The 72,089-nt window shown below is 39.9% G+C and overlaps 1 long non-coding RNA gene across 1 annotated transcript; it reads right to left on the bottom strand.

Moving 5' to 3' along the window:
* Nucleotides 1-36,705: 36,705 nt before the first annotated feature.
* On the bottom strand, nucleotides 36,706-47,100 carry LOC106150050. Its single transcript, XR_001236616.1, has 3 exons — nucleotides 46,859-47,100; nucleotides 40,514-40,586; nucleotides 36,706-36,844 (listed from the first exon to the last, which is right to left on the bottom strand). It is a non-coding gene; the product is annotated as an uncharacterized LOC106150050 (long non-coding RNA).
* Between the last annotated feature and the right edge of the window lie 24,989 nt (nucleotides 47,101-72,089).

Below are 72,089 nucleotides of genomic sequence, written 5' to 3'. Positions count from 1 at the left end.
GAGCCCCGCCAGAGTCCGTGAGCCTACAATGTCAGCGTTGCTCTCTCCTCATCACTGTTCTGAGCTTCTGTTTATTTTTTGATCCACAAGAATTCCTGACCTGCTTTGGACCTTGATATAGTTTTTTAGTCTGTTGTCTTTCCTTTTGCTTTGTTTTCTTTCTCAACTATCCTTTCTAACTAAAGTAGAAGTGGATCAACTCTGGATTTTGAACTTACTAAGCCATTCAGATGACTTCCTCCATGTTCTCCCCATTATCATAAATGCCCTGAAATATTAAAGATAGATCAAAAGGTAAAAGGGAAGAAGTCTCTTAAAAATCTACACTGGTGCTTTACTTCTCCTAGATTCTGAGAATAAAAAGTGTACTGGTGCCACTGTCATATTGTGTACATTTGAAGGATGTGGTATCCACCCTTCTACAGCCATATGGCCCAGAAAAGCAATTTACTCATCTGTCACACATGAATAAAAGGTCCCACCTGTTGTACAGAGCCACTGAGATTACATGGAATAATGCATCTGAGAGTCTTGTGCAATGCCTGCATGTGGTAGGTCATTATTGGAATATGTAGCTCAAATTGCAGCTCAAGTATCATCACTAGAACTCATGTACTGAAACTTTTTCCCCTAACTGTGGCTGGGAGAGGTAGTTGGAAAGTACATAAAGCAATGTCAGAAGTGCCAGAATCCCTTCTTCTTCCCCTGAAAATTTTCTTGGACGCTTATTATTAGAGAGTCTTTTCTTTAAATCAGAGCTTCCCATGGGAAAGTTGTACCTCAGTCTGGGCAGTAAAGGCTTCTGCAGAGTTTCAAATAGCTTTTACTGATTGCTTATTGAAGACAAAAAAGGAATTAGAGTTTGAAGCTGAACCTACAATGTTGGCCAAGATCAGCCGATGGATATATTTAGGCCATGCTAGTGGGGTTTCTAGTAACTGTTGAATAGGTCAACAATACAAATTGGTAGGAGGTTCAGGGGAAGAAGGGATTGTCCAGCTGCAGCTGAACCACACAAAGGTAACGACTTCAAAATCTTGCTATCTTACAGGGGTAAAGACTGACTGGGTACATGTCATGTAGAAAAGGGAAACACAGTGGGACCACAAAGGGAATCTCATTGCTTTCCTTGAAACTGGTGCATCTTGGTCCCATATGCATTTTATTCACTAAAGCAAATCACCAAGTTCAACCATAACACAGTCCTTCACAGCTTGTAATGAAAGGTAGCTGAAAACTGCATAAGTGAAACCAATAGGGCCATTTTAGGAGCAAGAAGAGTTACATCTTGTACTGGCTTCTTTAACACGTTCTTTTCAAATCAAGAGCAAAGAATTTTTAATGGGACAAAATATTTAAGGGAATATTGCAAAATCATCAGGAAAGTCAGAGAAGATGCAAATTAATTAATATCAATATTTAGATTCACTGTGGGATGAATGATGTTCTCTTCCAAACTCATATGTTGAAGTTCTTACTCCTGGAGCGTCAGAGTATGACAGTACGTGGGACAGGGTCTTTGCAGAGGTATGGGACTTAAAAAGAGGTCATTGGGTGAAACCCTACTACAATGTAACTGGTGTTACAAGATGGCGAGGTAAGGACCCATTTGGACAAAGAGGGAAGACCATGTGAAGACACAAGGAGGAAACGATCAGCTGCAAGGCAAAGAGAGAGGCCTCGGAAGAAACTAACCCTACTGATGACTTGGTCTTGGACTTCTAGTTTTCCTGACTGTGAAAGAATAGAGTTCTCTTGTTTGAGCCACCTGGTCTATGGTGCTCTGCTGTGGACACTGTAGCACACTAATACAAGGTTTTAACTTACAACATGAAAAGTATCTCCTGTCCTCCTGTCCTGCTCTATCCCTGGGGATTAGGGTTGAGGAATTCTCTTGGGTCTTTCCACAGGCAAGAACTATGTTCATCGCCACAAAAATGTCTACTTCCTTGTTCCCGGCACCCATGCCTTGCTGGCCATCTTGTTCAGGTAATAATGGCTCAGGGCAAGCCTATTGAGAAGGCTCCTTTTCGCTGCTGGTGACAGTATACTGATTAGTTTTGCTGGCTATACCTGCCTGCTTTTCTTTTCTTCCCTCAAGTTAGATACAGGCACTTGAACTTGCTATTTGTTTACAATAAATTTATTCCAAATTCCAAGGAAGTAATGCATTATAGATGTGTTGGATTCTAAACAAGTAATCAAAATACATTATAACTCTGTTGGTTCAATAGTCATATTACACACTTATTTTCACTCTGGCATTTTGTAAGCTATTCTAGAAATAGCTGCCAATGGATTTATGTGAATGTGTGTGTGTGTGTGTGTGTGTGTGTGTGAGAGAGAGAGAGAGAGACAGAGAGAGAGAGAGAGAGAGAGAGAGCATAGCACATACTAGGTGTTCTTGTTCAATAAAGACATTGTAGAAAAAATGATGAGCTATATACCACTTTCTCTTCATGTACAAAAATGCCCAACATGCACAGATCATTTAAAGTTGTGCTCAATTGACAGTCCCAATCGTATTTACCAGGAATGGAATTTTTCTCAGAGCCACCCTATCTGCAGAGTTTTACAGGGTCTTGGTGCTTAAAGCAAAGATGCTTCTATTTTGAACACTTGGGGTTTCAAAAATCTAATTTACCCTGAAATCCCTTCTGCATTTTAAAAATTGTGTCTGAATTCTCAATGCAGTCAGAATGTCTGTTTGGTAGACAAAATGTATCCCCAAACCATCAAGGGATTTTCATAAGCAATTGGGATTACTCTAAAATACATTGCAGATTGGTATCAACTATCATATTTGAATTTGTATTCTGGTGCTGAGAGCAATTTGTAGCACATTATAAATCATGGCTCCTCCCTCACAATTTCAGAATGCTCCTGTCTGTGACAAGCACTAAATATGCTGTTGCTAAAGAAACGACATCAGAAATGGCCCAGAGACACCACACAAAAGTGAATGACAGGAGAAAATTTCATAATTGCTTCCTAAGTACCCGCTTTCAGTATAGTCCAATCTCCTTCGAACCAAGAAAAATTGAGATGAGTTTGGACTGATAATGTTAATTGGAATCTGATAGGCTTGGTTTTCTGGCACAGTATTTAAATGTTGTCAGAACTGTCTTCCTATCCAAGACAGCTATGGAAAGTTAACTTATTTTTTTTCCCCCAAAACAAGTGGAAGCTTAGATTCTAGAGTACAAGTCAAATCCATGGAGAAAATCCTAAAATTGCAAATTCTATAGCTATGAATTGATCCTAATAAAAGGCTTTTATTATTTAGATGTAATAAAAATTCTAATGATCTGTAGAACAGTAAAATCTCTAGTTTAGCTGGAGATTGAAGTGTTTTTTGGACTGTGCTGTATGAAAGCCATCAGAGACAATAGTCTTGATAGATATCCATTCTAACATTTGCAAAAAAGCATTAATAGTATATCACACTTCACTGCCAGCTGCAAATATATAACATTATTCACAAATTATGTATTAAAGATTGGGGAGCCAGAGACATTTTTTGTAATGCTAATATTAAGACATCCCCTCCAGAGGTTCTAAGGAAAATCCGCCTCCATTTATCACGTGCACCTTACTACTTGACCATGGGCTAATGTTGCAATCATTGCCTGGTTGCAACAATCTGTTTCCTACAGTGTTATCTGCGCATGTTCAGAAGGGTCACGTGCAGAAGTGTTCTTTCCAAAAACTGGACTATAGTTCATCGTCATTCATCTAAGAAAGCTTCTAAAACCATTAAAAATAAGCTAGTTCAATCTGAGGAAAGAGGAAAGAGTTACTTTGGATAATAAACTGGCAGTTAGGACAGAAAAAAATTAAAATTGAATGCCATGCAAATAACATGGACACAGGGAGTATTCCTTAAGATATAGTTTTATTCTTATTGTTTTGATTAAAAATAATATAAAAACTACAGAATTAAAACAAGAAGTAAATTTATAGCAGATGCTTTTATAGAGACCTAAAAGTTTTAAGTATCCCAGAGGAAGTGGAATTAATTTACGATGAGACTAGAGTCTTTGATATCTTTATTAAGATTAACAAGAAAGAGGCATATGATAGGGAAATAACAGTAAGGTAGACATGTTTGCCTAAATGGTATAAAATGAAAGCATTAATTAAGACGTATGACCAATATTAATAACAAGTGTAGCAGCAACCACAGCAACAGCGGTGGTAATAAGAATTCAAAAGGAAGGTGAAAGCAAGAGGAGGTGAGAGAGTGTTGATGAGTTATGACTTTATCCAAAGAGTAATCAATCACTAAATGCAGACCAGCACACCTAGTTTTGACAGCTGATTGGATTAACATAGTTTCCTTCATTAGAATCCAGGTTACTGGACAGTAAAGGATCAGGTTAGGCCATCAAGCATAGCAAGGGAGTAGGGACAGAAGGGCTGTCTTCAAAGAAAAAGCAGGGATGGGGAACATGCATCAGGTCAATTTTTAAAGTTCTGGATAGATAAAGATGACACAGAAAAAAATCATAATCTTCAGGTAACACCAGAAGTTCATTTTTTTTTGTTTTGTTTTTTTCCGGTACTGGGGATTGAACTCACGACGTTGCACTTGCCAGGCAGGCGCTGTGCCACTGAGCTAAATCCCCAGCCCCCAGAAGTTCATTTTAGCTGCAACCTTTTCTCCTCAGTCAGCATTTATTTGAGCCATTGACAAGTGATAGGATAAATTTGACTTGCATTTTCTCCCTTTACCTGTCTATTTAAGTAATACAGTTTGAAAAGAAATGAGACACATGTACCTATCAAATTAGATATCAATGCCTCAGCTTTCATTTATCCATAGAAAACAGCATACTAGTGTGGTTAGGGTATTAGCTTTGGAATCAGACAGACTCCAGCATAGCTTATGCTGTTTCCTCATCTGTAAAATTAGGTCCAGAACACGCACTTTCAGAGCTGTTGTGATGACTCAGTGAGATGGGACATTGAGTAGTAAGTATTGGGTTTTTCAAAAGATTGTCAAGCATTTAACACTTCTTAGGCTATTATACTAACAGTAATATGTTATTATTGATTATTTGCAAAAATAAAACATTGTGGTAAGATTGTTTTATATTAGGAAAATTTAATACACATTGAAAATTCTAAAATTCGCTGCACATCATTAAACACTTGAAAGAAAGGGTTAGTCTCCTATTAAAAATGTGATAAATAATAATTTCAAAATAACATCCTCAGAGAGATAATATTCATATGAAGTATTTTACTCTATGCAAGTTTCATATCCTAATGAAATTCAGATCAGAATTACTATATGGTGAGAAAGTAGTTTTTATGAATAACTTACTCTTGCTGTAGAAAAAGTTGGCAAATGATGTGTGTAATATATTTAAGAAGCCCATTGTGTTCTCAACCACCCCATTTGACATTTAGTTCATGCAACTGAGGGTTTCTGTTTGACAGTGAAAAGAGAACATTATACAAGTCACCATGTTCTGCAGATTTCTTGCCAGCTTGCTTTATGTTTATTTGACTTCTTACTTTTTATAATTATCCTATCCCTGGCTAGATTTCAAACTGCAAAAGGGCTTTCAACTTTGCGATGTCACATTGCCCTTGGCTTTTAAACAAACAGGATTTAAAAAAAAATGAGTATTGGCCCTAATATAATTCTTCCTCCATAAAACAATCAAAGAAGAAATAGAAAAACTCTTCAGATGGAATTTAGAGATTCAAGAGCATTGCCAAGTAGTAAAGTGATTAAGGCTGGAGCTTTCTTTACTCCTTCAACAGAGACTGAGGGCTTCTACGCTACAGGGTAGAAGGAATAGTTTGTACAAACTTGTGTTATTGTTGAAAGCAATCAGAAAAGATTGATCTCTCTCTCTTTCTCTCTCTCTCTCTCTCTCTCTCTCGCTCTCTCTCTCTCTCTCTCACACACACACACACACACACACACATACACACATACCCCACCCATATGCTTAAAAAGAAATGAACAGGAAAAGTAAAATTCTGGAGAGGAGAGACTCTCTTACTGGTGTGCTGACCACCTTCATTCTCTCTCTCTCTCTTTTTTGGAGAATTTTGTCCATTCTGGCCCTTGATTGAAAATGTTGATTGACTCAAGAAGAAAGTTCCTGCTGAAATTGAAGTAAGCCAGTAAAATAAAAATTTTGGAATTGTACAAGGCTCGGTACAAATATTACTTGAAGGGCCTCAAACACATTATTTCTTTATTTATCAAGATATTTGCCAAACTCTATAGGTATGTATAAGGCTAATAAATCTAAGTTTAAAAACAGAAGGATTGTCCCATAGTTTTGTAGTTCTCATGATGAAGGACTCATCAGATTCTTAGTTAAAAGTACTCGGGGGTTTTGCTTTAGGAATAGGGTTAAATTAAAGATAGATGAAATCTTACCAAAGCTGCAACACAGCCAACATAGCTCAGTCTCAGTTGGATAAAGAAACTTGCCCTTCACTTGGACTTACTGTATCTAGCAGAAAAATATTGAATTTTCTCTGGTGAAAGACAGAATCTTTGGGAGCCATCATGTCTGTTATTCAAATGAAAATTGTTAGGCATGCAAAGAAATATGCTCACAAAACCAGGCCCAAGAGAAAAACCAGAGAATTGAAGCAGACTCACAGGTGGTCTAGTACTGTAGTTAAGATATATAGTCTTTCATGTTCAAGAAAATAGAAGAAAAGGAAGAACTGAAGTGACAGAAAATTTCACCTGAAAATTGGAATTTGGAAAAATGAAAACAGAAATTTCAGAAATTAAAATTAAAATATAAATCAAATACCTCATGGGTGAATTTTAACATAGATTAGACACATAACAAGACAGGATTAAAGAACTAAAAGGTTAATGGGAATTATCTATTGTAATTACTCTATTTAATAATCAAAATAAAACAGAAGAAAGTGCAAATAGGGATGAATGAAATAGATACATAGGGAATAGTGAAAATATCCAACGTACATATGACTGTAAATGAAAGAAAGAAATAAAGACATAAATTAGATGAGCCAAATAGAAAATAAATAAGATGGCGCTTATAAACCTAGTGATATCAATTAAATGTACATGAATTAAATATTAACAATAAAAGCAATGATAGTGAGACTTGAAAGCAAAAATTTAAATATGTGCTGACTACAAAGGACAAATTTTAAATATAAGGGCATAAATTGATTTAGAGTAGAAAAAAAGAAAGCTGGTATAGTTATATTACTATCAAACAAAATAGTTTTTAAGGTTCAATGTCAGTATTGGAGATTGAGATTCATTTTATGAGGATAAATGTGTAAATTCAGAAGGTTATTATAATCCTAAATTTGCATGGGCCCAATAGTATAGTTTAAAAATAAAGTAGATATTGAAAGAGCTAGCCAGAGGAATAGAAACCTGTTATTATTATAAAGAATCTAGCATATCTGTACCACTTAATCTAAGTGGCATGTATAAAACACCACACCAAACAACATACAAATCTCATGATTTTCAAGTCTACAGTAAATTTTACCATAATTAATGATGCACTGGGTCATAAAAAAGCTTCACTGAATGTCAAAAGATTGAAGTCATTCAAGAGCATATTTTCTATTCAGAGTGTAAATAAAAGACAAATGAATCACAAACAGCTAATTAGAAAATTCCCAACTACTGCAAAGTTAAACAATATCCTCCTAAATAACCAATGTGTCAAAGTTAAACAATTTCCTCCTAAATAACCAATGTGTGAATAAGAATTATAATAGAAGTTAGAAAATTTAGGCTGAATGGGAATGATATGATATATCAAAATGTGGGGCATGCAGCTAATATGGTGCCGAGAGGTGATTTATAGACTTGGAATCCTTACACTAAAATATACTAAAAGGTTGAAGATCAGTGACCTAAGATTTCTTTTTAAGAAGATAGAGAAAAGAACAATTCAAATCCAAAGAGTAAGAGGAAGAAAACAATAAACACAATGACAGAAATCAATGAAAGAAAACAGATGTATAATAGAATAAATTGACACAATTATAGCTCCTTAAGCACATTAGTAAAATAGATTAATTTTTGGAAAGACCAACCAAGAAAAAACTAGAAAAAACAAGCTATCAGCATCAAGAAGAGCCAATTTATATTAAGGAGATATTATAAACAACTTTGTGCCAATGGGTTTAATCATTTAATGAAAGGGGCCAACTCTTAAAAAATAACTTACAGATAGATGAAATGGAGATATTTGAATATCCCTATATTGGTTAGAGAAATTGACTATGTTAAAAACTTTACGATGAAAACTGCCATGGTTTCATTAGCAGATTTTTAGGAATATAAAAGAAATAGCATGAATATTGCTGTACAAACCCTTTCAGAGGAATCAATAAAATACTTCCCAAATCTTTTTATGGAGTGAAAGCTTGATCTCTGACAAGATCATTAAAAGATAGAAAATTATAATTTTATGCTTTCATCAGCTTAGAAATAGAGATAGAAATCCTAAATAAAACATTGGTTAACTGAATCCAGCAATATGACAGTACAATAGCACATCAGAGTTTTATTACAGGATTGCAAAGGTTTTTAACACTAACCAAATAAATAAATGTAGTTTGTCATATTAATAGATACAGGAAAATATATGGTAGAATTCAACAATGATTTATCATAAAATAGCTCCCTTCTATAGCTAACAAAGATTATCTACCAAAGTTTAAAACTGCTATAGTAAGTAGCATGTCTGGCAAAATAGTGCAAGATTTTCAATGAGACTGAAAATAAGACAAGGAAGCTACTATAATCATTTCTATATCTTATTGAGTTAAAAGTGTTGCTATATCAATGGAAAGAAAAACAGATACTACATATATATGTATATATGGAAGAAATAAAAGGGCTACATTATTTGTAGGTGACATGATTTTGTAAAAGAATTTAGAGAAAAATTAGTATAATTAATACACAAACTTAGCAAGATTGTAAGATATTTAAAAATGATCCAGATTAAGTAAATTGATATTTTAAAATGATATTTACAATACAAACAATAGTGTCAAATATCTTGAGATTAAACATAAGGTACAACATTAAAATTTACTTTTCATACTAAGAACCCACATTTATTACTGGGAAAAATAGGTTTCAATAAATTCACCAATATACTATGTGACAAATTGGAAATTTCAAAATGGCAAAGAAGTCAATTCTTCACAAATTGAGCCACACCTTCCAATGCAAACACATTGCTTTGGTGGAAATACACAAACTGATTTTATATTTATGGGTGAATTCAAAGGACCTGAACCAGTCAAACGGTACAAAGAAAAAAGATGGAGGACTTACTCTACCAGATCAAAGTTATAGTGATTGAGAACATGTAGTAATACAAAGATAGACACTGAACCAATGGAATAGAACTACAAATTCAGAAACATTCCCAAATTGAAGGAGTCACAGTTTTATTTAAAAAAATTGATTACAACAAGTCAGAAAAGAGATTATATTTTGAAATAAATGATGCAGGAAAACTGGGATAGCTACATAAAAACATGACTTACCCACTACCTCATACTATAAAAATCAGTTACAGATGGAAGATGGATTGCAGATCTAAATTTAGAGGCAAACCATACAACTATTAAAATAAAACAAAAAAATCTCCATGAATTTAGACTAAGCAAAGATTTTTTAAACAGTACAAAACCAGCATAAGTATAAAAGAAAGCAGTTTGATAAATTTGACTATTTTAAAGAACTTCTATTTTTCTGAAGACTTTATTAAGAGAGCAAAAAACCAATCCACTGAGCTGCAAAGGATACTTTTCAATACATATGAGGACATATATATTTTCAATATAAAGGACTTATATCCAGAATGTATAAAGCCTCCTACAAAATGGTGCAAAAATTGAGACAGATGATTCCAATTATGCAAAGTCCACAAACATGCAAAGCTAAACTGTGGGGTAAGAAACAGGATAGTTATTGCCCTTGGCTGGGATAGTGTCTGAAAGAAGAGCTCTTGGCATTTTGGAATTACTCTATTTTCTTGTCTGGGTATTGGATAGATGAATGGATTTACTTTGAGAAAAGTCATCGTGCCTTGTGCAACTTCTGAATATATGTTGAACCTCAGTTAAAACAAAACAAAACAAAACAGTGCTACACAATACAGATCTGCTACTGTGTATCAGAAATTTATAGACGAAATGGTAGCTCCTTGTGGGAAGGTACCTTTTCTACCATTTCACAGCTTTGAATGCTGTAGTCAGTGGTCACCAAACTTTGTAGATCATACACCACTACAGAGTAGTTTGAGCAAGGGTTCATATTATGTGTATGCTGACTTATACATGTACTCATGAACATTGTAACATATGTATTTGATGCATTGCAACATCCTATGTATGTATGTTTTACATGATAAAGACATGGTAAAGAGAAAAAGATAAACAATATTTTGAAAATAAGTTTTTTCTCTCAATTGTGTAAGAGCCTACGAGTTTTTTTCCCCACTTTAAAAGGAGCATGAGAGAAATGTGATTCAGTATGTCTGATATAATTAGGTGAGCATGGCTCTTTCCTTACACTGTTTGACACGATGAGCCTACAACAGGAATGAGAGTTTGGCTCAGCGGTTTTCTTACTTACCTGTCCTTGTATTATTGATGCCGTCTCCAATCTGCAGTTTCTCTGAAAGAATCTTTTCTATGCATTTATTTATTTAGTGAGAGGTAATTTAGTTCAGCCTGGATCATCTAAACCATAAATTCATTTAGCCAGGCACATGGTGTAAACCATAATTCATGGCAGCATCTTAAAGTGCCTCTTTCGAAGACGACGATTCCTTCCTCAGTGTCACATGACAGCTGACTAGTGTCAATTCATACATTTAGTGCATCTCAAGTAATTTGTGTCTTACTTTAGGATGAAAAGGTAATATAGAAATTCTGATACTTGCTTCTCCTTCCTCGTGGATTGTCCTGAGGGCACTTGGAATGTATACACGTCTGGAGGGGGAAGTAAAGCCACACAGTTCTACATACAAATAATCTGAAGCTAGAAGTTAGTGCAACTACCCTAAGACAAAGGAGACAGCTCTGATCTGAACATCGGTGCCCCAACAATAAATCAACAGTGGTCAAGAAATGACTGCAATCTAGCTCAGCCAGTCTATGGCACTTGGTTACGAGAACCCTAGAAAATGGAAATGCTATGTAAAAAATGGAAGTATCAAGAATGTCCTGTGCTTACAGTTGAGCTTCACTACAAAAACAACATCTTCAGCGTGTTATTGCCACCAAATTATTGAGCATAGGAAAAGTCACTACATTTATTTTCAGCATTTAAAATAAATAATAGAACTTTTAAAATTGCTCGACAAGAATCATGGCTCTATCTCCCACTAAGGGCAGAATTACACTCTCAATTTGTAGGTCTTCTCTTTGTAAACATCTAGCCATTAGTGTTCATAAGAAACCAAGGGAGTGTGGGGGTATGCAGATCACCACCATTGTGGCTTTATTGTTGTCATTTAGTATTTATGCAGTGCCCAAAGCAATGTGGAAAGTTTATACAGAGCTTTCTCTTGTGCTACCTGTTCTATCAAATGAAAACACTTCTTTGCTTTCTTATTCACCAAAGATTTTCTCAAACAAGCTACCTTATTTGAATTTATAACAACCTTATTAGTTTCCATCCCATTTATATTCTAGTAACTGTTTTCAAATAAAACATCTGGTGTCCAGATAGGATGGCACTAAATCTGAGGAAGTGAAAGAATGTGAAACACCAACAAGGTTGTTTGATCAAGGAGAATGGACTAAGATAACTAATTACCCTCTCTTCGTGTCTTTCTAATGGCCAAAGGCTATTTATTTTGGGAAGCGAACAAAAGGCGTATGTGAGAGAGGCTGTTGGTAATGTTAAAGTTTTCTGCATAATCCATTTAACAAATCGCTTCATTGAAATGAAGGTATACTGTCAAATGAAGAGAATGAACTCAGGCAAATGTTAAAAGAATCATTTACTCTCTGGCTTCAGTTTGAAGACTAGTAGACAGATAAAATAAGTGACCCAGGACAAGAAGGCAGTTTGGGTTCCAGGCTCTGGTTAATGTGTTTGGGGCTAACCTAGTATTTCTGTGGGTAGGAAGTGAATACAAAAAGTATACAAAAATACTTCCTTAGCCTATGAATTCATTTAAAGACAGAGCAAGGATGCAGTCTAGTGTCGTTTTTAGACTATGCTGTCTCCACCTAGGACAATGAGAGCCTCCAAGTAGATGGATGATGGAGAACAGGTGGTCTTTGGGTCTCTCTCCTGTCTCATTGTGGTGGTTAGTCTTGCCACTTTATTGGCCTGGGAACCACTGAGGGAATTAGTTAAGCACACTTACGGGTGTGTCTATGGGTCACAGAGTCATGACCTTGAGGACTGTAGCTGTACCCTGGCTTCTTTCTTTCTGGCATTGTTCCCTGCTTTGCTTCCTGGCAAAAAGTAACCATCTTTGCTCCACCGTGCCCTTCCGCCATGATGTTTCTGCTTTCGAATCAGCTGATCATGGACTGGATCCCCCAAAACCAATGCAAACCTCTCTTTCTTTAAGTTGTGATTGTCCGATATTGTGTCTCAGTGACAGGAAAGCTGATGAATACACTCAGAAGTAAGGGAAGTTCTACTTTTGTTGCTTTGCATATTGGGTTTTGTTTCAAGTATTTTAAGACCAAAATTACCCTTAGGACTAGTTAGAGCATTGTTCTTTCAACTCTGAGCCAAATTTTGTGGTAGGACACAATATATGGGCATAATCATAATCTCTCTCACAGAAGTTGTAAAGATTATCCAAATGCGTCATGCCTTATCAGGCTGCTATGTTTTCTCTCTGATGTAAAAGCTCCCCTCTACTCTGTGACTATCTAGTTACCCTGCCAGCCACTTCTCCTACCTTTTACTCTAGGCCTGGATAACTCTCTTACATCAAATAGAGAAGCAAAGATATTTGTAATTATGGACTGTGAAAATGATTAACCAGTAGTGCAGTCAGCATCACCTTTTCCTTGTGAATTGTCTTTGCCCTAAATATGATGACAAAGAGACATTTCCCCTTCAAATCTCAATTTTACTCACTTCTTTCAGCAGACAGGAAAAAGAAATAAATGGCTCTTCTGGAATCCTGGATATGTCAGGTGCTGGGCAATGGCACCCCCTCCAGTCCACATATGAGAGCTCAGGACCTGAGGAGCCCATAAGAACTTCAGAGGCCAGCAGTGCATTCCCTCACGTAGCTTCTCTCCATGGAGTGCCTAGAATGTGGGGACACAGTGATTAATATGACCATTTCAGCCCTCAAGGAATTCACAGTCTGCAGGGAAAAACAGACTCATGAACAGTTACTTTAATGGGAAAAACAATGGTAGCAATATTCATAGGAATCAATCTCCTATTCCTCCTGTGGCAACATATACTTGGAGTCGCAGGTGCTCAGAGCTGCATGGGGTCTTGGTTTCTCTGCTTAGTAGAGAGCTATTTGGTTTGGATAACTGTTACAAAGAAAGATTCAAAACATCCTTTGGGGCTTTGATACCACACGGAGCCTCCACGAGTAGCTGGTCATTTTTCAACCTGAGACTTAAAAATTTAACTTGGCAAGTGAAGGCAGCAAAACATTTACCTTGTCCCACATGACTTCTAAAGTAATGTGGGCCTGAGATTGTCTTTCTGTTAAGGTAGGATGTGTTCTACCACTTAGGAATTGTACTTGTCGGCTAGCATCAGCAATTTGATCACAATGGTTTAAAGAGATACTTTGTTTTCCTGCATTGAAAGGAAGTTGTTAATCCTGGAGAATGCTGAAGGATTTACGTAGTAACCCCACGAAGGCTCCTGCGACCCAGGCTCCTTCTAATATACTTCTATGGCATCCTCAGCACTGGCTTTCATTTGAAAAGTCTCAAAAATAATTGCTGAAGATTCAACCATCATGGCCACATTCCACCTAGAAAGATAAAGGAAAATGCACAGGATGGCATGGAAGTTAGAGTTGTCTGTCATCTTTTGAAAGAGTCTTTGTAAAGATAATAGCATAACTAACAACTTCTGTTGTCATTTTGTTAGCCAGAACTTTATGTCAGGGCCACACCCAGCTGTAAGAGAGGCTAGAGATATCTTTTGAAAAACAATCTGAGACTCTTGCTGCTCATAATAAATACAGAGCTTTGTACTTTGGAAGGAAGGGTGGTTATTGGGTGGGTTACTAATACTACTGATTATAAATCCTTGACCATTTTAATAGTGTCTCTTTCCTTCATAATCCCTCGTTCTCCGCATAGACTATAGAAACAAGCACATGCTAATGGGAAATTCTCCAGTTACTAGGGAGGAAAGAGTTATGCTTTTCCATGCTGATAGTGAATTAGACTTTCTTTCTTATTAAGATAACCGTTCAACAGATAAACAATTATATTTTAATGTGAATATTTCTTTCTCAAGCATCACTAGCTATAATAATACCAAATTTTGTCTTTATTTATTAATTTAATCAAAGTATAGAATAATTACCTGTCTATTGAACAGGAACAATTTTATGAACTCCTATTATTTCAGTATTAAAGAACTCTTTCATAACAATAGAAAGTTAAAATATATCTCCTGGCATTAAATGCAGTGGCTTTTCAGTAAGTTTCCAATGTTCATCTGTGGTCTGGAATTATAGCTAAATATGCAACACTGAAAATATAGGTTTTATATGTAAAGTATTAATAAGGGATATAAGAGCACTTAATGCCTCCATTTTATAGATATGGAACCAAGACACCACTTGTTTAAATGATTCCTTCAAAGGCAAAGATATGCTTCTATGGCTGAGTAGTACTCCACTGTATAAAAAACACATAATTTTCATCCATTCATCTGTTGATGGACATTTGGGTTGTTTCCAAAATTTAGCTATTACAGACTGTGCTGCTACAAATATGGGTGTTCATATATTGTTGTGGTGTGATGCTTTTAATTCTTTTGGGAAGATACCAAGAAGGGGAATAACTGGGTCAATTGGAACATCTAATCCTAGTTTTTTGAGGATTCTCCACACTGATTTCCACAGTGGTTGTACCAGTCTACACTCCCACCAACAGTGGAGAAGGATTCCTTCTTCCCCACAGCCCAATCAGTACTTTTAATTGGTTGGTTTGTTGATAATAGCCATCCTTTCTGGAGTGAGATAGAATCTGTGTTGTTTTAATTTTCATCTCTCGAATGATCAGTGATGTTCAACATTTTTTCATGTATTTACTTGACATTTGTACTTCTTCTCATTTATAGCTAAATGGGTGGACCTTGACCATACTTTTAAGTGAAATAAATCGGACACATATGTGTAAATATCACATTGTCTCTCTGGTGTGAGATACTGAAAATGCAAATAAGAACCAAAATGTATAACATATTGTGAAATAGAAAGCAATTGTTCAAAGGGAAAGGGGGGTGGGGGATAGAATGGAAAAAGAAAAACGAGAAAAGAAATGATAAAAAGGAAACAAAGTTTTTGTAAAAAAGGAGGGGAAGAGGGGTTGAAGAGAGGGAAGGGGAATGGGAAGAAAAGAGGAACTAAGATATATCATGTACAGTACAAATTCTCTATGACAAATGTCATTATGATCATTATGTATATCTAAATTGTACCAAAAATTTAATTATTATAAAGTTTTTTAAAAACCAAAGGCAAAGATATGTCAGTGGTAGAGTAAAAATAAAATGCAGGATTTCTTATTCCTGGTCCCACAGTGTACTAATTAAAGAACTGAATAAATTAATATGTTACCTTTAGAACTTGTAGAATATAAGTTGATAAAGTCAATATATATTAAAACTCAACTGAGATACATGGTTTTGTCTCAGGCCTAGAACTATTTGATTCTATCATTAAACATGACTAAGGTCTTACAGTGAACTACTACTCAGAATTAATAACTTCATTGAAAATGCTGACTATTTTATTCATTCATTAATTTCTTTTTGCAATACTAGAGCTCAAACCCAGGGGTATTCTACCACCGATCTACATTACAAGTCCTTTTGGTTTTTTATTTTGAGACAGGGCTTTGCTAAGTTGCTTTGGTAGGAGTTGCATTTGTGATCTTCTTGCCTCAGTCTCCCTCGGTGCTGTTATTACAGGCATCTACCACTGCATCCAGTTCATTCATTAATTATTTTATAGAACATTCTGAGTACATTTAACTAAAGACCAGGCATTATGCTGCTGTTAGATGAATGACTAGATGAAAGACTACCTTGGTTCTAGAAGGTACCATCTAGTTGGCAAGATAGATGTCTAAATGTACTGGCAACATAATTCTCTAACTGATACACTGTTGGCATAAACAGGGTTGGGAAAAGGAGTGTAGTAACTCACTTGATGGAGTAACATGGAAAGTCTCTGAGGATAGTTGGTGAACAAAGACAACAGGAGAGGGGTGGAAAGCTTTCTAGGTCCAGGGTAAGAATTGCTAGGGCTTTAAGGAACTGATGCTTAGCACCCTTCTTAGGGGTAGAATTCTGAATCCTCTGTGAAAAACAAAGAACTCAGGCAGGTTGGCATAAAACTGTCAGCTTTCTACATCCTGGATTTCATTGACAAGGCTTGGATGGAAGCAACAACAGACTTTCTAATACAGGTATTTCACCCTGAATTGTTTTTACTGGGCTGCCCCACCTAACATACTGTATCGAATATAGAAAGATGTGTGCTTTCTCTGGCCAGGTGGCTCCCCAAAGCAGAGAGGGAAGGGGGAAGAGCTATGCATGCTCACTTCCCTATCCAAAGTCATCAATGAAAAGTTGCTCTATTCCCCAGTAGAAGTTGGAGCCTGGGGTCACAGGGCAAAGGATGCATCCTCCATATTCAAAGGCACAGTTACAAGGAAGGGTAAGATACTCTTGAGTATGCCTGGACATACTCAATATGCCTGGACATATTTGGAAGATACTTGATAGACAAAATAAGAACACCGTAGTGTGAAAAATGTAAGTACATGAAAGTAGAGTGGTGTACTCAGTCCCAACGATTGATTATTCCCACTGTTCAGCTTCAACAGTGATCTGCATTTTGCTGTAGATAATACATTTTTATATTTTAGTTATTGTAGAAGTCAAGAAAAGGCATCAGAGTGAATTTTTTTCCACAAATACAGAATTCTGAGTGCACCAAGCAGTTGGTTGAGAGAACATGGACCTAGTGTAGTCTGTGGAAAGAGCCCGGCTTTGGAACCATTTGCCCTGTCTCCCAACACAGAACGCTGTTGTCTTTCCTCTCTCTGTCTCTTCATCCCCATCCATCTTTACCTCAAGAGTTTCTCTCATGTGGCAAAGGAAGAGAGTGATCACCCTTAGTGGTGAAGATACTGATTTGTGGTACAGGACCGAGCGACAAGGGTGTGGTTGGCTATGGACAGCCAACCAATGCTGACTAAGGGTTTCTTGTCAGGACCCAGATGAAGACAGGCGATTACTCTGATTCACTGGCACCAGGGAGCCGATCATTTATAATGTCGACAGGAACAGAATTCTTAAGCCACTTTAAAATACCTCTTTGAAGTATTTTAAATGGTGGATTTCCTGAATTGGCCACTGCTTGAGACCTCATTCTCACAAAAGATAGTATTTATTCTCTTATTAGACCCAAGCTCATTGTCTGGTCACTTTCCCAAGTGGTTGTAATGTTCTCTACTTGAGAGACGAAGAGCAAATCTTACCACCCCCTCAAATATTTGTGAGCCCTTATCAGCCAGCTCTTGGTATCTGCAAGAGATTGTTTCCAGGGCTCCTGCAGACACCTAAATCCTTAAACCTCTTACACAAGATGATGTAGTAGTTGCATATAACTTATGCCCATCCTTCCATATGTTTTAGATCAGCTCTAGATTATTTGTACACTAACATGATGTAAATGCCAAATAGCTGCTTTACTTCATTGCTTAGAGAATAATAACAAGAAAAATAACTATGCACATTCAGCAAAGAGGTAGGACTTTTTCCCAAATATTTTCAGTCTGTGGTGGTTTGAATCAGTGGATGAAGAAGTTATGGATTCAGAGGGCTTAAGTGTATTGTGAGGTAGACAATATTTTTTCCTCTTGATTTCTCTCCTTTGATCTGAACACAAAATGCTTTCAACTATTTCTATATTGGGATACTCTCTAGAATTATCAGAATGCTGGGTTTCCAGAGGAGATTGTCAGTGTGCTAGTTAAAACACCGTTCCTGGAACTGAATGCAATTTATTGTATGAGAACATCTTGAAATTTTTAAAGCTTTGTGAGGAGAACTCATTAGTAAATAAAACTAATTTCCTGACCTCAGAGGTCTGAAGTCAGGGTTATTGCCTTCTGTCTGAAGTTTCTTTCCTTTTCTTTTTTCTTCATTCTTTCCTTGCTTTTCTTCTTTTTTAAAAAAAGCAGTGTCAGCACAATTCACAGTAAGCATGTGGGCAAGTAAAGTGATAGACATTTCTCATGGGATTTGGACAAGCCAGCAAATCTTTCTGTCTTGTATTTGTGTCTTTGGTCTTTTGAGCTTAAAAATTTTTACATTTATTCCCATTAAATGTCAGCTTTTCCCACCTGTTCAAAATTTTCACAATCCACTCAGATGACTAGGTAACATTTTTACCCTTATATTTTTGCAAAATTTGATATGCTTCTTCAATATAAATCAATGATAAAAAATTGAATAGGACAGAACTCTGCAATTTTCCTTTAGAAATAGTCCTCCAAGTAAACGTAAAATTAGCTAATGATTTCTGGCAGTCATTTGTTAAAAGAAAGGAGGCTAATGTTTACAGCTTTGTATCACCACCATGCCTACTTTTGACTGGCATTATTCACTCCAGAAAAAACAGAATTTATTTATTCAATACCTCTACGGAATGCTGGGGTCATGATTTTGGCCATAAGGGAGTAGGTAGGACTGAAATTACGTTCCTATAGTAAATTGGAAAATTGTTAAAAAAAAGTATATAAAATAATTATTTGTACACATCAGAAACAATAGCACTATGAGTTCTGAGAGATGCGAACCAATGAGGGAAATTCTATGATCTCCCCACGTTGGGCCAGAAACCAACATACACAAAATAGACACAGGGAAGGGGAGCCAGAATGAGGGCTGGTTGTCTTACAGAGGTAAGCAGAGGGTGATCAGAGTTTGGGGAGGCTGTGACAGCTGGAATTTGCAGGACAGAATTGTAGAAAGGAAGGAACTATGGTGAACAAGAGCTCTGGAAATCTTCAAAGAAGTCCCCTTTGATGTTTATAGAACACCAAACTGTGCATGTGTAGAGTATATTACCACAATGCTGAGCAAAGAACAATCAACGATCCTTAGTTCAACACTAGCCAGAGATCACAATGCAGCAGTGGAGTTGGATATCTGGATTAAAGATTACTCAAGACCTACCTCAGTAAAGATTAAAAACAGGCCGTACAGGGACCCAGTTTCTGTCAATATGTTCAAATAACATAAGCACCAAAATAAAGCCTTATACGCATTCAAGGAACACAACAGTATCCAGCACTCAACAATGTGGAAATCAATAATATCCAGCATCCAATAAAATGTTTTAAAATGTCAAGAAATAAGAAAATGTGGCCTAAGTGATAAGAAAAGAACAATAAAACCTGACCCAAAATGGCAAAAATGATGGAACAATCAGACAGGAATCTTAAAAGCTGTTAAAAGAAATGTCAGAGAACAATAGAATCTATGAAGAACAAAGGAAGGAGAGAAAATTTACCACCTTAATGAATAGAATTTTTTTTTTTTTTGGTCTTTTCTTCCAGTACCAGGAATCGAACTCACGACCTTGTGCTTGCCAGGTAGGCGCTCTGCTGCTGAGCTAAATCCCCAGCCCCATGAATGGAATTTCAATAGCCTATTTTCAAATTCCTAGATTCCTAGATGGCATATACACATGATGGATGGATGTATACTTACTTCACAAAAGGAGATCTTGTGATTTGTGACAGTCTGTTTTTTTTTTTTTTTGGTTTTTCTCCGGTACCGGGAACCGAACTCACGACCTTGCGCTTGCCAGGCAGGTGCTTTGCCGCTGAGCTAAATCCCCAGCCTATGACAGTCTGAATGAACCTGGAACACCAGAAGATGAATACTGCATGATGTCACTTATGCGTGGAAGCTAAAAAAGTTGAAATCATTGAAGTAGACAGTAGCCAGCATGGGTCAAAAGATACAAAATTTCAGTAAGATAGGAGAAATAGATCACGTGGAGATCTATTATACAACATGGTGACTATAGTTCACAACCCTGCATTGTATTCTTGAAAATAATGGAGAGTAAATCTTAGTAGTTACCATTCAAATTGTAAGTAAGGGAGATAAGACACATGTTAATTAGCACAACTTAGCCATCTCACAATATGTACATATATGAAACCTCATCTTGTACACAGAAGCATGATATGGCTGAACAGAGCATCGGTGTCGTGTGGGACAACATCAATCAGTGTAATATGTGCACTTGGAGCCTCAGAAGAATGATAGGGTGGTGTTTGGAGACATGATGACTGCTTCCCACAACATTTGTCAAAAGCTACAAATTCACAGCTCCAGAAGCTCCATAAACACGGCAGAATAACACACACACATATCTAAAATATACAAAAGTATATCTCAATCAAGTCAATGAAAAAGAGAAATCTTAAAAGTAGACAGAGGAAAATATGATCTATTACATATAAAAGAACAAAATTTAAAACTTATTACAGATTTTCCAGAAGAAATATGCAAGCCCCAAACAATGGAATATCTTTAGAGTGCTAAAATAAAAAAATCTTAAAACAAACTCTTGTTAATGTAGAACCTTATCTTTCTATTTAAATTTTTTTTTAATCTTTTTAAGTAAGAATTTTAAATCCAAAAAATTACCGTTAAATTATGTTACATGTTTTATATGTTTTTTGACTTATTACTCTGGTTTTTAATCCGTACATGTATTATAATTAACATTATAAAGTCTTATAAATAAATGAATCCAATGCTGGAAAAATAAAAAGGGGTAGAAAGAAGGGGAAAAAAAGGAATTGAAATGTGTTATGTACATTTATCAGTTCCCTACCATAATCATTATGAATTGCAAGTATGCATTAATAAAAGTAAAAAAAAGACAAAATGAAAATTTTTCTTGCTAAACACACAGATTTCATTACTAGAAAGTGTTCACTTTAAAAAATGCTAAAGATTTTCAGGCAGAAAGAAAATTGTAGCAGATTGGGAGCAGGGAGAGGAATAAAGAACACAAAAATAGTAAATGTGGTGGTTACTATAAAAGGTGTTTCCCACTCACTTTTACATACCTTTAAAGGATAACTGACTGTGTAAAGCCAGGGTGATAATAGTGTATTGTGAGGTTAGTAAACTGTGTGTAAGTAAAATGTACGGCAGAAGTGACATAGAGGCCGAGGGGAAGCGTGCAGGAGATGCTAGCGTAAAGCATCTAAACCATGGGGAAGTAGTGTAATGATTATAGGAGTGTAGACTGTAACATATTAACGATGCATATTGTAAACCCTGGAGCGACTACTGAAAAAGATTTAGAAAGAGGTATAAGTTTGATTGAACAACATAAACACTAACTGTTCCTTTCATTGAACTAATAGAAATTAGCATCTGGTAATCTGAGCAACTACTTTGAAGATAACAATATGTAATATAATAACCTTTGTTAATTCCCCATCATCTTGTTTTGAAATTTTGTGTCATTTTTATTGTCTTCTGTATTCTCTTCATAATGCAAAAAGAAAAGAAAGTGGAGACTAAGTGGAATACCAAAGGCACCTGCCACATTTCCTACCTCGGGCACTGGATTCTGCAAGCCTCAGCCACAGTCTGCTGCCGTTCATTCGTACTGCAGCTGAATTGTTCTTCCCTAAACCCTACTGAGGAATTAGGGGCAGTGTTTTGCTTACTGTTCTCCCTGTATTTCTTCTGCGATTCACCCTAGAGTTAACACTCGGTACTCACAGATGCCCCCTGGCAGCAGCAATACCCCACCCAGATCCATCCCCCCCAGAGGCGCAAAAATCACAGAACTGACCAAGCTGTTTCCCTTCTAGGTATTTTCCTGAGAAGGTTGAATACATCACGTTACAATGACCCATGCATGCCCATGTTTATAGCAGCACAATTCATGATCTCTAAATCTTGGTAGCAACATATATGTCCATCAGCGGGTGAGTGGATAAAGAAACTGGGGCATCTATGCACGACGGAACACTGCTTTGCCACGGGAAGGATAAACTTGAGTCATCTGTAGGCAAATGGATGCACCTAGAGACCATAAAGGTATGTGAAATAAATCAGACATGTGAGCTTAACTATCACATGGTTTCTCTCATATGGGAAATGCAAAATATAAATTAAAAACAAAATTAAAGATACATCATAGGAAGTAAGGAGATAGACCCTTTTGCAAAAGGGAAGGAACCAAGGAATGGAGGGGAGTAACAGGAAGATGAAGAAAGAATTAAGCTGTGTCGGGTGCCTGCGCCAACTCCCCGTGAGGAATGTAATCATTGTGTACTGCAAACATGTACTAATGTAAAGAAGTAAATACATAAATTAAACAGCTCCTCCCCTCAAAAGAAATCACCACTCACATTTTAAAAAAAGCTTATTCTTTTCCTGTGCCTCTTTTAAACTTAAAAGAATCTTTGTTATGAATGAGTGGATGCCTTAAATTCTGATTGGGTATTAAGGTACCCGCTTCTGTGCTGGAAAGATTTGCTCACATGTGACCTCTTCTCTCTAACTTACTCTGACCGCTGTTTCTGAAGGCTGTTCTCTTTCCTGGAACTACTCTACCTTCTAGCAGAGTTACACATACAGATACCTCAGCCCTCTATTTCACTTTAAATTCCTTAAGGGTACTATCTCTGGCTAATAATAAAGTTAGCAACAGCTATAAATATTGAAACGTTCGTATGTGGCAATATTGCTGTGAATCCCTTTCATATATTTTGTTTGCTAAGCATGTTCTGACTCATGCAGATCTGTACTCCGTGACAGATATGGGAGCCATTGCCCTCATTTTATTTTATTTTTAATTCTTTTTTGTCTTTTCAAGACAGGGTCTTGCTATGCAGTTCATGCTGGCCTTGAGCTGACTTTGTAGCCCAGGCTGGACTACCCTCCCGAGTGTTGGGATTACAGGTGTGCACCACCACATCTGGCCTTACTCCCATTTTATAGACCAATAAACTGAGGCTCAGTTACTTATTATGACTCTACAGTCAGGAAGGGGTGGTGATGAAATCAAAACACTGAATTTCAGTCCCTGATTTTCACTTTCTCGTATTCCTAAGCTGTACAACTCATAGCTCTCTGCATTCCTTATCATCTACAGATCATAGGAGGGATTTAGTAAGTATGTGTTGAGTGTACTCAGTTAGAAGTGGGATACATTTTAACGATGAACTCTAAAGGATGCAGCACAGACCACAGGGATGCATCTTTTTGTAAACAGGAAAGCAGATACTCTTCAGGCCAGAGGTGGAACAGAAGTCATTTTCCTGTCCCCGCCAATCACACATCTGGGGTCACAGTCTCTGCGATCCAGACCCAATTCCGAGCCTGCTGATGATATGGCTGCAGACCATCTGTCTTGCAAGGTTAGATCTCTTCAGGATCCTGGAGGTTCTTACTTTTTAAATCTAATTGACCTCAGGCAGCGTGTTAATTATAGCACATAGATGTGTGCTTTTTGAATTTAAATGTTTAAAAAGTGTGCAAGTTTGGGAGAAATTAAAAAAAAAAAAACCCTGTATATCAGGTCATGAAGATTATTTCTAATGCAGTATCAGTGTGATGTGGTATAAATGCAATGTATCATCATTAGTTGAATGTCAGAGTTGAAAGTAATGAGTCATCCTAAAAAATCTTTGATTCCATGGAGTATATTTACTTATTTTGCTTAAGAACTCAACTTTGGTGTTTAAATGGACACAGTTTATGGATGTATTGTTAACGATACTATCAAACTGTTCAAGCTGATCAGATTTAACTTTCTGATTTGATTTGGTTACTCCTATTTATACTTTATAGATACTATAGCAAGGTGCTTTACTTATTTATTTTTTAAAGCATTGTGGATGAACGTTTAGAAAATTGCACTAAGGTATGTCAGTATTTTTATGTATTATGAAAAACAAAATTTCAACTACTTGCTCCTTCTAAATGATGATGCTCCTTGATAATATATTTATGCAGGTTCTCATCATTACTGATATTTAACCTTTGAATTCCAAACCAGGAAGAATTTTAAGAGTTAAACTATCAATGATGAATATATTATTCTTAAAAGTATTTTAGTGCTAAAAAAACCAGTAAGTCATTCTGATAAATAAATCATGGCAAGAATCCAGATTTCTTGTTCCAAAAATGGTCTTTCAGAGTTCTATAACCTGAATTGAAGTCTTGCGTGAAGAAGAATTATAGGTGAACTTAATAAGACTTCCTTCCTTAATTGGAATTTTTAATTTGATTAAAATGACAATTCTACACATATAGTCATATTTATTTCCATTTGAACCTATAAATGGTCTAAAGTGTTTCCAGAATGTTAAATGAAGCCATAATGAGTTTCTCTTGGTTGAGTAAGGATGCACAAATTAGTATTATAACATTGCAATTAACATCTATCTTGACTGGGTCAAACTTTGCCAAATTTTCTCCTTTTTGCTTCCAAACAATGAAAAAAAAAAAAAACTGAAGTAAAGCAGTACTAGAAAAAGCAAGCACTACTGCAGCTAGAGAAATTGTATTGCTCAAGGAATTTTTAAAAATGAAGTAACATGCTACCCTTAAGGAAATACAATATATACAAGAACCTCTGCATTTTTTGACCCCAAGTGGAAATAAGGTCAGTATTTCTCAAGCATCATCCATTTCTGAACAAACCTTCACATTTTCTCCAGATACACATGCATGGACACATTTCTTTGCAAGACCTTATGTGTGTGAAGTGGAGAGTTGGGGTCCCTGCGTATTGTGTATCTGGCTGTGTTGAGCAACAGTTTTTAAATCCTGTTGTGATTGTAATCTTGGTTGTTACTGGAAATGAGTCAAAGCATTTCAAGTTCATCATCCATCTGAAATTGCTTATTTAACAACGTATGTTTGGTGAGAATAATGAAGGAAAGGGACTAGAGCATATTGGTTGGTTTTATTAAATATGTGATCAGATTTTACCATAAGTAAAATTCCTAAGAAGGTGCTAAAGATCAAAGTCTGTTCTTGAAATCCCATCTCCCCTGCTAATTTACCCTGGATAAGATGCTTCCTTGCTAGACTCTTGTCTTTTCACTTGTAAAATGAAGAGGTTCAGTTTCATGATTGCTTCATAACCTCCATCCTGGGTGATCAAATTCATCTTGTTATAAAGCAGCTAAGATATATGTATGGAATATTGAGGTTTAATAAATCTTACCTACTGGTCGTTTGGAATGATGATAATGGAGGATCAAAATGGTTTCAGTGATTCCTTTTACAGATGTCATCTTAATATACATCTTCAACATACTTACTTTTCTTTTATTATTGATCTAGTGCTTTTACCATGCAATTTCGCTACCATAAGAAATGTTATAAGAGTGATTTGTCGTATATTGAGTGGCCACAGAGTCTCTAAGTTTGAAATTGTGACCTTGGCTAGTAATTAATAATTAATGCTATCAGAGACTGATTTAATGTATTCAAAACACCTACACATTTGCAAAATTATTACCTAATTTTGTCTATTCTGTGTATCAGCAATTATCAGGCAGAATTGGCTTAGTCCAGACATTTATATTTCACTATAGTAGTACAATGAAAATACTGTTAATAATGAAAATAGAATAACGATAATATTCTAAATTTGAAATTATACAACATATTGCCAAGCACTTTTCACAGATAAAAGTGTCATTTGATCCTCACAGCATTTTGGTGACATCTGAGCACCCTCAGTTAAAGCAGCATCTCCTATTCTAGAGCTAATTCTCCACTCAGAGAAAAGCCATCCTTTACTTGCTTTTTTTGTGTCTTACAAGGATTTAGTGTGTCTTCATAATTTTATAAAGAAAACTTTAATATAGACAACTCTTAAGTTATCTATGACATATGGTAGAATGAATCATAATTACAACTCTACATGCATATGCTGTTGGACAATTTATAAAGTGCTTTTAGATATTTTACTAATTGAACTATTTAACGAGTTGAATTAGTTCCAATGCACTTGCTATTTTATTACATTTTTTATAATATCTACATTGTAAAATAACACAAAGGACTCTAAGGATGAACAAAATAATTTTAATAGAAATTTGAACCATTTTCCTGAAGTAGTTTTAATACTGATCAAGTAGTGATGTGTTAGTTAATTTTTTTAAAATATCAAGTTCTGACTAAAACATGAAGGTGCTAATGTGGGTGAAGACATTTGCCCTCTCTCCATTTCCTTGGTGTCTTTAGTCCAAGATTTCCCAACATGGAATTTCCTTCCACATTATACTCACTTCCTTCCAATTAACCCAAGTGGGAATTTCTTTCGTTATACTCATGTAGCAGACCCAGAGAGCTTGAGTCTTTCCCTTACTACTACTATATAAAAAGGATTTGCATTTTCTACTCTCTTGTCCATAATGGAGATGCTAAAAGATATTCATGGAATCACTGGATGATGGCTTTAAGATGGGAGATGTCTTAGGAGTTGACTGGTGACCCCCACCACCCACAGCATTCCTGGTAATTACATTTGAGAGAAGCTCATTTAAATCAAAGGAATCAATTATTTTGTGGATGGTACTAGTTAAACCAACACAAATCTAGTTCCCTTTTAATTTCATTGTAGAGATTAACACTTCCCATTGAAACAGTACAGATGAAGTCAGTCTTATGTCCATAATACTACTTTTCAAATATTGAAACATGGCTATTTTGAGATCCCTTTCCCAGGGTGGAAATCTTCAACTTCTTATAGTTCTCTCCCTAAGTTGTTTTTTAGTTCTGTACCGCACTCAGCCTCCTCTGGATGTACCATACTTTGTGAACGTCCTTCTCGGATGTAACACTCTTCTGTGGTCTGACCTATGAGGAAAACACTGGGACCATAACGTCCCATAATTGGGTTATGATTTTTCTATTAAGGCAAACTAAAATTGAATTAGTTCTTCCAGTTTCTGTAACACATTGTTGGTTCATAATGAGCTTACTGTCTAAAACAAGCTCTAAATCTTTTTCAGATGAACTGTTTGTTGACAAATGGGGTCCATGCTCATCTTTAATTTATGAAATTGATTGTTTTAAATCAAGTTCAGGACTTTTATTATTTAATCTTGTTTTTATAAGTGATTATTTTAGTCTATTATTTCTGGTCTAATTGTTTTCTATATTTTGCCTGCACAAGATCTCTTTGGAGAGCAGTTTCCTCATGGCTATTAGTCCTTGGGCTCCGGGAGGACACATATGCACAAGCTTGGGACAGAACTGAGTCCCTGTAGCTGGCCAGCCTGAACTGCATAGTGAGACCCTGTCTCAAAAACACACACACAAAAAAAAAAACAAGAAAAAAAAAGAAACCTCATTTTATTGGGGGACTCTCTGTACAGGTATGCTGACTTTTTTTTTGGTGCCTGTACACCCCTTTTCTTTATCTTTGTATCACTCGTGATGTTATAGTCAGATTTAATTCCATATCTCTTAGACAGAGGCTGTCTTTCTTTCAATAAAATAAGAACAAACTCTCCTTCCTAAGCATTGTAGAAGCCCTAATAAGTTCAGAGGGTTGAAAACCACGAAGCATATGAAATAATTAAAAAAGCATCAAGTGAATCATCTGTATTTTTCAGCCATTTGCTCAACTCATATTTATTAGGCATCTATTAGGTATCTCTTCATATCAATACAGAGTTGAACTAACTCTAAAATTTGGTACAGTACATCTTGAGATTGTAATGCTATAATAAAATTAATGAGCATGTCCCAAACCCCTTACTTTGACAGTTTGCATTCATCTCACAAATCTTCATTGGATCTGTTCAAGTCAATTGTACTCATAGGACATTTATGCAGAGAGTCAAGGTATATACGGTGAGGCTATGTCCACACCTAGCCACATGGATAGGTGGTTGATACTCAGATCATCGCGTGAAGGGTTATACCACCGGAAGAAATCTTATAACCATCTTGTTCAACCCCTTCGCTCTGAGGATAAACAAACTGAAGATCTGAGGACTTGGATAGTTTGTCCAAGCATGAACAGCTGTGAACAAATGACTCGAAAGCTAATAGTTCCCCACCGCGTAGCCAGGATGTTCAGGCTTCCCACAGATGCAGGCACAAAATGTGGCCTCAATTCTTTTCAGTGTTTACCTCACAACAACCGAGCACTCATCCACTTGGAGTTGGCTTCTTTTAATGAGCTAATCTCCTGACACTTGGTGATCCCTGAGAATGCTAGAGCTTGCTCAGCTTGCCTTGCTGGGATAGCCCCTCGGCCACCCATGCGCCGAAGCCTGCCACCTGCTGTTCCGGCCCAGGTCATCCTTCATGCCCAGTGCAGGGGGTCCATGCTGCCTCAGGCTCCCTACTTACTTGCACCTCACCCCCTGGTACTGCCTTGTATTGGGAAGGGGTCCAATCCTTCCCTTAACTTCCCATTGCTACTGCTGAGATCATAGTGTAATATTTAACTAGATTCTACCGAAGGTTGGGAATATTAAAAGGAAATTATCTGGCAGAGAAAATAAAGCCAATCATAGGCAAGACCCCTCCCGGAGGCACAGCTGTGATCTGCTCCACGCACAGGCTCACCAGAGACCTCTCTATGCCTAGCCTTTGCCCAGGCCCACTGGGACTGATTTTTATCATCTCTCTCTTCTCATGAGTGCTGGTCTCCAAATTCCCTAAGTCCCCAAGAATGAAAGGGACATTCCGCTCTCTGAAGGTCATCTCCCTGAGGGCCATCATCCCAGCTTTCATCTGTTGTCCCAAGATCTTGCTTAAGGAAACTATACACAGATAATGTCTACTTTCCTCGGTGAAAACTCATCACCCACCCACAGGGCTGAGCCCTTTCCTCTGGCCCTAAGATGTCATTGTCTAAGGTAAGTCTTAGAACTTCATGGGGGGCAGCAAGGAGCAGCGTGTGCTGGGCAGTGTCAAGTCCAGGGCTTGACATTTTGCAATAGTAATGCTTTATTGTCTGGGTTCCTAAGTGTTTAAAAATCATCAGTGTCACCTTACTAGTTTAAATATTGTAACAACAAAATCAAGTGCAACCGGTAGTACTGAGAAATGCTAATTTGCTGAGAATACTCTTTATACAAAATTGCAAATAAAAGAATATTTCCTCCAGGTTAAAAAACTCAAACCTGTTTTTTAGTGTTATGGTTACACATGTAAAAACCATGATTAAGACTTAAAGTGCTAAATGCCTGTTCCTGAGCTCTGCTGTGTGCTGGTTATGGTACTAAGCAATTTGCATAGTGCTCGTGTCTCACGTTAGACAACAATTTTTAGATATAGGGTTAATATACTTGCATCAAAGATGAGGAGATTAAAGTTCAGAGATGCTAAGTGACTTGTGTAAGACAGCAGATACAGGAAGTAATGGAGTCAGGATTTGAAACTAGGTCTCCATGGACCAAAGCGATTTCTACTACATCATTAACATCACAACTGACACTCTGATCATCACGGAGAACTGTGCTTTCCAGTGTGTACTGAGCACTTGAAATGTGTCTAGTCCAACAGAGATGCGTTATTAGTATAAAATATGCATTGGATTTCTAGAACTTTGTACAAGAATGCAGAACTCAAAAAGACTCATTAAAGTGTTTTATATCAATATGTTAAGATGATATTATGTTGGACATATTGGACTAAATAATATGTATTATTAAAATCAATTTCAGCTGTGTCTTTTTAATTTTTTTGATGTGCTGCTAGGCAATATAAAATTGTGTATATATATTTATATATAAAATATGGCTCATGCCATATTTTCTATTGACTGATGTACAAGCTTCAGCTTGATGAAATATATGTAACAAGGTGGCTCAAATGTAATATGTAATTGTTTTTAATTTTTTAAAAAAATGTGGTGTTGAGATTAAACTCAGCACCTTGCACATACTAGGCAAGCATTCTGCCACTGAGCTACATTCTCAGCCTGCCTTTTTTAAATTAACTACTTTTCGGGACCATTCTGGATAGAAATAACAATGCACCTGTCATTGCATGAGCTTGCTTTTAAAGAAATTTTTATTTTAGAATTTGAATTTCTTAGATTGCCTGCCACATGTTCACACTATCTTTTGCAAATAACTACTTTAGTGAAATAAGCTTTCCTATGAATACACAAACAAGATATATAGTTTAAGAAAATGTCACCAGCCACGGTTTTTGTGTAAATGCTGAGGTTTTGCAAATGCGTGGCTGGAACGACCAGTTACTTATGTCTGTGTGGTGGGGGAAACCAGCTTCTTCATTTAATTTACTTTTGTTTATCCTGTTTCAAAGAAGGATGATAGCATTTGATACTGGTATATGACTACTATAAATATATTCACTTTTAATAAGGGTGTAACCACTGCCAGCAATTTGAAAAATGCTTAGGTCTCTATGCAGGAGTCCAAGAGCAAGAGTTTGAGATTTTCCTTGAAATCAGTCTGGAGATTCCTCAAAAGACTAAAACTAGAAATTCCATTTGACTCAGCTGTACTTTCCTGGGTATCTTCCTGACAGAGTTAAAGACATACTGCAGTGATCCATGCAAACCTCTGTTTTTAGCAGCATGATTTACGATCGATAAACTATGAAAACAGCTTAGACAGCTATCAACAGATGGATGGACAAAGAAAATGTGACATATATGGACAATGGAGTATTATTTGACCATAAAGAGGGTGAATTTGAGGAAATGGATTTGTAGGAAAGTGCATGATCTTGAGACCACAATGTTAAGTGAAATAAGTCAGGTGCAGAAGGTTATCACATGGTTTCTTTTATGTGAGAAACCCAAGATATAAATAAAGAGTTAGATGAAGGAGGTACGATAGCAAGCAGAGAAACAGACTTTTGGAGATGAGGAAGGGAATCAGAGAAAAGGGAGACAGGGTGGTGAGGAGGGACTAAAAATGATTAAAAATATATATCCAAATACACCAGTTCCCCCAAACCAATGTAACTATTATGTGTTACAAACACCTACCAATAAATAAAGTAAAGTAAGTAAATAGGGCAGAACCTGTTGGTCCCAGCTGCACAGGAGAAGCAGCCTCTAATACGTGGGGTACAGGGTGCTTCCTCTCCCACCAGCTGCTCCTTAGCCCAGTACCTCCGCTTCCTCATCAGAGCTGGAGAGCAAACAGTATTTTTCCTATTTGAAAGTAACTGAAAGTGACCCTGTCGTCCTGAAGTGTCCCAACCCTAAGGAGAATGAACTGAGGTTCTGTGCAGAGTTTTTTCAATCAGCCGCACTAGACTGAGTCATTCCAGAAAGAGTGTGGCCTGTTCAACTTCAGAGTCATGGTTAAGCAAAGCATCTCACTCCACACTTTCTTTCCTGGGTCTCTGGAAGGTGTTCACGGGTCTGAACCTTAGCAGCATTTTCTAGACTTCCAATCCAGGTGGCATTTATTTGACCAAGAGGTACAGACACCTGATTAGAAACAGGATGCTGTTCTAGACATTGTCAGCAGTGGCTTCCCAAGGAGGACAAGGAGGGGGAGGGGGAGAAGGAGGAGAAAGAGGAGGATGAGGGGGAGAAGGATGGGGGGAGGGGAACCAGCACAGCTTGTCAGTCTCTGCTGAGTAAAGGTTAAAAGAATACCTCCCTTTTCTTCTTCTTGTCCTCACACCCCAGCCTGCAAAATCTTGCACAGCTTTTCCTTGTTCCAGTAGCTGCTCAAGCGTGTAATAAGTTGAGTTCCAATGAATTGGAACCTCCTGTTTTAGGTGATGTTTCAGCAAGTTGCTCTTCAGCTGGAGCTGGGTCAGGCATATTTTTTCCTCAAACATTGACAGAATGGCTGAAGTGTTCAGATTTTCTGTGTCATCACGAAGATATGTGTAAGTGTTCCTGTTATGATGCAGAAAATCATTTTTGAGGGTGTTTAAGAAGTCAGCAAGGCCCAGCATGAAACCAGAATCTTCTACGGTGCAAGCTGCTTACTAGGAAGATGCCAAGGGGTGCGTGAGGAGAGGAGCGCAAGCATGGGGGCCCTCATTTCCTCAATGCAAGAAGAGTCGCCTGTGCCCGCTGCCCAAGCCATACCACCTGCCAGTGTTACTGAGGAGAAATGGATTTCTGTTTCATTTGCAAGAGATTTCTTTTTCCACACAGATGTTACCATACTGACTGTTGCATTATTTGTTTCTGTGGTACGGTTTACCCAGGATAGTATCTATTCAATGAGAATGAGTTATCACAGTAACAAGGACAGAATGTTATAAGGAATCTGTTCACTGACTGAAAGAGTTCCAAACTGGGCTGGTGGTTCATGCCTGTAATCCCAGCACTCTGGGAGGCTGAGGCAGGAGGATCACAAATTCAAACCTAGTCTGGGCAATTCAGCAAGACTTTGTCTCAAAAAAAAAAAAGTTCCAACAGGGGCATTCAAAAGACCTTCATCCACTGGCTAGATGATCTATACTGCAGTGGCTGGACAGAGAGAGTAAGCCAGAGAGAGAGAGACAGACAGACAGACAGAGAGACAGACAGACAGAGAGAGACACAGAAAGACAGACAGAGACACAGAGGAGGGAGAGGGAACAGCAGCAGAGCAAAAGGAGAAATTAGGAAAGAAGGCTGCAGGGAAAGGACAAGTGCAACTGAGATGTGATAAGCTTGAAGCGAGCCAGAGAAAGGAATCAATCACGGGGAAAGAAGAAAGCCAGGCAATGCAGGAAGAGGAAAGAAAGGAAGAAAGAAAAAAGAAAAATAACTGGAAATAATGAATAGGGAAGTAAAGAAAACAAGTGATTTTGAAATGATCAGACACCAGGACAGCCAGCTGGGGACTGGGTCTTCCCGCCCTGCAGAGAAAGCTCAATGTTCGGGGGCTACAGGAGTGCCGTGCAGGATGGTGCCCAAGCCGCCCTGCTGAGGCTGGTCCCGGAGGCCCGGTGAGCTCTCCGCCGCTGGGATTGTAGAGAAGCTCTCTAGCCGTCTTTCAGACTCGATCCACACATGCTGCCGTGGCCAGCAGGGCGAGGTGTGGCCCCGACTCTAGCTGTTCTCATGGTATCCCGAGGCCACAGCGCGTCATTCACCCGGAAGGCGTCCTAGTGCAGCCTGACTAGGTGGTGACCTCATCTGCCTGGGGACAGCTGCCAATTCTGGCACCATGTGTAAAAGAAACTGCTGTGGATATTGTCTTAGTGGCCCTGAGGGAGGATGTGGTGGCCCCCACACAGGGCAACACACGCTTCCTTCCACAAACCCCTACTTTTAGAAAGCTGCCCTGAGGAAACCGCATGGTGTCCTTGCGTGTAGGTAGACAGCTGGGCTGTTTGGCTCCGTGTGTGCGCGCGTGTACATTCCTTCCATAGCAAATTCTTCCTCTGGGGTCCACTCTGAGTCATGCTCAGGAGGCCATGGCTTTTGGCCAGTTGATTCTGATGAATCGGGCAGCGGTGTAGACACAAGGCACACATACAACTCACAACTCTTTTCTCTTCTGAGTAAGCCAGGGAGAGGCTGAACTCCAAACAAACCTCCGAGGAGGTTTGATTTCTCTCTGATGCCTTTTTGCTGACCAGCTGCCATAGCTAGGCCCTTCAGCTCTGTTGTTTGTGGGTTCTGAGTGGGTAAAAAGTAGGTGAGCGGCAGAGCTCACCAAGTTCCCTCCATCACCTCTACAGGTCCGCTGACAATGGACAGATAGATCCAAAGGTACCGGTCACCAAAGGTACCGGTGACGTCTGGGGGTGCGCAGAATTCCCCGATGCTCCCCTGTGACCCACGCCCTTGAGCATGGGTGGGACCCGTCACTTGCTTCTAATGGACTGAAGGTGGCAAAGTGATGGGGGTGCAGCCCTGCTATGGTGAGGTTTCCCTCTGCCACAAAGGGACTCAGCAGGTATCATTAAGTTTCTTCTTCAGTCAACTTTATGTTAACAGGGAGATTATTCTGGGTGGGCCTGGCCTAATCCACTGGGCCCTTTACAGGGAAATGTAGAGGTCAGAGATGGGAGGAGTCAGGAGTCATTCCTTCTGGCCCTGAAAGTGTAAGACACTTCTTTATCCCCAAGGAAATGAATCAGGAGCAGTCATGTAAACTGAGAAGGGGACCCCAGCCACGGCAAGACCCATCCCTGGCTGAAACCCTCATTGGTTTCAGAGCACACAGAGTCCAGGAGTTCTGCTCAGACTTCTCGCTGAGGATCTGTGGGACGATAGACATCTGTTTTCAGCCACTGTGCTAGGAAAAAACAGTAACACAAGAACCACACATCCACAGAGGTTCCTCAGGAGGGAAATGAAGCTCTTGGTCTAACACGTGGAAACAGTAACTCCCATTTGTAAGTAGTAATAGCTTGCATTAAACTCTTATTCTGACATGGTGCCTGGTGCTTGTGTACATATGAAGTGTGATAAAAAATACTGTGAATGTTTAACTGTTTTTTTAAAAAAATTGTTACAGTAAAACAGGCATTAACATTAACCACCCTCCCTCCAAATAGTTCCACGCGAACTTCAAAGATAATTAACCTATTGTTCTTGCCACTTTCTGAAAACATTTTGGAAATCTTCTTTCATGATTGTCTTTAATTGCACTGTTGTGGCTGCCTTGTTATCCTAAATCCATTCAAAATGCTTATCGTCCATGGTCATTTGGACTTTGGGGAAGAGCCAGAAGCCACATGAGTGCCGGATTGGAGAATATGCCGCATGAGGACATACAATGATTTTGGAGCTGGCCGTTCTGTTGGAAGGCACTTGGAAGCAGCCTTCACCATATTTTTGGCCACACCTCATAAAGACACACAAAACAGCACTTCCAGAAATGTTTCAGACAGTGACAAGAACAATGGGACAAATGCTTTGGAAGTGGAGTATTGAGGGGGTATCAATGCCCCCAAAGATGTGTCTTTGACTGTAATATACTTTGTAATGTAAACATCTGCCATATATTTTGATTGCCCTTTATGTGTTTCCTCTAACTGTCACAACACTGAGTGAGGCAGATGTCATTTTATAGAGAAGAAACTGAGACTTAACAATGTGTAATGATTTTCACGAAGTGGTGGAACCGTAAACTGTATACTCAGTTCTCTCCCACTCAGTGGCGGCGGCTTTCCCTGGTGGTCGCGCTAGACCCTGTAGGTCTGTATTTGGCACCTGATGAATGTTTCTTTACTTTTAGATGCCACCTACCATTATTTACCGGAAGGCCACGGAGATCCTTCCAAAAGCAACACTTTCTTGGGAACTGTCCTTGGGGAGAGCCGTTTCGGGTGGGATTGAGTCTTGGTTGTGCTTGTACAAAGCAGTTAATAATTGTCTGATTTTCCCAGTACCTCTGGCTACCTGCCGAGGGTCGTTCTTCATTCTTTTATTCATTTGCATTCATTTACTTGTTAACAAAGAAACACATCCCAGTGAAGAACTTCAATGGATAGTTTATCAAGGGGGTAAAGGCAGAAGGGTTGGAACATTTCTGCTTGGTTATGCTCATTAAGGAAAATTATCCTATTCAGCATACGATAAAATTCACAAGCCTGTGTAACACTGGCTCAAACAGGGCCCTGGCTTTAATGGTCAGGAAAAATTTTCAGTTAAATGTAGTATGTGGGTAAGGTACCCAGTCCTTCAAAGTTCATGTTTTCAGTAGTGGTTGTAAAACAGAGAATCTGAGCCAGGCCTGATGGCTTGGAATCCCAGCACTGAGGGAGGCTGGGGAAGGAGGATGGCAAGTTCAAGCCCAGCCTGGGCACGATAGCAACTTCATGGGATCATGTCTTAAAATAAAAAATAGCAAAGAGACTGGGGATGTAGCTCAGTGCTAATGCCCTGGGTTCAATTTCTACTACCGTAAAACAATCAAATAACAACAACAACAACAACAACAAAACCCGGAGAAACAGAGCATCCCATTTTAATTCTTCCTTGGCCAATGCAAGTACAAGTAGAGAATTCCCCAGAGTACCACAACTAACACTGGACGTGCATAGAGCACCGCCACTGTTCCACGTGCTCATGATATAGAAAGGGACAAAAAATGCAAAGCCCCAGGCCACATGGAACTTTTATTTTAGATGGGGCCACTGGTGACACCCAGCTATACATGCTGCAGCGTCTGGGTCCATCAGCCTGGCCTGGGAGACCCACCCCTCCGTGGAGAGTAGCCATAGGTGTGGCAAGGCACACCAGAAGCTTTTGCAGCAGTCCTATCCAGGTGAGAGGCGGTGATTTGGGCCAGGTGGGAGGGTAGATGTAGAAAGAACTATTTGGGAATGACTGTCCTGCAGTGGCGGAGGGCTGCTGCTGAGGAAAGGTGTCCCAGACAGCTGCCAGTAGCTGGCCAGAGTACCAGCGATTTGCAGATGAGAGGACACTGTCACAGGGGGAGTGAGACCAGATGCCTTCCCTCCGCCTCAGTCACACACACACACACACACACACACACACACACACACAGGGGGCCTGTCCTCTCACAGGCTGTGCCCACAGGCAGGGCTCAGCAGCTGCTGGCCTCCAGGTGTTTGCTTGGTGGAAACTGTTGAAAGACTTAAAATTCAGTTTGAATTGGAGCAATTTCCCCAGTAGTAGAAATCACAGCGCAGGTTTTCTTTTTCCTGACAACAAAACAACAAATCCTGTTATAAGCTGTTACTTTCAGGAGCAGAGCATTTCATCATGAAAATTTTATTAAAACGTAAAGTCACAGTGATAGCAGTACATACCAGCATCACCAGACCAGGTCCAAATAGGATTTCAGAGAAAACAGTGAAAGAGAAGAGTGACCCCCTGTTAGGCTTCGACATATGGGTTGTTACTTCCTTTTGATACGTTCATTTTTCACTGAACACGATCGAGCTGTCTTTCTTAGGTTAAATTCTGGGTTCTTTAACATATCGTTGTACCCCTAGATTCTTTGTTGTTGAAATGCTGCCTATTGTAACCAGAAAGCAGAGCCCTCGCCTGGTTTTGGAAATATTTAGCAGAAGGCATAGACTTCAAAGGTTATATGAAGACCCCTTTGGGGTCCCACCAAGTCTCTGCCAACGTCCCCTGCCACATGTCGTGTCAGGGTGGTCTCTCTCCATTGGCAATGGCTCTAATCATCGGAGACTGATTCCTATGTTCGGTCCCATCCTGTTTTTCTGTATTTTCCATTCATTCCCCCTTAGTTCTTTCTCTGGAAGATAACTTTTAGTTTCAAACTACACAGTAGAAAAACAAAGTACCTTTACGGCCCTCACATCTGATTCAACTTCCTATTTATAAACCAAGAAATCTTTGAATATGTGCAGACGAGGAATGACCAGGGCTGGTATTAAATGCTTAGGTTTCTAAATGGTCTTAGAAGTCTCATCAAATGAAATCAAATCTGTGGCATTAAATGACAGCAAAAGGAGCTTAGATCAGTCAAAGGGAGCTAGGCTGGGATTTTGTTTTTCGCTCCCAAGGTGGTTGCTAGCTCACAATGTTCCTGAGGTGAGCTTGGGTCACCATTGTAAATTTACATTCAGGGCTCCCATGCCAAAAATTTTTGCTACAAGAAACCCTTTCCCTTTGGTTAAAGACAAATAAACATGTCCCGCTGAGTGGAACTCCCCTCCTTCCCCCACCTTCCTACAAAGCATAAAGGTCTCCATCTATTCCAGGGGGTCAGGCATGTTGCTGAGAAAAATATAGATATCTTAAATGATAATTGGTGAAAACAGAGGTTAAAAGGTCAGCTGACTAGAGGGGATCCAGAAAAATAGCCTATGCTGGCAAAGGGTTGGGGGTGGAGGAGACAGAAAGAGAGACAGAGAGAGAGACAGAGAGAGAGACAGAGAGAGAGACAGAGAGAAAGAGGAGGATGGAGCTCAGAAATCATATAAAGATTTTCTCCCCTTAAATTTATGTCAGTGTCCAATAAATATAATTTATTTTCACAGAAAACAGGTTGGACATTGTTACATCTATTTATGTATATATTAGCCATAGTGATGAGGGTGGTGGGGTAAGGTTGCTACATCAGGATTGGGTTAATTGTGATTGGCTACTGAATATTTTCTTAAAATGAGTTTAGTGGTTTTTGTTTGTACATTCTATCTTTTCTTTTAGGGGAACTCTGGGTATTGAGTCGCTGTACAGTCACATGTTTCAAACCTCATAGTTTATATGTGTAATGAGACTGCAATGAAGCCGTATCTATTCTCTGCTAGACCAGAGTAGAGGCATTTTCTCTTTGTGAGAAATTAGTGTGTATGGCAATTGTCCTGCTTACCTTGACCTTCATGGTAGGTGACGCTTTTATTGCCATTTAAACAAAGATGCTGTGGATAAACCATTTGGAGGAACCAGAAGGCAAAGTATTTTGCCCTGGATATAAATACATCTCCCTAGCGATTTATTAGCAGGTGAACCTAGATGACAACAGATTTCTGAATTGAATATTCTGCCTGAGGAATGGCCTCTGATGTGCATTAAGACCTGTACTGTAATAACCACACTCTGAATTTGTGTGTTATGCTCTCCTGATTATACTATGCACCAATCTTTAGGACAATTGTCAGATGGTAGCTTGCGAGCTGCATGGTCAGATGAAATGGCTGCTTCACGGCATAAGCTGACTTGTTAGCCAAGAAAAATCTTTTAAGGACTCTGAGAGGGACGCATCAAGATTATTTAAGGTTGGTTTCTTTGGTTTTTTTCCCTAAGCGCCATATTCATTTACGACATTTATTTCTCTGAGTTCTAGTTTCTGAATTCTGCTGTTATTATTGTTATGTGTAAGAAATAGTAGAAGCCTATTCGCCTTCTGGGTATCTTGTTTCCAGAAGAATTAAAAACATCATACCACAGCGATATATGTGCACCAATATTTATAGCAGCACAATTTGTCATAGCTAAATCTTGGAAACAACCCAGAAGCCCATCCACTGAGGAATGGATAAAAAACATGTGGTATTTTTATACAATGGAGTATTACTCAGCTATAAAAAAGATAGATTTGAGGCTTTTATAGGTAAATGGGTGCAACTAGAGACCATACTCATAAGTGAAATAAATTGGACCCACATGTGTAAACATCATATTATCTCCCTAGTGTAAGAGCATGAAAGAGTAAATAAAACCCCAAATGCATAATGTGAAAGGAAAATAAATTCCTCACAGGAAGGACAAACTGATTTGAGGGAAAGAAGAAAAAGAAAGTACTAAGGCATTTTATATAGATAGATAAATAGATAGCTGGCATAACTGTACTGCTGATGTCTGGTGATTTATTGAGGGGAACAGTTAATGCTTAAAATTTTTTTATATATTTTGACCAATTTTGCATGCTTATATCTGGTAATCTGAGCAATTTATGTGAAGACAACAATATGCAATATAACAACCATTGGTGAATTCCTACCATCCTGTCTAGTGAAACTCTGTATTGTCTCTGATGTTCTTTTAAATTATTATTTTCTTATTCCTTTTAATGGTTTGATCTATCTTCCATTCTAAATCTGTTAATCTCAACAACTTCGTTGAAGATAACAATGTGTAATATAACAACCACTGTTAAACTCTATCATTTTGTTTGAAACCCGTATCATTTTTCATGTCCTTGCTTTGTTTTGTTTGTATTTTGCTATTCTTTTTTTTGTTACTATTCTCTTTAAAATAAAAAAATCTATAAAAAAAGAAGAAATAGCAGAAGCACATAAATTTCTGAAAGGAGCTGATGTACTACGTGAAGGATCCCTTCCCTTCTCTCTCCACTACTTGATCCTCTGTCCCTCCTTCCTTTCTTCCTCTTTCTTCTTTCCACAAAAATTGAGTGCCTAACTAGTGTCCAGAGCTGTGCTTGGTGATAGTGGCCAGTGGTGAATAAAGCCGAGGCAGCCCCGTTTGTCTTACAAAGAAGCATGGTGCCCACTGGACCTGGCAGCCTGATTCCCCTCTGCTGGTGATCTAACCTTCTCATCGAGCCTTGGACCTCACAGGCACAGAAAAAGAACTTATCACCAGGCCATCTGGGTTGCCTCAGACATCTTTATGCTGTTGTGGGAATGGGTTTATGCATTAGTCTTTCAAGAACTGCATTAGTATTTTTATTAACACCAATTGTGCTCCTAAAGTATGGCTAAATTGAGTGTAGGATATCGAAAGTTTAGTACTGAAAGCCCAGTCCTTCAGTGCAGTCCATAGTGTGGGGTTAAAGGTGACACAAGCTACCATCCCTCAAAATTCGCAGGGGAGGGGTTCTGAACCCCTTCTCCCACACATATCAAAATCTAACCCTGCTCAAGTCCCTCACATACCACGGTGCAGAGTTTGCTTGCAATTCATGCCCATCTTCTCCATATTTTAAGTCACCTCGATTACTTATAATGCCTAGAACACAAGATAAATGAGAATGTAAATAATTGCTATACTATATTATTTAGGGACTAATGATAAAAACATCCGTACATGTTCAGTAGAGATTGGCTTTTATTTTCAATTTGAGGTTGGTTGACTCTACCAATGTGGAACCAGTGGATACAGAGGGGCAACTGCATGTTTCAACCCTCCAAGGCCACTTGATTGTCCTTGCAAAACGGCTTTTTTGTTAAATAGTTTTTATTATGCCACTTTCTCTCCATAATTGGCCTACTGGCTGTATCTCTTTGTCCATCTTTAAGTGGTTGCTATAGAATTTACAACACAGATCTTTAATTCATCACAACCAACCTTCACATAATATTCAAGCACTTCAGGTAGAGTGTGAGAACTCTACAGCCATATATTTTGATTTATCCCCCCATCCTTTTTGCTAGTTCTACATAGTTTATAAGGCCCATAATATATAGTTATTATTTTTTCCTGTGAAAGTCATTTATATTTTAAAGAGATTTAAAAATATGATTTTTAACTTTTATTTTAAATTGACATGCATTTGCACTTATGTATGAGGTACATTATTATAATTTGATACATGTATATAACATGCCATGATCAAATCAAAATAATTAACATTTCATTTCCTCAAATGATATCAATTTCTTTGTGTGAGGAACCTTAAAACTCTTCTCTAGTTATTTTGAAATCTGTGTAATTAATTATTTTAGACTGTAGTTACCTTGCTGTACTGTTTAATATAGGAACTACTTTCTCTTCTCTGACCATATTTTGGTACCCATTATTGAACCCCCTATTCTATACAGAAAATTTTTTATTTTTCCCATGCAGCTGTCATTTTGTGTACTCTTCACCCCATATTTCAGTGTAATTTAATATTCTTTTGCCTGAAAAGCTGCCTAAATACATTTTATGGAGTTTAGCTTTCCTCTTGACTTTTTCAGCTTTTATTTGTCTGACAAATTCTTTATTTTGCAAGACATTTTCAGTGGATATCAAACAGCAAGTTGACACTGTTTCCTTTTAGCTCTTAAAATATATTTACGTTGTCTTCTGGTTTGTAGATTCTGACAAAAAATTTAATTTTCATCTTCATTCTTCTGTACTGTCTTTTTTCGGCTTAACTTTTTAAGAATCCTTTGTTTGTTATTGGTTTTCAATTATTTAATTATGATGCCCCTTGATGTGATATTCTATTTGAGGCCTCTGGCACTTTACGGTATCTCTAAAGTTACAGGTGTTAATCATATTTGGAAAATTTTTTTCATTTTTTATCTCCTCAAACTTTTAAAAATCGTTCTCCCTTTTCCTTTTGATAGTCTAATTACATGTAACTCAGATGATATTGTCGGTTGTAGTGATCATTTTTTGGTCTGTTTCTATTGAATTTTTTTATGATGATAGGTCATTTCTCCTTGCTTCTTATATATCTAGTTATTTTTAGCTTTAGTTTTTTTTTTTTTTTTTTTGAGACAGGGTGTCACTATGTAGTTCAGGCTGGCCTTGAGCTCACTTTGTAGCCCAGGCTGGTCTTGAACTCACAACGATCCTCCTGCCTCAGCCTCCCAAGTGCTGGAATGAAAGGCATGTGACACTATGTCCGGTTCCATTTATTTTTATTCAATGTTGAACATTGTATATTTTAGGCTTGTCTGTGCCATATCTTGTTTTATTCTTTAAAGAACGATATCTTTGTTGTGATATACTGATATTGTTTGGAATAAGTTGTATTTTTAAAATTTACCTTCAGATTTGATTAGGCAAATCCAGAGTATCCTTTATTATAAGGCAAATTTAGCTCCTCTCCCAAAGTGTACCCTTCTGGTAAAGAGCTCAATAAATTCCAATTCCTGTGTTCATTGTCTAGCAAGTCAACAATTGTTCTTTCCTTAGATAATGTGTTCTTGTTTTGGCCTCACGGGGTACTGACCTATGTGTGAGCAGTTCAACCAAAGCTTCAGGCAGATCACACACAGATTTCTGGAATTCTGCATACCATCTTTTGCCCTGAAAATTCTAGGTGCCTTGGCTTCCCGAATGCTGGTCCATGTTCCATCAACACTTGAGAACTTGCAGCTTTATCTGCGTTTCTGTTCCTTGATCCAGATTGTAAATTCATAAGCTCATCTTGACAATATCTTTCCCTTCCTCCTAGATCACAGTTTGTCTTTGTTTATGTTCAATGGCTGAAAACAATCATTTTACATATTTTGTTTGAATTTCTTCTGTTAGTGGCAAGAGGGCAATCCTTGTAGCAATTAATCCTTCATGAGAGGAGGTGAAATAACATACTACATGCAATTTGTTTTTGAGTATAGTTGACAAAATCATATATATGTAAGGTATAAGACATGATATTTTGAGATAGATAGATGTTGCAAAATGATAATTACAACCAAGGTAATTAACATTTCTATCTACTCGCATACTTACAGCAATTTTTTATTTTAGAGAGAATAAAAACAAAATAACAACAATGAAGACAGAAACAAAACAACATAAAAACTATAAAAACGATGCAGGATTTCAAAACAAGATGATAGGAATTAACAGTGGTTGTTGTATTACATATCGTTATCTTCAATGAAGTTGCTCAGATTATCAGATGTAAGAATGCAAGGTACTTACAGCAATTTTTAAATTTTTCCTCTTAGCACCATTTTATAATAGCATGTCAGAAATTATTCTTAAATAAAAAGAAAAATGTGGTCAGCACCTTGCTCCCAGACGTGGGTTAAACAGTTAAGTAAATACCACTCTAGATAAATTTTTGATATATCTGTACATTAACGCATTTTTGAAAATTAAAAAAAACTGGCAATGCCAGATACACTTCTTTGTAACCTGCTGTTTCACTTAATGGAGTATAGTAGACTCTTCACCTCAATAAGTCCATGTCAGCATCATGATCTCTTAATGAGGTAATTAATGACTCTTTTTGTTGTCCCTCCTCTCATCTTTCTTTACACACCCTTACTCCTTCCTCTGACCCCCTTCTCTTGTCTAACAATATTTCCTTTCTCTGTAATTGGACATATTAGAGCATACCTGTCTTTCTGAATCTGACTCATTTTGCTTATTATATGCTACATTTTATAACTCATGGAAGATGCAGTTAGTTGTGGAAAAGATAATTATTTCATTTGCCTCCATGAGTAAAAGGACATCACAACAAATATTTTGATAGACACTCTAAGAAAATAAGTACCAAGTGTCAATACGAGCTAGAAGACAGCACTTCCTATAAAATGAGGATAAAAATGAGATAACCAAACAGTAGCTGTATGGCTCTTAAAAGTCTCATCCACAGTTGGGCAGGTAGGAATGTAAAGTCGAGACTGAGAGGGGTTTTTCAAGGCCCTTTGTGGAGAGAGTTAATGCATGCTACAGCCCCAGCTCCAGTAGGATGTGAGGCTGATGGTATTGCCCCTCAATCAGCCTTGTGAGAGGGGTATAATACAGTCTATTTGGGGGCCATATTCAATCCTGAACTTGGGGACCATGCAAGAAACTAAAGAATGAGGGGAGGGCTTAGTATTTGTGAATGTGCAAGCCAAGGAGAGGTGGCTGTTTGCAAGGCCTGTTTTGACAAAATCTGTCAGGGTAAAGAATGCACAGGTGCTTCCTATGGGCGAGGTATGGGGACACTCATGGGAAAAGAGAGATGAGAAAGGCTGTAACGACTGACTGAGTATTGTTGAGACAGGCGGCCCGTGTGATGAGGAAAGTCAGCCTACTTGAGTCCTTATTGTGGTTAGGAGCAGGACTAGTGTCAGGGACTGAGTTTAAGAATTCAGTGTGGCCAGGCGTAATGGCACACATCTGTAATCCTAGCATTCTGGAAGGATGAGGCAGGAGGACTGTAAATTCAATCCCAGCCTGGGTAACTCAGCAACTTACCAAGACCTTGTCCCAAAAATAAAGAAAAATTTAAAATAGGTCCAGGGATGTAGCTTAGTGAGAAGGCTCTAATACCACACACACACACACACACACACACACACACACACACACACATACACAAATCAATGTGAGGCGAACACATCGTCTTTACCCGACGGGTCATGCCTATTTTACATGCTTCACAAAAGAACCCCAGATCGTGAAACCTGACAATGTGCTCAGCCCTTGAGAAGTGATCTGACTCCATTTCCTGCGGATCCCCTTTTCAGGACTCACTTGGAGTGTGAGAATCTACTCAGATTAGGACAATGAGAAGTAAAATCCATGTGAAAATTATTGAAAAACTGTTGCCTTCTGGCGAAGGCGGAAGAGAAAAACTCACCTGCAATACCTCCTCCTGTGCATTCCTCTGGATTGGAATGTGAGTGATTGTATTTCAAGCAATGGCACCATTTTGTGGCCATGTGGCAATGAACCTAAGGATAGAAAGCATGCAGAGGCTGGCCGGGTACTGCAAGTTTGAGTTCTTGGTACAGGAGTGTATCAGTGCTAGTAAGCTTAACTTCCTCACGCAGAAGAGAGCTCAGTGCTAATGTGAGGTCTCGTGTTCCACTGCAACAGTAGAGCCTAATTTCCCATTTTTGCTTTGTTTGGGAGGTGTTTCCTGCACACTCAAGTCTTGTTTTCTTCTTCTTCCATTCTGTGAGTTACCCAGGAGCCTTATAATGTCATTTACTACTTGATCAGTGAGAGTCAACTTGTTTCATTTGCAATTAAGAACCTTGACCGACACAAAGCATGCAGAATTGCTCAGAGTTTGGCGTGTGGGTCAGGATCCTGTGTCCTGCTCATGTGAAAAGTCCTCTCACTTAGAACTGAAAACCTGACTCACCTTCCCGGCATGTGGGCCGTTGATGTGGCGTGCTAACTCAGCAGCAGCAGTTTTGTCAGGAGAACCATCTTTTGGCAGTATCTCAACAGAGAAGAAGTGGTTCATGGCTCTCAGGCTTACTGTCTGGCTAATTTTGAATATCCGTTGCTTACGTACCGCTGTCACAGTGTCCTCGAGTTCTAAGCACAGTGTCTAGGACTACTGAGGCCGTCTGCTCTCTCCCAGGTTAGCACATTGCCCCGGGGAGCACAATCTGGTATGTTCCTTGGGTAACAGGATTAATACGGCCTTTGTGGCGTTTGCCCGTGCAGACACTGCATCTTTGCTGTTTGTGATTGTTCTCTCACTCGCGAGTGTATCTGTAAATCTCCTTTCTTACAAGGGGGTGGAAGTAGCTTTACTGCTGTGACATTTGTGAGCATGCAGCCCGAAGAGGCTGCCTTGGCAGGTGGCCAGGAGTCAGATCATCACTGTCCCGGATGGTTGATGAGTGGCAGGGATCAGATGGCCTTGCGGCGGGTGATGAGGATGAGAAGGCCAGTGTCCTCAGAGGTGAAGGAGACACTTACAAGGGTAACCGAGGCTCCTCATCAGAGCTGTCTCCCCATCATGCTGGGCTCACTGGCTCTGATACGCAGCTCTCAGGAGAGAGGCAGAACGTAGAGTGTGACATGATGAGAGAGGTCCTCAGGTCACTGGGGGTCTGACGATGCGGTCACATCCGGACAGCGTCAGGGCCACACCCTGTGCTCTGGCATTCACTGCCCATTCATTTGGTTGTTTATTATTGTTGCAGATGTGGTTTGCTTGCTTTCTGTCACACGTGTCTGAATTGTTTGAGCCTGACATTTAGAATAAAGCTCTCGATATACATCCTGTTAGCAAGGGAGTTTGGTTTCTTTTTTTCTTGAAAAAAAAATGCTATTGAAATTATAGCTCTGAACAATAGGGTAACATTCGTACATGGAGGCCCCATTAAATTATTATTTTTTAATAGTGGAAAGGTTACTGAAATTGACTGGTACAATGTATACATGCTGAGTTTGCACTATATTATTACTTTTGGGCAGCGTGAGGGGCTGAGGAAATGGAATCAAACGGTTCCAAAATCTCAGCAGTATATCATGGGAGCTCTAAACACATACTTACACTTTAAAAAAAAAATCCAGAAAATATAGTGGTGAGGGAGGTTTATCTGAGAAAATTCTCTTTAGAAGTGACATGGTGACTAAATTATTATTATTGACATAAAGGTGATTTGAAAGAAAAAGCACATCCCTGTGCGTACAATATGTTGGTTGCTTTTTCTCCACAACGTGTCCTCTTTCTACCTTTGCCCACGTTGTAGAGTTTGCTGGATGTAGTTAATGACTTTAAAATATTAAAATCTTTCTGAATAGGTACCCCAGGGTCAGTACCACCTGGTTAAGATGAGAAAGAAATTGACAAAGATCACATCTCTGACCCCTACCCTCAAGCCTGTTGGCTGTATTTCCCGGCTTCCTTTGCTGTCCCCGATTCGTCCATTGCTCCCAAGTGGGGCGCGCGGCTTGATAAATCACAGGCCGCTCACCAGTCACCAGAGTGGGCGAGGGGAGGCCAGATGGAAGGGAGCGTGGATGGCCCTCTGTCACTACTGGCCGGCTGCCATCGATGGACACTCGGCACTCCTTGGCGAGGGAATGTCACTGTCCTGCCTGTGTAGAAGGCTGGCCGTCCCGGAGCCCTCCAGAGCAAGAGGCAACACGGAGCCATGTTGTCATGGTTACTTAGCTATTTCCCCAGAGTTGTGACATCAGCTCTCCAAGGGGCAAGAGCACTACCTCATGCATATGTATGTACTCGGCAGGGGCCTGGCCACATCTGAGCATCTTACAATATTTTTTTGTAACGAACAGTAGTGAAGGAGGGAGAGGGGACATGGAGAACGGAAGTAAAAAATGACAGGGGCATGTGTTATGAAGGGAATCGAAGAAAGTGCTTGGTAGCTATTGGGAGAAGACGGGAAGGGTTAATGCTGAGCTGGGATTTCCAGGTTTAAATTAGCCATCTGCTTGGTCACACTGGGCTCTCACTCACATCCGCGGAGTTAGACTTTTAAAAATGGCCTTCTCAGACCATCTCTTATTCCGCTCGCGAAAGATCCTACGACAAAATGCGGCTGGGGAGACCAGCGCCGTGCGCTGGATGCAGAGATGGAGACACCTTGAGAATTCACAGTGAGCAGCAGGGTTCACGCGGGGGCTGGTGATCCTGCGCCCCAGCTCAAGGTTTGTCATTTGTGCTGTCTCTGTCCTCTGAGGAACCTGGACTTCCAGGAAGCACACGCGCCCTATGATCATTTTTTCCCACTGGACTGTGAGTTCCTCAACAGCGCGCATGTTGTCTAGGTTGTTTTTATCTATATCACGCACTTAGTCACTTAATGAATACTGAACCAAGTAAAATTCATGCCTGAGGGACTCTAAGGTTTCAAAGAGAGCCAGGCAATCGACTGTTCTGGACATTGTGAATGTACCAAGGCCAGGTTGGATACAAATACTTTCCAAAATAAAGCAGTGCTATTTAAAGAGTAGGACATGTGGGGGAACCCCCTGTTCATGTAACAGTTTCAAGTGGACACCTCAGCCCAGGCATAACCTGTTTCAATGTCTTCCTGTGACCGTGTTGTTACCAACACCCCGCACGGCCCCACATCCTGCTCAGGAGCCCCGTGCTTAGGTGCAGGCAGCAACAGAACAGCCAAAAACCAAGTAGGTACAAGATTACTTAGTGCTGGGTAATTGTCACATCAAGGAGCTCCTGCAGCTTGTCACAAGTTGTTTAACACTTGAAGGGGCTAAGCTGGAACCATGGGAGGGAGACCAAACCAAGGCTATTTCCAAGGCCCATGGCATACTGGGTGGTGTTTGTTGAAGAATTCACCTCACTTATGGAAGGGCAGCTGTGGCACGTGGGCTGCAAACAAGTCTTGAGGTGGGAGGATAGAGACCGAATCTGGGTGTTCCCTAAATTCGGCACAGATTGATCAAGTTCATTGCCTTTGGGTCTCTAATGTTCACTCTGAGTTGCTAGCAGGTGTCTGTCTGTTTGGTGATTCTGAGGGTTAAGGGCTGCATCTTTTCTATTTCTCTGATCTCTTGAGGATGTGCACACTAGAAAGGGATTTAGCTTCTCTGCGACTTTCCTATAAAGGTTGGCAGAGGAACTGATTTTCTGTGACTTATAAACGCAAATAAATGGGGCATGGTCTGCACTGTTATTCCAGATAGTAATTGCTGCATAACAAATGGCCCCAAAATTTAGTGGCTTAAAGCCACAACAAATTTATTATGCTTCATGATTTTGCTAGGAAGGCTTGCCTGTGATTCCTTTGCTTGTGTGGCGTTGAAGGCGATCACATAACAAAGACACTGGCTTCACTCTCGCATCGTGCTGAGGGCTTTGGTGTGGATGGCGGGAAGGCGGCACTGGGCTGATAGTGCCCTAGATCTCCTGTGTCACCCCCAGCTTGACTTTGTCAGCAAGGTGAGTGGCTCAGGACTCCGAGCACGAGTGTCCCAGAAGACCAAGGATGATGCTGTGAGTCTCTATCACTTGATCTTGGGAACCCATTTTGTCACATTCTGCAGGTCAAGCAATTCGCTGGGTTCAGTATAACCAATTGCTTTTCTTTCTTCTTTTTCTCACATTTTAATAAGCCAGCAGATAATTCAAGAAATGAATAAGTCGCAGGCTGTGACAAATGCTGTGAAGTAAAAGTTATGTGGGGGGCCACTGGGAAGGGCGGCAGAAGGGACATTTGCACTGAGGGACGATGAAAGGAATCCAGCTGCAAAGTGTCAGATAGGTGAAGAGTTCCAGGGGGAGGGATCACATGTGCTAGGTCCCTAAATCAAAGCTGATCTTGGAGAGATAAAGGAGCAGGAAGAAGCCTGCAGGGCTGAAGCGACCCTTGCCAGGGTGAAAGGTTGGGGAGGGGTAGGATGTCCCAGAGTCAGTTACAGCTCAATAAGAAGTTTAAATTTCATTTTAAAGGCAATGTAAAGCCACTGGGAAGGTTAGGCAGAAGAATCAAATGATCTAACTTAGATTTTTAAAAGCACATGACTATCTTCTTTATAAACAATGTAACAGGATTGAGGTGGGGCAAGAGGGCATCTGGGAAACCTGTTTGGGGCTGCTGCCTGGGTCCAGCTGTAGGGAGAAAGGAGGCCTGGCTGGGTGGGTGGCTTGGGGGTGGACAGATAGTCAACATGTTTTGGAATTAGACTGAAGGAACTTGCTGATGGGAGAGATGTGGTATTCAAAAAAAGTAAAACAGAAATTGCTTCCAGACTTTTGATTTGAGGAACTCATAAGTGGTCAGGTTGAGTACTGGGGATGGGGATTCTCGCACAACAAGCAGATCAGGCCTGGGGCTCAAAAACTGGCTGTGTTAGCTTTGCTCATGGCTGTAGATAGCCAAGGGACGTCTGGAAGTCAATGCCAAGGGCAAACCTAGAGATAAGCTTGGAAGTCAGCTGTTGCATTGGCTCTTAAAGCCCTGGGAGTGAGTGATGTCACCCCTCCGGGATAAGCCTGGGCTACCTGGTGTGTTGAGCCTGAGCGAGGAGGCAGTGCTCTGAAAGGAGAGGTCAGCAAAGGAGAAGCACTCCAGAGAGACTGTCATCAGAAACAAGGGGAGATGATGTCAAAACAAACGCGGGCATACAGCACCTTGTCACCTGCCAAGGGGCAGACCTGGGAGACAGAGAGGTAAGGAGAAAGGAGATGGGAACAAGCACCAATGGCATGGATGGAGAGACCAGTGGGAGGGGAGGACTTGGAGGCAGAAGCTCTTGTCAGAAGAAACGAAATGGGAGGAAAGACAGTTTTTTTAAAGGTGGGAGATGCTGGTACATATTGTTGGTGGATGAGAATGGGCTCATACAGGCATGGTGGTACATACCTGCAATTCCAACTCTCCGAGGCTGAGGCAGGAGGATCACAAGTTCGAGCCCAGCTTGGGCAACTTAGTAACTTAGAACTTGTCTCAAAACAAAAACAAAAAATAAAAAGTTAAAAGGAGCTAGGGATATAGCTCAATGCAAGGTCCCTGGGTTCAGTTTCTGACAAAAGATACCGTGCGGGAAACCCCAGCACAACCCCTGCTAGGGGCTGAGTTTCGGAGAATGAAAGGCCCGCTGGGACTCACCTCCCCTCTACTCTTCCATAATGTGCAGTTTCTGTCCCCTACCCCCAGCCCCTGCTGAGCTACACAAAAACAACTATGGCTATGCAGAAAAAGAGAAAAGCCTCACCTAGAACTGGGCTCATGATGACTTTAAGAAATGAGTGTGAGCAATTCTGTGACCCAGTTGATATTTTTTTAATCATCAAAAGGATGTAGTGGGTTTATTTTCCTTCTGAACATTTACAGAGCCCCCTTATATCCCTGGCATCTTGCTTGGTGCTTCTCTGGGCCTGACCTGGTGTAATCACATGGCCCCAGGTAACAGGTAGGTGTTGTTAGGCCCTTATAGCTTCAGAAACTGAAGATCAGAGGGGGCAGGATTTGATTTAGGTCACTTGGAGACAAAGTATCAGAGCCAAGAGGAATCAGTCTCAGAGCTGCATCTGTAATGACCACTCTTGACACCAACGGGACATGAGACTTCCCTTCGATAATAGTTTTCTATCACTTCTGTAGCAAATTACCATCAGTTTAGCAGCTTAAAACAATACAAATTTAATAGCTGGGCATGATGGTACATTCCTCTAATCCCAGGACTCTGGCAGGCTGAGGCAGGAGGATAGCAAGATTAAACCCAAACTGGATAACTTAGAGACTTAGTAAGACCTTGTCTCAAAATTTAAAAGAAGATACGGCTGGGGATGTAGCTTAGTGCTAAGGCTCTGTGTTTAATCTCAAGTACCATCAAACAAATAACCACCAGATTTATTACCCTGAAGTTCTGTACACCAAAAGAAGAGCATGAGTTTCTTGCATGGCTGGAATTAAGGCATCTGTCGCTCTGCATTCCTGTCTGTGGTAAGCCTGGATTCCCCCCTTTTTGCTGACTGTCAGTGGAGGGTCATTTCTGTCTTCAAGAGACTGGCTGTATCCTTTTGCTCATGACATCCTTCCTCCACCCTCAATGCCAGAAACGGGAGGTTGAAGTGAATCTCCTTCACAGGGTCACAGGTTTTTAGGGATCTCTTTGGGAGGCTGTTATTCTGTGAACCTTTCATTTACATGTATTTTGATGAAATAGTGGACTACCGATCTGTTTGAAATTATGCCTTTTCATGAATGACAAAAAGTGATATAATTTTGTTGTATATGTTCACCCATTAGAAGTTAGAAAGGTTAACAAAGGCTGAAATATTTTCAAATGATTGTGATTCAGTTCTGAGCTAGATTTGGGAAGAGCCAGATAACTTTTTCTTTGGGAGGGTTAATCATGCTTGATTGGATTGGGAGCCACAGCGGATAGGTAGAGCACAGTTCTGGGCGTGTCTGAGTGGGTCATGGAGGCATGAGTTTGTGTGCTATGTCTGGTCCCTCGCCTTTTCCTCCCTGGCACTGTTAACCTTCCTCTGTTTCCTGGCTGCTATGAACTGAACATCTCTACTCATCAAGTCTTTCTACCATGATGTTTCTTCTTTGGATCCAGGTGACTTTGGACTGAATCCTCTGAAACTGTAAGCTAAATTAAAACTTTTCTTGTTTAAATTGTGGGTGTTGGGTATTGTGTTCAGCAATGGGAAATCTGACTAATACACTTTATTACTCTGGGAAAGAAGAAAGCAGGATTTTTGGTAGGGAAACTCTCATAACATAAATGGTGGTTGACAGAAACTGATAGATCATCACTTGCTGAGCCCCTACCCAGTCCCATGTCATCTTTTTTAGTCAACATTTCCTGGGTCTCTCTAGATCGATTCAAGAGCTGTTCTGGTGGTGCTTTGTCCGTAGGTCCTACGGCAGACACAGAAGCCGCCCAATGCATGGCTGTAGCAACTTGTTTCCGTAACTATTTCCCCTGAGAAACAGCTATGTGTGTCTCAGTGCTCCTACTCCTGCTGCAGTGTCTGGCCAAAGTCTCCTGTGTCCAGGACCGAGCTCTATGAAAGGACAGGCTTAGGATAGAGCTCTGACTCATCTGTCTGTTCCTCAGAAGGGAGACCAGCACTAAGGAGAACCAGCTGTCGGGAACTGGTTGCATGGATGCTTAGGTTATAATGAGATGCGTGGAGAAAGGAGCTAATTCTCACTGTACTAAGCTGTGCCAAGGCCAAGTTCATTTATTCTGTAAGAACATGCTGCCCCCCTACTGCACGCCAGACCCTGCATTAGACAACAATGAAACACATGTGAATAAACCCAGTCCCTGCCCTGAACAAGGAGAGGGCTAGGCTGGGACAGACGTGGCTCCATCCAGGAAACACTGAATGAAGACTCATATTCAATTGCTTCTTCCTTCTTTTCTTTTTCACTTTTTATTGTATAAAACATATTTACAGAAAATTGCACGAATCATAAATGTGGAGCTCAGTGAATTTTCGCAAACTGAGCAATCCACAGAAGCAAAAGTCAGATGAGGAAACCGCACATCACCAGCACAGTGGTACATTTATTTTTCTAGTGCTCACTGCCATTCTTTCACTCTGACCGGACAGTGTTGGGCCTCAGTGTGAAAGATGGGCCCAGAGCCTGCTCTGTCAGCAAATGACCAAAGTGGCATGCCCTTCCTGTCTTGGAAGCTCTTAGCGTCCTTCTCTGGACACTGATAGTAACAGCTTCTATTGTAAAAACAATATGCAGTTTTCCTTTCTCAGGAATCACAGCTATTTCAACACACAGCAGAAAATAAACCAATAACCAGGTATTCTGCACACTTTATATCCAAACATGTATTATAAGCATGAGGTATAGATTTTTCAAGGAACAACCTACTTAAAAGAACAGAATATTGAAAATAACCAAGAGCTAACATTATAAAGAGGTAAGCCAGTGTTTTGGGGCCCACCGGGGGTGCGCCAAAGTCCTTCAGGAGCTGCTTGTGGGCTGGTGTGCAGTATTCAAAGTGATCATAGAGATGACCAGGTTTTGCTCCCCTATATTCCAACAGAATAGCGCTTCTTGGTCTGTTCAGCAAAACAGTATCTGGGCAGCAGGGTTTGAGGGTGAGAGGATCTGTAATGGCACTTGTGTGGGCTGGCTGTTTTAGGTAAGCACAGGAGGGAGAGTTCGCTGTGCTTCCGTGTGGCCAAGCAGGAGTTAGAGCGCTAGGCAGGGAGAGCTGAGAGGACGTGCACCCTAAAAGGCCTCAGTAAAGGGGGGTTTTGTGAAACCTCTGCAGGCCACCGAGTCTCCGCAGACCAAGAACTTCCAAGCTCATAGGTCCAGGCAGGGAATATTTACTAGTGATGTGCAGGGCCGAGGGCTGCAGCAGTTAAGTGTGCTTGCTGTGTTTAGAAGGGGACCTGCCACATGACTCTACCGATTGTGGCTCTATGGGAATTTTAGCTCAGGGGGCTAGATCTTCAGAGTTTGCAAAAAGAATAATAAAAATCCAGGTTATTGTGAGCCGATTTCCTGATTTTAAAGCTTTGCTTCGCTTTGATAATACAGCGTCCTAGAGTAAAAGCTCCTAAGGGAGGAGCAGGCGGCACTTTGAGTCTCTGTCAAGGCTTTGACCATGGAGGAACATTTATTCATGTCCCACTCGTGACCAGGGGACAAGATTGCAGCCTGGGTTTGGTGAGTGTTTCCCCTGACACTTTGAAATGTAGACACATTCTGATGGGAGCATAATAGCATGATTAACCAGGGGAAAGCATGCAGTAACTACCTTTCTTAAAAAACAATCAGGATCTGCTAAGGAAAAAACAAGCCTCCTTCCCTTTCCTGAATCTTGGGTGCTTGTATTTGTAACTACAGCTAAGGGTAAGAGGCATTTTCCTCTGTGACTGGTGTTTGTGCAAGTTCCAGAGATTTAGACATTCTCTGCCAGTTCCCCACACCTACATAACTTCCCCAAGTATTGTTTTTTGTTATTTTACACATATATGGACCACCTTGGGCAATGAAGGGAAGCTGAGGAAGTTGCGGAGGAATTCTGATCACCCATATGCCATGTCCCCTGCTGGACCAAGAAATGGCCGCGTTGCTGTCAGAAGGTCTACAGTTTAAAAGTCTAGGTAGTCATTTTGAAAAATGATAAGTGGCCGCCTCTGCTCCTCCCAGCATGTTATTTGGTTCGATCCAAACGAAATCCAAATGGCTGCTGCAACCGTGTTGGAGATCCAAGTGCTAATTAGTTGTTTCAAGAATCCACTTTTCTGACCACGGCTCTTTTAAAAACCTGTAATCACATAGATACGAGTGCAGAATGACAACATTTGCTTTCTCAGATGAGACGCATTTTGATTTTATCTCCCAAGGCTCCCTCCATCACACCTGTAAGTGCACTTCACCGTGGTAGGGATCTACATTAAAAACAAAACAACCGCCACCCCCAGCACCCCCTCTCAACATGCACACGGCACCATCGCCACCAGAACCATCCTCCTGCCCCACGAAGACCCGGTAAACTTTAAGCGTATAATTTGCAGTTGAGGTGTAGCCCTCAGACACGCAGCACATAACTAATTTATGGTCCCTTCCTCTGATTACTGCTGGTCATTTCCTCTGATGGGAAAGTAACTCTCCATTAGAGGCACTGTGTCCATTTGTTGGAGCCTAATCTGCCTTCCCACTTCTTCCTGGCCATTGTGGTGCCCAGATCCTCACTAACAGGCACAGGACTTGTTTTCCTCATCTCTAAGTAATGAGTATTGTCGTACACAGCTACATTGTCCAACACTCGTCTTCAACAGTGGCTGTCCCATTTTTCCTCACAGCCACTTGTTTCCTTACCAGGAATCTCCCCAGAACTGAGGGATATATCATTAGGTAATAGTTCTTGATAACAGGAACACTTGAATGTGGGGAAAGTAAAATACATGAGATCATGTTCAGTTTTAATAAACTGGGGTAATTAGTCAGTTAAACACGACAGAATGTGACAGCCTGTGACATATAAAAGATGGCCAGCTGACAAAGACAGAGCTGTTCTATATTGCACTAATATCCGTTTCTTCATCAACACTGAATTCTTCAATCTTTTGGCATTTCAATTACATTGTAAAATGAATTTATAAAATTTGCACATCTATGCCATTCTCTTGTTCCCCTGAAAACTTGAAAAGAAACTTTTCATGCATGTCCCTTGTTTCCCCAATCTGCACACATGCTATGATTTAACTAGATTTTCCTAAAAGTTATGTGCTTTGAATAGCAATGGCATGGCATAGACTTGAAGGGAATGTGTGTATCTGATAGGAATAGACAAAATAAATGGGAATAGGCTGCTATCATAACACATAAGCTCTATGCGGGCAAGGACCTAATCTGTCTTGTTCATAGAATCATCGTTTTTCTAAATTCATGCCTAAGGCATTGCAATTAACAGATGAGAGAATAGAGAATCATAATGGGTTTCATAGTAGCACCCAGTAGAACTATCTAGATCTCTGGAATTTGTGTAAATGATCATATGTGGACAAAGTATCTTTTGCACATATAATTAATGATCTGGATCTGAGCTCATCCTGCATTATGTATGTGGACCCTAAACCTAATGGCAAGTGTCCCATAAGGGATGTGCTGAGGATATTTGACAAGCAGAAGAGGAGAAAGCAAAGAACAGAATCTCTCCTGGTGCCTCTGGAGGGGACACAACCCTGCTGACACCGGGATTGTGGACATGTGGGTCCTGGAACCGGGAGTGAATAAATGCCTGTTGTTTTAAGTCACCAGCTGAAGTCATTTGTGTGGCAGTTGCAGGAAACTCACAGAGAAATTCAAGTGTGAGACAGGGACTGCTTTGGGACGTGGTCCTGGCAGAACTGAGGTCTCTGGTAGACTTTAGGTGAGACTGTGCAGGTAGACCTCACCTTTTGGTTTTTACAACCTGTCTCCAGTGAACTTGGGCCACACCAGTGTGACTGAGGTGTCCTGAAGAAGGAACTATTGATGCTATTGAGACACCAGTCTGTGACTGAGAAATGACACCCTCTAGGTGAGGACTTCTCAAACACACACAGGACAGTCTTGGGTCTTCAGAGAATGTCCCAGTGCTTCAACTCCTAGAACTTCAAGAAGTGGAGAATCACAAGGCCCCACACTTTGCAGCTGGAGGGACTGTTGGAGATCATTTTCATAGATATAAGGGGCCTGAAAAGCAGGGAGAGAAGCCCATACCTGCAAACTCCTGAAAAGGGAAATGTAGGGGGAAGGGAGATGGCACACCTTGCTGATCGGACACAGAGAGCTGCTTCACATGTGCCCAAGTGAGATGGATGCATGGGCACATTTCTGGTGAAGGCCTCTTCATCCTTACTGAGGGTAATCCCAGGTACCTGGATGCTGCCATTGGAGCCAGCAATCTCACTTGCTGATAATAGCTGCATTTGGGGAGAAGAGAGGAGGGAAAGAGAGGAGAGTGTGCAAACGTGAATCGGCTTTGTATCTCAAGCAGCCGAGTGGCAAAGGCCTTGGCGTTTGACCAGCTCTGCCAAACCCATGGCATGCTGGGGTCCAGTGGGACTCAGCTCCGACCCTGACAGGCTGCAAGGGATTTGTTTTTCACAGGGGCTTTAGCCCACAGTTAAGTGCAAACACCTGCTGAAGTACTGGTAATTAGTAGATAATTAGTAGTTAATGTTCTTAGAATTTAAAAAGAAGCTTACATAAGTAATTACTTACTATTTCTTATAATGTGCTGCTTTTCTTGAGATTTCATATCCCCAGAACATTTGCCAAGTTCCTAGGTTCCTCAACATACTAAATTGTTTATTAATTACACACGTATATTGCTTTCAGGAAAAGAAAGAGAAAATACATTAAATGTTGGAAATAGGAATGAGTTATCTATTGAATTACAGCAGAGAACTCATTTAAAATTATAAAATTTGGGATAGGGAGCAGCTTTGGAAAGTGATTTAAGAAAAGAAAGAATTGGATGTGGCTGGGAAAGAAGAGATGGGTGGAGAGAGAATGTTCAAGACTATTTAATAAAAACACCAAGTGTTCCACACATTTCACAGGAGGGTCCCTTTCAGTCTGCAGACCCACGTCTACGCCTTGGCTTGTCGGATGACTCCCTTCCCAGGGTGAGGACTGCCAAGCCCAGCTAAGTGGCACTAATGGTCTCAGGCTCTAGAGGTGACTGACGTGGAGGGACATCAGAGCACATTAATTAGTGTGCTGTAACTGTATTTTGAAAGAGTTTTTGCTTTAGAATTTTTAAAGCAGATTTCCACCCTCTCAGCCCTGGAGTCTCTCCGTGCCAACTGGAAATGGGCATTCATTCATTTATGTTGTTTAGTGGCCAGAACTCTGCAAATTACATCTGAAACCTGTTCCTCACTTTGAACAGCTCCAGAATACTCAGCTAAGCAACCTTATAATTTCAGTTTTCTCATATTTAAAATGGAACTACTGTGTGTATGTGTGTCCCTTTTCTCTTTCCATGCACTTGTCACTACACAAATGTCCCTTCGAGGATGGGAAGGTCAGTATTACTTCTAATACTGTGACAGGATGGGTTGAGGAAGTCCCAGAATCATCTATTTGCCATCGCCATATTTAATCATATACACATGTAAGAATTACAACCAAGTGATGGATACATAGGCCTCAGTTATTGTTTATTCACAATGTGGCTTCATTACATTTTGGCTAATCACTGATTGTCTCAATAGATTTCCAAGTTAAAAGAATCTTTTGAAAAATTATTAAAACAGAATGTCTGAATAGAAGCAACTGAAATCTGAAATCCAAATTTGTAGACCCAGGGTGGTTAGAATAGAAGCCCCCACACCACATGATGTTCTAACAAGATTTTTCCCATTAGAAACTGCTTGTAATGTTTTTTTTTTTTTTTAGGGAGCAGGGTAAAAGAAGGAAAGTAATAGGAGAAATTTAAAGGAAATAGACCCTGGGATGGAAGACATTTTAACAATGATCAGTCTTTCTCTTAAAATCTAGGAAACTAATCGCAGGTAAAAAAATAATCTCCTCTATTAAAAAACTATTACAGGAGAAATATTTTAACTCTCTTCTTTATTGAAGATACTGTCTTTTTGGAAATACACAACTGACGTATTTAATACGTTATTTTTATCTTATTCTTTCTTGGATGTCTTCAATGAAAAAAATGATCTTCTGAATGCTCGAGGAGCACTTAGATCTTCTCTCACCTGTTTCTCCTCCAGGAAAAAGCCTATTACTTTCCTAGCTTTTCTTCCCACATCTTGTTTGCTGAGATTTTTTTGTTATGTGTGAGTGTGTACATGCGTGTGTATTTGCGTATGTTGGGTTTATTATTGAACTCTGTTCCCTGTCACCATCATTTGCATGAGTCACTTACTGTTTATTGGTTTATTGTCAGTCTCACTATTAGCAGGTAGCAAGCTCTACCAGGGTCAAGACAATGACCACCTCTGGATCAGTCTATCTGCAGTGCCTGGATCACAGAAGAGCTAAATGAATAACACAATAGATGAAATAGGATTTAAGAATGGGACTCAGCACTGACTGTAACAAGGATTTTGCAGGGGCTCCTGTATTCAGTGTTTTTTTCGAAACTAACAATGAAAATTCGGGACAAGGTTGCTGGGCACAGTGGCGCTCAGACCTTCAGCCATGTCTGAACGTTATGAATCCCTCCCAAGTCCAAGGCACCAGTGGGTTTTACTGATACTGCTCTTGCCCTCAACAACTGCATTTTGTCATGTCCTACAGCTACTCATTGTACTGAAGATATTTGCTAATCCCCACATGCTGACGCCTGCCCTGGTGTGCTGCCAAGTACACGTTTACTGTGTATTTCCTACAGTCATTGATGGTTAACCTCTCCAAAATCTTAGTTTCCAGGACAGCTATTTTCTTTGGGGGGGGTGCATATTAATAATACAGAGAATGGGTTTCATTGTGGTGTATTGATGTATATATCACACTTTGATTTTACTAGCCCTCTCATTACCCTCTCTTTCCCATGACCTTCTTTTCTCTAATAGTGTTAGAGCATTGATTCTTAATTTATGATGCATATGCAAGTGAATTGGAGTCAATTCAGTATACAAGCATTTATAAGCAAATAGGTAATAAGATGAATAATGAATATGGCTTATAATTGTGCTATTAAGTGGAGATTTCCCAGGCACAGCAAATACGGCAATCTTCATCATACGTATAGAGCTGAAACACATTGATAAGAAAATACATAGAAAATTGAGCATTTGTCATTCATAAAACAATTTGTAAAAGACAAAATAGATTGGTTAGAAAATACACGGAAAAATGTTTGATGTCACTAGTGATTAAAGAAATGCAAATTGAAAGATGTGAGACATTTTTACTTCAAATTAACAAAGATATAAAGATACTTTGATTTTTTTTTTTTTACCCTTGGAAGATCTGCTGAATTGTCTTTCATTTTCATTTTTCTCCAGTTTCTTTGGTTCTCCCCCACTTCTTTCCATTCAAAAAACTTTTCCCTTTCCTCCTTTATTTCCTCTGGGATTAATTTTCAAGAGATTTATAAATGACAGTTTTTGGAATATATTGTTTTAAAATATGCTGTTTTAAAATTTTTCCTCCTTTAAAACTTTCTCTCTCTCTCTTTTTCTTTTTTTTTTGGTCCTTACTTCTTTGAACTTGTTTGCACTTGAGTTTCTAAGTGATTAATTAATTAATGTATTTACTTTTTTTTTTTTTTACTTATCTAGGACTCTAGAGTGATATTTCTCCGCCAAGACATCTTTCATGAGGATGGTAAACAATTTGAACATAGTGTGAGTCTGAGGTTCCTGTTGCTCCTATTGTTTAAGGAAAGCCTGTGTTTTTCCCGGCCTCTGGCCAGGTTTTGGAGTGGACTGCTCTAGAATTGCACAACGGACATATATTGCTCTAGAAAGGGAGACAGACAGCTGCATTTCAATTTCTAATGTGCCCCACGAGGAGGGATTTGGCACTTTCGTTTGAGCCTGAAGCTTCAGTGTCACACAAGTGGTAAATGTCTTAATGCCCCACCGCCAGTGGGAAGATCACAGGCACACACACGTGTGCGTGGAAGAGTTGTGTTACCAGCGGGAAGGGGATAAATGTACCCTCTTAGTCTCCGACTCTTGCTAAACTGTAATGGCACGAATCCAAGTTTCAAAGAAGAATCCTAAGCCTGTGGTTCTTTTGGATTCTAGCTGTCTGAGGTTTTTACAGTGCTGAGATTGCCTGTGCTGATGACACTCCAGAGGGTAACAAGGACCCGAGGAGTTTCATGCTGTGGCTAACGCTGTTTGCTCAAAGCCATCTTGGAAGTTCATTGAAGCAGGAGCCAGATATTTTCTATACCGGGTGCCTTGGGGGGTGATCATGGACACTGATTGGGATCAGAACTACTCTGAAATGGACAATATAGATACAGCTGTGTGCAGATTTAGATCAAAATGCTGCATCATGTTCGGGATCAAATTAATACACTAGGTTTCATTTATTTCCTTTAATGGAGGACAATAGTGGCTCTTTTCGCTGCCTTGTTCCCAGTGAAATAGTCCGTGTGTGGAGTTTTCCTTTTCAGCAGCCGTTGTGTCTACAAATGCTATTCTCAAAACGACAGCTATTCTCAAAGCCACCAGGCGTGCTATTGCCCGAACAAAGAGGTGCATTAAAAGAGTCTTGACAATTTCAGCTCCTAGAAACACAGGGGTCACAAATCTGCCAAGTTGAAAGAAAACAAATCGCTAGGGCAAGACATTTTATTTAGTTCTAAACATCACCTAGCACATGGATAGCATTCAAAAGCATTAATTCAGCTATAATGCAAATCAACATGGGCCTGTGGACCAGTTGCTGAAAGAAGTTAGGCTAAATCCTAAAGAAATCAGACCATGGGTAAAAGGGAATTTCAATGAAATTATCAAACATTATTCACTAATATGGCAGTCAGTCAACCATGTATATGTTGTATACTGGGGTGACTGACAAAGGAAGTCAGGGCTTATTGGTAGAGACTTACAGGGTAATGAAGAAGACGGGACAAACATAAATAAATATAAACAACAGGGGCAGAAACCACTAAGCCACAGGCAAAAATAATTTCAGCTCCACAGAGACAGAGAAAAAAAATCCAGCAAATTTCAGAGGTAGGATTGTTGCAGGAGGATTAGAGGGAGGATCTCTCCACTGAAGGAGGTGAGATGTACTTCTCTCCTTAAAAATATGCATAGATGCCAGACATAGCTTAGACTGAAGTCCACTGAAAAGAACCTATAGATTCTGAAATTGATTTAGGGATTCAGCTGTGCTAATAAAACCCTGGACTGCTTATATCCCTTTTCCGTCTTCCTTCCTTCCTTCCTTTCTTTCTTCCTTCCTTCCTTCCTCCCTTCCTTCCTCTTCCCTCCCTTCCTTCCTTCCTTCCTTCCTTCCTTCCTTCCTTCCTTCCTTCCTTCTTTCCTTCCTTCCTTCCTTCCTTCCTTCTTTTCTTCCTTTTAATTCAACAAAAATACTGACAGCTCCCTGTTTGTCATAAGTGATTTTAAATGATGGGGATGCACAGAAAAGTAAGTCAAAATTCCTGTCATTAGGGTTCTCAGTCTAGTGGGTGAGACCAGCAAGGAAAATAATTATAATGCCTAAGTACCGAAGGGCTAGAGAATGAGCATGCAGAATGGAGTGACTGCTTGCTTAGGGTCAGGGAAGGCTGGGTACTTGGTTGTGTGGGATTTATAACCAGTGAAAAAAGAGTGAAGGCCAGGGTGTAAAGATCACAGTCTTTCCCAGGAATGGTGAAAATTCCCCATGGGTATCCAAAGTCTAGAGTATAAAAAGTTAGATAGGACTTTTAAAGTTCTGCTAGCTGACCCAGAAATACCCACCCAAAGTAAATGCAATAAACATCTCAGAGATTTCTACGCTCCCAGGTTCATAGCAGAATCATTCACAATAGCCAAGATAGGAAATCAGCTTGAGTGTCCATTGACAGATGGATGATGGATAATGAAATTATATATGGCACTTGGGTGGGTATAGCTCAGCAGTAGAATGCATGCTTAACATGTATGAGGCCCTGAATTCAATCCTAAGCACACACAATGAAGAAGAGATAGAGATAGAGATAGATATAGAGATGAGAGAGAGAGAGAGAGTGATCATATTCAGTGAAATATTATTCAGTCTTAAAAAAGGGAATATTGCTATTTGTAACAACATGCATAAAACTGGGGACCATTATGCTAAGTAAATAAGCCAAATATATGAAGAAAAATATCACTCAATCTTATATGCAGAATTAAAAAGAAACATCAGGCAAGTAGAAAGTAAAACCATGATTTCCAGAGGTGAAAAGGGGTGAGTCAATGTGAGTCAAAGGAGACAGATTTTCAGTAAGGTAGTCTAGAGCTAGAGACTCAAAGGACTGAATGTCATCAGCAGTGTATTATGCACTGAATATTAGCTAAGAGAATAGATTTGAGCTGCTCTTCTCACACATGAAAAAAAAGGAAGGTGAAAAGTGTTTTTACAGTAGTAATCATTTCCCCTTGCATACACATATCAGAACATCGTGTTGCACCCCTAGGAATCTTGCCTGGGAGAATGGGTCTTGGTGGTGTAAGCAGTAGGGAGACCCAGGAGGTTTTAAGGAAGGGGCTGAAGCGGGAGGACACGAACAGATCTGTGCATTGCAGGAAGAATTCACCCAAGCGAGTGATCACCCAGTGGACTACACGTAGATGCCTGATGGTCACATTAGTGAATATTGTTCAATAATTTACTGAAATTCCTTTTTACCTATGGCTAAGTTCTTCAGGGCTCTGTCTAACTTCTTTGAGCTCCTTGTCTGCAAGTCCATGTTGGCTTTTTACTGTGGCTGTAATACTGCTTTGGAGGGCTATCCATGTGCTAGGTGCAAATTAGAACTAAATCCAGTGTTTTGCCCTTGTAATTTGTTTCCTTCCATTTGGCTGATGTGTGGCTGCTGTGTTTCTAGAAGCTGTTTCCCTGAAATGTCAGCCAGGGCAAGAAGCCACGAGGAGAAAAGAGCCAACAACTCTCTCTTCATTTTCTCTGTAGGTTCTAGGAACACAGCCTGCTCTGGGAGTCTCCCGTCTCCGGTGCCCCAGCCTCCCTGGTCATGCCTCAGTAGGGAGAAAGAGGGTGCTTCATTTGTGAAAAGCTAACTGCCAGCTGCTGCTCTGCGTTCTCCAGGACGAAAAAGCAGACGCTCGAGTAAATATGGAGGCTAAAAGGAGTTGTTCCCAGAATTACCAGATGATAAAAATCATAAAGTACTTAAAACAAAGGTAATGCTCATACACGTCAACTTCTCAGTCTTGTACATACGTTCATTAGGTCATTGAACCCCTCACTGTCACACGATGAGCTGGGTATTATTGCAAACAAACTAAGGCAGAGAGGTTTGGGCCACACTGGGTGTGAAGATAGAGTAGAATTCGAGTCCAGACAAAATGGAGCCAAAGCCTATGCTCTTGACTTATTTATACCCTGCAATCACCTCATGATACCCGGTCAGAAATACATATTGCCACTGTAACATTCTTTACGACTCGTTCCCATCCAGATCACACACATCTTCAAATAGTATATTCCAGCTTGGGGAAGCTCGACTGATTGTGACACTTCCCCTTGAATGGGGGAGCAGCCTGCTTCCCTAAACACCAGTCCATTGCGTTGATTTTGAGTCTCCAACCACTCAGAGCTAACCCAGCCCTTTAGCTGTGTGACAGGCCTTCCAGTGTGTGAACGATGCTATCATGTTGCAAGCTCACAGAACTCTTTATCCCCTTACCAAATTGAGGCCTCTCCTCTGAATGGCCACCTGTTTTTCCAAACCCCTCTTAGAATGTCCTTCCTGGAACAGGACATGATTTCCTCATTGTGATCTGCCTAGAAGATAATATGGGTAAGACTTCCAGTTCTCTTACTTGGGGTGTTTTTCTCCTCTTAATGGACTTTAAGATCCAAGAGGAATGCCTGGCCTTTGCATAGGTTTCCTTGTCTGGGGCAAATACCACAAAGTGAGATACAAATGAATGAAGTGGAGGATTCTGGCCATGAAATGGAAGAGAGAAGTGGAATTTAAAGCCTGTGATGTGAAACTTAAATCCAGTTGAGAGGCAGCTGGAGCCCCTTGAAGTGCTCCAGGAATGACAGGGGCAGAGTGACCCAGAGTTCTTTGGCAGGTGGTGCTGGGAAAGGGTGGGGAGAGAGGGTTTGGGAGCATTTTGTGGGTCTATAAAAGGTTTTTGGCTGATAGGTTTGTTGTATCTTATCTGCAAGAGGGTAATGAATAAATGATAATGAGACTGATCTGGAAAGGTATGTTTGTATTTGAGTTCAGGTGTCGGACTGGCGGTCGGGCATTGTACATCTGCTCGTGGATTTGCTGTGTGGTTTGGGGCAGGTCAATTTACTTTCTCCATCTCCTCCATCCTCCTCCCTTGTTTGTATAGTACTTTGTACTCCTTAAATAAAACATGCTGCAAATCATTTAAAGATTTATCTGCTGAATATTTTTACACAGAAAAGGAGAGAAGATAGAACTCAAGATTTATGAACTAAAGGTAAACCAACATGCCATTTCCAAACACAAGTGCACCCCAAATTTTCCAAGCAGGTAGATCAGATGGGAGGTGATAAGAGATGAGGAAAAACAGGAAGAGAAGGAAGCATCAGTAATGATGATAATAAAACACTGATCCTGATCATTTAAGCTTCCCAGCAACACAGTGGGGGAGGCACATTTGTTTTCTCCACTTTATAATAAGAAAAATGAAGCTCAGAGAGGTACAAAAAAGTAAGAGAACTAGAAATGGTAGAGCAGAGATGTAAACTCAAAGCTGTAAGATAGTGAAGATTAAGAATCTAAAATCTCTGCTAGTTTCCCAAACTAACTTGTGCCTAAGGACCAGCTGTGGCACCTGTTAAAAGTCTTGAGTTCCAAGTGGCTCCCTCTAGAAATTTTAATTCTTAGATCTGGGGTAGGGTTTAGAAATAATTTCTTTTAAAACATTCCAGGTTGTATTTATAGCATTGTGGATTGGGATTGTCACACTGTACAGGGAGGGTTTGGGACATTTTTCTTAAATGATCAGATGGTAAATATTTTGGAGTTTGTGTGTCACACAATCTTGGTCCTAGCTGTTCTGCCACTGTAGTGCAAAGCACCCATAGGGAACATGTCAATGCATGCATGAAGCTGTGTTCTGATAAGACTATTTACACAGTCAACTGGCTAGATTTGGCCTGTGGACTAGGGTTGGCTCCTCTACTGTTTATCTTAATTTTCTCTTTAAGAATCATTTGGTTATTTCCTTTAGATCACCTGTATACATCCTAGGGTTGGACTTTTATATAAGACTCTATCCAGAATTAACATGACTATAGGGGTATAATTTTATCCCATTTTCCCTTTTTCTTCCTCAAGAATTTGCCCTTTTAGGGACTCCACAGATAAATCTAGTCTATGTGAACTCATTCTCTTTTAGTCTCACACAATCATTCCCTCTGCTGCTCACAAAGAGGCATGTTTTCATCTTTGTACTGGCTGTGGTTCCCATTACACACTTATATCCTTAATGGGCATTTAATATATATAGTATAGTGTACATACCAGACTCAACTTAGTTAGCATTTATTAAGCACTAATATATGCTAGGTACCATGGTGGACTGGATTTTGAGGCAGAGGTTGCCTATGAAGAGTTCGGAATACACGTCTGCAATGGGAAAGGAGCTGAGAAATGTGATTTGAGATCACTGTGGAGTAGCTCAGCAAGTTAGAAGAGGACAATGGAGAGAACTCTAGGTGAGTTTTCTTTGGGGGAAGGCAGGGAAAGAGCAATCGGAGTCAAGTCTGAGACGGGGAAAGTAGGAAGGAAGGGTACCCTTCCTGGACGATGGAAAGTAAATGAGTAGCAAGTTTTAAGAAGGACAAGTTGACCCACCACGTCAGCTATAAATTATTCTAATGGATGAGCACTAGACACTCAGAAGAAGGACTCACATCTTTGAGAAATTTCTTTAGAAATGCATGAGCACAACTCATTCAGGGGAGGAAAGAAGTGGAGGGATCGAAAGCAGACCAAAGTCACAGATCTAGGTTATGAGGTTGGGGGTATGGTGATGGGTGTGGTGACTGATGAAGAGAGGAGATAAACAGCTGGAATTAAGAAGGAATGGGCAAAGGATGGGAGAAGGAGGAAACTTGTGATCCACTAGCCTCTTACCTTAGCAGGTAAAATCCTGGTGATCAGAAGGAGACAATGGGAGAACATAATACCAGAAGACAGTTTAAACCTCAGAAGGAAAGGTTCTGTTAAACACTATGTCAGAACAAGGATCAAAAGTGATAGTCTTATATAAAATGCTATTGCATGAATGTGATCTCCTACTGTAAGCTCTGGGCCTAGAAAGCTCATAGTGGGTTTCTTTTATAAACCTCTTTTTTTTGCTACCTAAATATCTAGCTAGATGACCTGCCCCCTTCAAGCTAATTTTTAAAATAAAATATTAAAACATAAAAACATCAATAAAACAGCTCTCAACTCTGGAAAACTGCTGTTACTTAGTCAAGAAGTTATTTTTTCCAAAGACTTATTTTTCCTGGGAATAGGTTATTTGTTGTTTGCACAAGAATCTTACTGCTTGAATTAGAATCCAAGAAATTGGAAAGATGCCAGCATGAACAACCTTGTGTAGCTAAGCCTCAGGTCATGTGCTTGCTCAGCAAGGTCAAGGAGAGCAGTCATCTGTAGAAAGATTAAAACACCTGGAAAGAATCAGAGAGAGCTAATGGAATGCCAACAGCTGCCAGAGACAGGATGTTTTCAAAGAGGCTACATACTGATGAGGAACTGAATTATACATACTATATCATTCATCTATCTATCTATCTATCTATCTATCTATCTATCTATCTATCTATCCATCCATCCATCCATCCATCCATCCATCCATCCATCCATCCAATCATTCCACCCATTACTTATGTGTGTGAAGGAGGATCATATCCAGCCACCAATCTGAGAAGACAGACAGGGTGAAGAGCCAGGAATAGGGGCTGAGGAAGAGAGGATGGTATTCTAAGAGGAGGACTCTGAGGATCATGCCTGCAGGCACACGTGTCAGTGCTAGACATATTGGTTTCTGAAAAAAGCTCTGGACATGGCTCTCCAGTTTTAAATAGTCACATGGTAGGTTGAAATGGTCTGACAGATAAGACTATCTTACCAGGGGTTAGGAAGATTTTTTAGGTACTTAAAACCAGCAACCATAGCCTTCATAGCTATATCAATTGCTTTTAGAAATCTCTACTGAAAACTGTAGCTGTCCCGGGAATAAATATGGAATCTGGCAAGTTTTGCAAAATATCATAGTAGTAGGAGCTTCATTACAAGTGTTTTTGTTCTGTTTTGTTTTTGGTCTGGGATCCTCATCTCTTTCTTCCTTCCTTACTTTCTTTTTTATTTTCCTTCTTTCTTTCATTTCTCTTTCTTTACTCCTGGAGCAAATTAATACAAAATATCTTGTCACCATTTATGCATTGTCAGATTTCATGTGTGAAAGTGAAGTCTCTAAATCACCATCTTCAGTACCTCTATTATTAAAACTTTTAGTACTTTATTTCCTAAATTCAGTCTCTCATCTAGCCAACTAACAATGCTTAGCATTGTGGGAGAGATTTGAAAGAAACACAGCATGTTTCTACTCTTGAAGTTCTAACAACCTGATTCTTGATGTATGGATACTTGATACACATGAAAAAAAACACATAAGCATAAACAAAGAGAACAAAACAAGTGAAAAATCAATGTAACTTCATGAAAGTCACCAAACCAATCAGCATAAATTTGTGTGCTTGTATTCAGAGGGAATGAAGGGACCCAGGATGTTGGACCTATATAAGTTTTAGGTGTGAGCCTCTGTCGAAGAAGGAGCCTTGCACAGGACTCAGAACCAGGCAGGGACCTGAACTCACAGGTAGGATCAAAGGTTTTCAGCTAGGGTGCACTTAGGGATAGGAACCTGAGATTTTAAATGTAATAGCCGTCATAATTTTTCAAAATAAGGACCATAATTTATTGGCACTAAGGTGAGCACACTGCAATCAGCTAACTTGTGTGTGGACAAGTCTCTGTGAAACACACCTAATTTGCTTCCATGATCTTTAAACATCTTAGTCCTTTAATTCTTACAAATTGCAGTACATTTCCAAGCCCACACGTGTCTTTTCTTTATACATTTAGATGAACTTTCCATGTTTCTCCTTCCTAAGTGGTTGGGAATAACGTTGTGAGATTATGAGTTAGTGTCAAGGTTGTAGGTAAAGATTTTCCACTCTGGTGATTTGTCTCCATTATCTTCTCTCCCTGAGGGTTCTCAAGGGGAATGAAATGAGTGTCTCTTCCACAGGGGGTGCTTTGAAGGGAAAAGTCCTGTTTTATCAGCCCCGTGCCCAGCACTGCCTTGCACATGGTAGGTATCCTTGGTGCCCCTATGGCCAATTTGACTCGCCTTTTCTGGTTTTATAGAGTTGGAAGGTGAAAACTCTATGCTCTTGATAAATCATAAATTCATCCTCTTCATGGAACTAGAGAGGAGTCCTCTCTGAGAGTTTGAAGATGAATGTGTATATTCTACATCAAAGTCTCAAGTTTGGCTGACTCTACCTCAGCACCTGCAGTTTCATAAGTTGTTATTATCAGTCCTGCAATTTTTAAAGGATTGCATCGAGCTTTAGCTGCTTGATTCCCATTGACTACCAGCTATTGTACATTCACATAATGGAAGTAGTTTGTCCACATGAATAAAACATCAATAAGGTGTATGTATAAGTACCATTTAAGAAAAAAATAGCAAAAGTAAAGCATACTTATATATAAAATACAGGGAGACAAAAGGACCAATTTCCTGGTTAACAAAAGGTTCTCACCTAAGTAAATGTCTCAAATCATTCCCCCACATCAGATTGAGGTGGAGAAATTGTCTCCCACATACCTAGGGAACAGCAAAGCTATGCATGCAAAAAGTGAGATCTCCTAGATGGTATTTTTCCTACAATAGGGTTTTTACTTTTTTGCTCTTTTTAATTGATTTTAAAGAAGGACATGGCTGCAGGAACCTCTGGACTCCCTCTTTAAGCCCCCTGAGCAGGAGTTAAAAGCTGGCAGCCCCAGTTGGCTTTCCTCCATCCCTAACAACTCTTGCTGAAATTAATGTGGCTCAAGCGGGGGCTTGGACTGCCAGTGGTCCAAAGACAAATCATTGGTTTTAAGAAAAATCCCCCTTTTTAATGATTCACATTTGAATTTGGATTTAAACTCAGCTCAATAAGCAAACAAAACAAAGAACTGTTGGAGAGGTTGAGCTTGAAGCTGCCAATATGCTGTGAGATATGGAAGGTCCAATGTCTGCAGGGCTTGAAGGCCTTCTGTACCACACTACTGGAGTGTGCAGAGCTGAAGAGGAAACAGTGACAACAGGGGCCATCGTGAATAGTGTATAATTGTGTGATGCTCAGTTTCTTCCGCTTTTGCCCCAGGAGACCCAGGTTTTATTCAGTGTCTTGTAGGGGACTTGTATTGGTCATGGTGCCTGCTGCCAGGGACTGAGCAGGTTACACACACAGATACAGCACACCTTCTGCCCTCAATGGCTTGATCTCCACCTGGAAAACAAGGCATGTATACATAAGGAGAAACAGCAAATTGGAATTTAAGATTCTCAGTGCTGGCTGTGTGAGATTGGTTGGTAAATTAATGATGAACACACACAAACACACACACACACACACACACACACACACACACTACAAACACATCACATTGGCACACCAGCAATAACTAAAATAGGGAAAGCCCCCAAACAACTCCATGACTTCATCACTGACCTCCTACTGAATACGAATCTCTAGAGGTGGGATTCAAACATTTTTAGGTTTAAAAAATTCTGGTTGATTTCTCTTTGTAGCTAGGTAGGAGACTTGTCTAATGAGGTAACAAATGGTTTCAGGAAAGAGATATGCGTAGTGATTAACGCCCAGGGAGAAGTCACTGGGCTTCTACTGGTGAAAGAGCTCTTCCCAGAGATAGGGGAAGGATGAGTTACATGTGCACCTGCTACGCTTGTAAACCTGAATCCATTGGTAAGCCATGTCGCAAGGTAGAGTCACATTTTATGGTATGCTGACCCTACCCTGGTATGTTAGACTTAAGTGAGTGGTGGGACAGGAAGGCGTGCAGATGAGGTCGTAATGACAAAACAGAGCTTTAAACCTTGGACTAAAGTTTAGAGTGCCTGAATTTCTATTATGGGATGAAGTGAGGTGAATGCAAGCTGCCATCCCCTTGCTGCTCTTACACCACTCAAGAGTGACCCAAGCTAGAGGGCAGATGGCTTCTCTCTTTGCATGAGAGAGCTCAGCATCTTTCCCCACAGACAATATTGCCCTAATATTTGTGGGGCCCAAGCAAGAGAACAAATAGAGGCCCACGCATTGTAAGTGGAAATATCGAACACCGTGCTAAGTAAAATATGTGCTATCCACTTCCTTTGACAAGTCCTCCTTCCTAATGACTTTGCAGACCAGGCTCAAGTGTAAGATTCTTGAATGTCAGGGATTTGAATGCCAGAATTGAGTGAAGCAAGAGGCGTTTCCCACCAGTCTGCTGTACAACTCCTTCCTTCCTCTGTCCCCACTCTGTCTTGCACCACGAGGAGCTATTTAAGGACAGCTCAGTTCATACATCCAAGTCTTGTTGGAAACTCCTGCAGTGGTTCCTTGGCTATCCCAGCGTCTTGGAGTACCTATTCCAGCAGCATAGGACTGCTATCACTCACAGCCTTGGAAAGTGTAGTGCTCCTATAAACTCACTGCATCATCGTTATCAGAATGGATTGTCTTCAGGACTCTGTTTTCTCATTTACCAAATGGATATAAGAACGCCCGCCTCCGTGCTTTGTTACTTATCACCATGTTCACCATAAGAGTCATCACTTCTGATTGAATTACTCTATATGCCAGATTCTCTATCACTAATTGTTGCAAATCTAATGCACATAACTTACTGTTTCCATTTGCACATATGAAGAAACCGAGGCCCAGACTAAACTGCTACAGAAAACATACAGTTATTGAGTCATGGTATTGACACAGATGTTCAGGACTATATGGCCTTAAAGTTCAAGGCATGTCAACTGTACTAGGCTTACTCCTTTAGTTTAAAAAAGTTCTCATACAGTTTAAATATCATACAAGATATTTGTTTTTTATAAAAGAGAGAATTGCCTTGTGCCCAAATCTTTGTAAAGTGTTTTGTAACATTCTTTCTTATTATATTTTTGAAGAGAAATACTGCTTAAGGAAGCCATAATCGTAAATAAATTCAGTCGATACCAGTGCATTCTGCTCATAGAGGTTTGTTAGCCAAATTTTGGCAGTATGGTGAGCCAGGTTTTCTGAAGATCTTGTGTAGAGCAACTCAGTTGCAGTAGGACACCACTGTTGATACCTGGGTGGGATGGTAAGAGATGACATAAATAACTAAAGTAATCCCCATCCTCTCCAAGGGGTTTAACATGAGCTGGGT

Source organism: Chinchilla lanigera, unplaced genomic scaffold (assembly GCF_000276665.1).
Source record: "Chinchilla lanigera isolate Chin_1 unplaced genomic scaffold, ChiLan1.0 scaffold00001, whole genome shotgun sequence".
Classification (NCBI taxonomy): Eukaryota; Metazoa; Chordata; class Mammalia; order Rodentia; family Chinchillidae; genus Chinchilla; species Chinchilla lanigera.
The sequence above is the reverse complement of the archived record's forward strand: the minus strand, read 5'-3'. Positions and strand labels throughout refer to the sequence as shown.